A 72089-nucleotide genomic window follows, 5' to 3' on the forward strand; every position below is an offset into this window, starting at 1 on the left:
TTGGCTGACAGCAGTGGCAAAATCAAAAATAAGTCGATTCTCAATTATTCTGTTCTACTTTATGATGAATGGACCTCTGCCGTCATATAGGTTACTGCTATTTTTAATAAACCATTTCCAATTGGATAAAATAAAAGTCAATTTGATTTTAGAATGGCCAATTGTATTTAAGAAAGTCAATTGGATTATAGCAATGGCTAATTGGATTTACGGTGGTCACCGTAGCCGAATGGATTGGTGCGTGACTATCATTTGGAATTGCGCAGGTTCGAATCTCCGTGCATGAAACCCCAAATGATAGATATTTTTTTTTTAAGTGGTCGACCCTCGGTTGGTTGGTTGGTTGGTTAGAGTGGTGATTCAGCCAGAATCCAACTAGCGCTTCCGCACCATTTTGTTGCCACATCCTCGTTACCAAATTGTTTAACAGTTATTTGCAGCAGGACTATATCCAGTCTGTGCGGTTTAGGAACCTTATTAGGTTGTTGCCGTCTAAGCCAGACAGTTGCTCGAGACTCTCGAACAGCGGTTTGCCCAGGGTTAACATTCTGTCCCTCCATAGGGCAGGGCATTCACAGAGGAAATGGAAGATTGTTTCTTTTTTCTCCGGTTGTTTACAACTGTGACAGTATGTGTTGTGAGGGATGCCCATTTTGGCGGCTTGTTCTCCGATAGACCAGAAGCCAGTTATGACTGCCGTAAGTCTACAGGTGTCCCGTCGTTTCATGTTTATTAATGTCGACGATTGCTTGAGGTTGTAGGTTGGCCATAACGTTCTGCTGATTTTGCATTTCGTCTGGTCTCTCCATCTACAATCTGCAATTCGAAGGTATTTTAGGGAAATTGCGTTCTTGACCGCACCTAGTGGAGTGAATACTGGTACTGCAAGAGCGCTATTCATGGCAGATCCCCCTCTTGCCAGTTCATCAGCTTTTTCGTTGCCTTCTATGTTCCGGTGTCCCGGCACCCAAATTAAGGTTACTCTATGGTTTTCACTCAAGTTGGTGAGGCTATTCCTACTTTGCTCCACCACTTTAGAGGTTGTTATAGTCGCGTCCAGCGCCTGGATTGCGGCTTGGCTATCCGAAAGAATAGCGATATTGCCCTTAAAAGAGAAATCTGCGATTAGTAACCTACAGGCTTCCCCAATTGCTAGTACTTCCGCTTGGAAGACGCTGCTGGTATTAGGGAGACGCACAGATTTTTCAATTCCAAGTCTATGAGAATATATACCAGCTCCAACACCACAATCCATTTTACTGCCATCTGTATAGACTGTGGTATCGAAGTTGTTTAGAGAGAATCCCTTATTCCATTCTTTTTTAGTTGGAAAGAGTGTGGCAAAATTCCTATTGAACGTTACCATCGGGACGATGTAGTCAGTCCTCACCGAGGTTAACTGAGTTTGTCGCGATAATAGACTAGCGTGACCATAAGTTTTTCCTTTCCAGCGACCCGCCTCATTTAACCTAAATGCACTCATGGTTGCCGTCTTCTTTATATGTAGGTCTATTGGAATAACGTGTGTCAGTGCATTGAGAGCCTCTCTAGGACATGATCTGATTGCACCGACCGTTATTGCACAGGCTGATCTTTGTATTCTGCCGAGTAGTTTGGTATTGTACTCTCTCCCTAGAGCTTTCCACCAAATTACCGAACCATACGATAAAATGGGTCGTATAACCGCCTTATACAGCCATAATGTATGCTTAGGTTGAAGACCCCATCTTCTTCCAAGCATACGCTTACAGGCATATAAAGCAATTTCTGCTTTCCTTACCCGTTCTTCGACGTTTAACTTCCAGCTAAGTTTGGAGTCCAAAATTACCCCTAAGTACTTTGCGCTGGTTGATAAAGACAGAGTTTGTCCGTTGATATTTGGTAGGGTAAAAGTTGGTACCTTATATCTGGTGGTAAAAAGCATAAGTTCTGTTTTACGCGGGTTTAAACTTAGCCCACATCCTGTGGCCCAAGAGTTAAGCTCGCCTAACGCCCTTTGGATGATCCCACTGATCGTATTTGGACACAGTCCTGACACCATTAACACCACATCATCAGCGTACGCCACCACTTTTACCCCACCTCCGTCAAGTTTTATTAAGATTTTGCTAATCACACATAGCCAAAGAAGTGGAGATAATACTCCCCCTTGTGGAGTGCCTCCGTGGACCTTCTTGGTTATGTTGATATTACCCATATTAGCTTTGATGATCCTGGTTTCTAGCATGGAGATGATCCAGTTACTGATGCAACTGTCCACTTCCAGGTCTATCAACGCCCGTTGGATGGCATCTGTGCTAACATTGTTAAAGGCGCCTTCGATATCCAAGAACGCCGCCATGGTATAATGTTTGCTCTCTAGAGAGCCCTCTATTGTTCCGATTACCTCGTGAAGCGCTGTCTCCGTAGATTTGCCTTTAAGGTATGCGTGTTGTGCAGTTGATAAACCCGAGCTCTCCAAAGAGCTTCTGAGGTGCGTATCCAAAAGTCTTTCAAAAGTTTTTAACAGGAAAGACGAAAGACTGATTGGCCTGAAGTCCTTCGCTGATTCATGTCCTCTTCTACCTACTTTTGGTATGAAGACGACCTTGACTAGTTTCCAGCTATCTGGAATATGGCCTAAGTTTAAACACGCTTTAAAAATTTCCTCTAGCCATGGTAGGATACAGTCCAAGGTTTCCTGTAACATCTTTGGAATGATCCCATCTGGCCCCGGAGATTTAAAGGGTGAGAAAGATTTGATTGCCCATGCAACTTTTTCTTTGGTAATAATTTCATTTGCAAGATGCTGTGGATTATATTGGCTCCGCCTAATATTTCCCCTCTCACTTTCGTAAGCGCTGCATCCCGGAAAATGCGTATTTAGCAGAAGCTCTAGCGATTCTTCTGCTGTAGCAGTCCAAGTTCCATCGGGTTTCTTGACCCAAGAAGCCATTGAGTGGTCTTTGGAAAGAACACGGCTGAGCCTAGCAGAATCCCTGGTGGATTCGATTGACGAACAAAATTCCCTCCAGCTCTCTTTTTTGGCGGCCCTGATTGCCTTCTTGTACTGTCTCCGACTTTCTCTGTACAATTCCCAATTTCCCGTCGAGTAGCTGAGGTTAAACGTTGATCTGGATTTTTCCCTTAGTTTTAAGAGCTCACTGCTCCACCAAGGAGGGTGAGTTTTTTTGCTAAATTTTATGGGGCAGGACGTTTTGTAGGCCCTACTAAATGCCTTTTCCAGTGTTATGACCCTGCTCTCAAGGTTTTCCGTGAGAGTGATTTGAGGGATAGGAGTCTCTCCTATCCTCTTGTTTACTATATTTTTGAACCTCTTCCAGTTGGTTCTTAAAGGATTTCGATACGGTAGGGGTGGATCTACCTTAAGATCCAAATCGTATAGAATCCAACTATGATCAGAAAAGGACCTTTTATTGGATACCCTCCAATTATCTACCCTTACTGAGCTATTTTCAGACAGTAGAGTAACATCAATCACTTCCTCCCATCCTCTGAAGTACTCCGTACTAGGAAAGGTGAAAGTGGGAGTGTTACCCCTGTTACATACCGATAAGTTAGTATTAATAATAAAATTATATAAAGACTCACCTCGGTCGTTTGTCTCGGAGCTTCCCCACAACGCATGCCTTGCGTTGGCATCGCATCCGAGCAGCAGGTTCTTGTTTCTGGCTTCGTGCACAAGCCCACGAGCCTCCTCGGGTGGTGCTGGCCGATCATGTGCCATGTAGATGGAAGCCAATATGATGCCGACACCGTCAGCGGCTTCTACCTCCACAGCCGTCACATCCTGTGAACAATATGATGGGATTAAAAATATATTCAAATGTTTCTTAGCTACAATACAAGATCTGGGGTTACCTTCGGTCCGTTTGTAGAAAAGGTTGTGGTTGTTCCCGGTAAACCCCTTCACCTCGGTGCTCCGCACCCAGGGTTCCTGGATTAAAGCGATGTCGACGTCCTCCTCCGCCAGGAGAACGGTTAGGTTGTCCATTGCAGTCCGCGAGTGCTGCAAGTTTATTTGGACAACCTTGAGACCCATGCTGCTGGTCGCTTTACAATTTGACGGCGTCGTCAAGCTGCACTTCCGGGTGCTGCTCATTAGCGCCATCGTTTTTGGTGGATGCGGCGTCGTCAAGTTGCATGCATGTGAGCAACTCGTTGGCGCCGTCAACCTCGTCCTGTTCATCCTCCGGATTTGCAGATCGGAATATCTTCAGTTGCGTTTTCCTGACGCCGAACCGAAGTTTATTGTCCACTTTCCCCAGTGGCTCGATGCTCTCCTCCAATATTTGGAGAAGGAAGGACACACTGTTCTTTTGCGGAGCCTCCGCTTTGATGATACTCCAATCATCCATCGGAACAGTGCGGTTGTGTGTCTGCAGGTATGGAATAAGCTGTTTAGCTTCAAATTCCATGTTTGGAATCCAGATGCGGGCCCTCGGCCGTCGAGGGATTTCGCTGGCCGGGATTAGTTTGAGCCTCAAACCTTCCCAGTCGCTCTGGATTTTGCCCACAACTGTTTGCAGGAAGTTAAGGGAGAGTTGATCGTCGCACTTGATCACCCTGTATCCGCGGACCACCTCCATTGAATCAAATCCTGGCACATGACCCTCCGGGTTTGCCATGACGTGATCGACGACAATGCGGGACAGCCGTGCCTCGATTTCGGACCACTTATCCGATGCAGGTTTACCGCGGTTAGTTAATTCGTCAACCAACGCTATTTGCAGGTGATCCCGTGCCACCTCATTAAATGAGCGTTTGGTTGGTTTTGGTATTGAAGCTGTGTGAACCGACACTTTTGGCTTCTTCGTTGGTTTGTCGCTTTCGTCCTGCGAACGATTGCGTTTCACGGCTTCTGCCTTCTGGGTGGCCTGGAACGCCAGGTACTCATCGACCACCTTTTGGCACCTTGCCTTATCGACCGCGTCCTTTGGATGAGCTTTCCCTTCAGCCTCATTTTTTCTTATTCTTCCGAGAATAGTCAGAGACCTCTGGTAGAGCTTGTACCTGGACGGGCCTTTTTTAGCGTTTTGGCGCTTTTGCCCCTTGGCATCAGCGGATGTGGATGGTTGATTAGTGGTTGATGGCGTGCTGTGGCCCACAGCTTTGCCATCAACCGTCTCTTGGCTGGAGGCCAAGAGTTCGTCCTCTGAGGAAGTTCCCAACTTCCTCAGTTCGTTGGTGTCGGTCCGAGTTGTCCATTTGTCCAACTGTTGTGTCAATGGGTGCGTCCGTTTAACCGTTCCTTTTAGGTCTGTGTCCGTCCGTTTGTCCGTCTTCTTTGTAATCTTATCCGAATTTTTTGGTTTATTTTGTTTGTTCATTCTGTTTCGTACGGTCACCTGCCCTTCCAGAAGGCTGCACATGTCGCCATGTGCGGTGACCAATGAGGATTTAGGGGAAATAAACAGTCCGCCATGGCAGCGCCCCATACCATGGTAAGGCCACCGTTACAACCTGAGGCGGCCTGGTGTCAGGAGGGCTCCGTTAAAAGACAGCCTAATTTTATCCCCCGGCTGCCAAACCCACCCAATAGGCACGGGTCGCGTTACACCTTGGGTTGAGGGAGTTTTTTTAACGAAGTTTACGTCTTCGGTAGTCAATAGTAAACCTCTGAGTGTGAGCCATGCAATTTTATTAATCTTGCCTTCCAATACCTCAATAGAAGCTGGTTTAACCGCAAAGCATTTAGACTTTACATACCCCCACAAATAAAAGTTCAAAGGTGTGATATTACACGATCTTGGTGGCCACTGTACTAAATTGCTCAACGAAACTACGATGCAGTAAATCCATGGTTTCACGGAGTGTGTGGCAAGTAGCGTCGTTTTGTTGAGATCAAATTTTATGGAGATCATGGACTTCAATTTCCGGTATCAAAAAGTCTTTTATCATGGTGCAATAGCTGATAATTCCTCCAGCCTATGGTCACCCCAAACGGGGTCAATTGCTTATTGACGTAGACATTAAGCCAAAAATGGGCCTCACCGTTGAACGGTTATGTACACCGTAAGTTGGCCTGAGCACAACATGAAGACTTTTCATAGAGCGTCGATTTTCGTAATACAATTGTACGATTTGTAAACGTTGTTGAGACATAAACCTTTCCATGATGAAATTTCAATGAATACTGAAAAAATTATGTATTTACAGTTTGTGTCAGAAAAAAGGAACCGCGATTATTAATGAAGTGTAAAAGATATATATTTAATTTTTTTTTTACATGAAAGTGATTGCAAAACTGGGAGTCGCAATTACTCAATATATCGTCTAATCTTCGTCGCCTTCTGGCAAGATACGTTTTCATAGTTCCTAGTCCAATACTGTGAAGCCATTTTCTTATTTTCTTGTTTCTCAATATGTTTTTCTGAGAACAGTGGTTTTGGTGATGTGGGAGGTAGGATATGTTCGCCTCCTTCAGCCATATCTATTCCCTTTCTATCAAGAACTGATCGTGCTTGACGTAATTAAAAAGTTGGACGATCATCACCTTATCTTGCTTTTTTGTCGTCACCTACTTCAAGACGCGCTCCAAAAAGTTATCAACATTTTTTCACACCTTATTCCGCTGATTTCAAATCCCAACAAACTTTATTTGATTTTTGACTTTTGCAGCCGCGGCGTAAGATAATTTCGGCCCTTTCGAATGCGTCCATAAAAATATCGCCTCAAAACGCTTCGCGAACTTCTCACTCATTTTTGTTTAGTTGCGTTTACGCGAAAGTTTCGAACAACATTTACCTGAGTTAGCACTGGGACTATTGTTCAGGAAAAAGCAGAACGAAATATGTTCCGGTTCCGGTTCTTTTCTTCTGACACAGACTGTAGTTTGATAGTAGTCAGGCGTGATCTGTCTTATTGGAGTCACCCTTTATATATATATATATATATATATAATTGGCGCGTACACCCTTTTTGGGTGTTTGGTCGAGCTCCTCCTCCTATTTGTGGTGTGGTACAGTTTCAAGGCGACTCCGAACGGCAGATATTTTTATGAGGAGCTTTTTCATGGAGGAAATACACTCGGAGGTTTGCCATTGTCTGCCGAGGGGCGACCGCTATTAGAAAAATGTTTTTCTTAAATTTGGTGTTTCACCGAGATTCGAACCTACGTTCTCTCTGTGAATTCCGAATGGTAATCACGCACCAACCCATTCGGCTACGGCGGCCGTATATATATATAATTCGATATATATGTATGTAACTCGATTTAAGAAAACGTCAATGGGATTTTTAATGATTCATACACACATACATACATATATATTTTTAGAAATTCTTGGATTTGATTTTCTAGCCATAATTAATTAATTAGCAACTAAGCTGAATTTTGTTACTAGTCTGTAAGAAGCTTTTGTTTGTTCCTTACACTAAATAAATAAATAAATAAATGCACTGAAATGTGAATTTGTCATTTACGGTAAGCTTATAAAGCTTAGCTGCCATTAATTATAATTGCACGAGGTTACACAACTATTTCAATTGCATAATCCAACTTTCAGCAAAGTCTGAACTAAAAATGCGATGAATTCAATTAGTAGGCTCGGTGCGGCGGAACGCGACAATTGCGGCGGCTCTTCACCAAACCATTTGATGATGAAATTTATTTGGTCACTTATAAGCTGTGGTAATTTTCATCTTGTTCTACAAATTGAAATTGCGGTCGTTTGTTGTTGCCGCATGGACATAGCGAGCGCCCAAGTGCAACCGCAAGCCAGAAAAAGTAAGTACAACAAAATATGCAATAACAATTGCATAAGGTGAGCAACGCAACACTCCCAAACTGTTAGGTGTGGAGATGTGGACTTAAAAGGAACTGAGAGCAATGAGACGGGGAAATTCCCGCCATTGGAAATAACTTGGCACGCAACAAAAACAATAACAAGCGACCAAAGTGAAAAGTTTATGCATTAAAGTCGTTTTTTAAATTACAAGCAAGTATCTTTTATTGCAATTTTTTTATTTGTATCCGCAGTGGTTAGCGTTATTGTTGTTATTGTAAGCTGCGTTGTGCCGACAACATTGACGACGATCGCTTAATCGCCTCATTTAATTTACTTAAATTACTCTAATGATATAAAGTGTCGAAGAAACGAGTTGCGGCGACAGCGGACAAGCACAACAACAATGGGAACAACAACAAAACTTAACATACATACATACATATATCCATATAAATGTAAAAATGTTGCTTGGTCAAACAGCATCAATAACTTTGGAGTTGTTGCAGTGGCGCACAGTGGTCGGGCTCAGTATAAAGCATGGCAAAAAATTTAGTAGAAGGAGTTTTCCGATTAAGTTGAAATTTAATATAGGTTGCTTATGTTTTAAGATAAAGTAAGTTTAAAAAAATGGACGAGGTAAACCCACACAAAGCTAAAATCCTAAAAGCAGGTGGAAGACGTTCCAGTCTCTAGATTCGAATGAGTTTTTCGTAAGAGTTCCTTGGCAAATATTAGTGCTATACTCTGAACACGGGCGTTTTCAAGGGTTGTATACGGTTTTAGGCAAGTTATTTAATACAAGTAGAAGTAAGAAGAAGTAGCGGTCGCCGTAGCCGAATGGGGTGGTACCATTCGGAAGTGTGCAGGTTGAAAATCCGAGCACGCAACACAAATTGAAATAAAACGTTTTTTCCAAAAGCGGTCGCTCCTTGGCAGACATTGACAAACATCCAAGTGTATTTCTGCCAATAAAAAGCTCCTCTTAAGAAAAACCATCCATCATTTGGAGGTGGCGTAAAACTGAAGGTCCCTCCATTTGTGGAAAAACATCAAAACGCACACCACAAATAGAAGGAGAGCCAACACCAATTATACATTTGTATACCTCTATACATATAAGAGGAAAATTTTGTTAGTGGATGTGAGGTATTATTTGCCACTCCAACTTTTTAACACTACAGTTGAAGTTCTTGGAGGAGTTTCTATATACAGGGTGGTCCATGTATTATTTGTTTTTAGTAATATGTTAGTTTAACAGAGCCAGCTCTTTTCCGCTGGAAATCTGGACAGAAAGTCAGTACGATATCTTCGCAGAACGAAATGATTCGCTTCACGCTTGAACAACCTAAGGAAATATAGCCAATTTATTTCCAAAGCTTCTTTTCTGAAGAAGCGCATTTTCATCTTGACGGCCATATTAACAAGCAAAACTGCCGCATCTGGGGGTTAGAAATACTGCACCTGATCTTCCAAAAACCATGCCATCCTCAGAGAGTTACAGTTTGGTTCGGATTTTGGAATGGTGGCATCATTGGCCTATTTTTGTTTGAAAAATCAGCTGAAAACGCCATTTTGGTATAGGTTCTAGGTGGACACTGCCAACCGCATATTTGGCAGATGAAGCAAATTTTTTTATATATAAATATTTTATTAATTTAAGCTCGAGCTTTCCACTTAATTCTTAAATGATTTAGGGACCGAGAATTTCGAGCCCCATTTTTTTCGATACTTTAACTAATATACCAGTAAATAGAATGTAACAAATTTCTAATCGGAGGCAAACGTAGCTCTTAATTGAAGGTTCTTAAGCGAATTTTCTTAAAAGTGGAAAAAAGTGTTACGTTAAAAATTCAAATGTCGGTTTTCATGAAAAAGATATATTCTCAAAATAGAATACACTTAAACTTCAATTCTTACCATCTGTAGAAATCACAACTAAAATTTGACAGAAAGCTTCCTGCTGTAAAAGATTTAATATTGGTCTCATTTTTTGAACAATGTTTTATTGTTAGAAATTTGGAAAAGTATGAAGGTGACCATACCGACAATACTTTTTGATCCTATAAATCTAGACATTTTACTGAAGATTGCGTTTAAAAAAAGTTAAAAATTCGAACATTCGAAAAACTATTTTTTGTCACCGTACGCCCACTGTGTGGCGTAGCAGAGCAAAAGTAATCGATTTAAAGCAGCTAAGGAACAAATAACAAAAACAACACGAAATAAAAGTTTCCAGTGAGTGGAGTGACCGTTTGTGTTTTCCTATTTAGTATTAACTTTTCAGATTTTATAGTAATTGGAGGGTTTACTTCACATTTTACCGAAATAAGTATGATTATGCATGAATCTGCAAGAAATGGAGTTTTGATTACTAATATTTATTTTAAATTAGGTGGTCCCGCAGAAAGCCCAAAATCTTTTTTTAATTTTTGGAAATTGTGAATTTCAAGAATATACTGCCTAATAATGATAGGCCGCAAGTCAATTCTCTTCATTCAAAAATAATGAATATATCACTTGAGAGCCAGTGCGAACTTAAAATGGAAATATTTCGAGAAAGAAAATTAGCTGATCCGCAAAAAGGCAACATAGGTTTATAATCTACAACCGATAAATGAGTTTCCGTATTTCGGCATTTTTTTGCGATGGTTTATTACGATTTTCGAAATGAATTAACGGGACAGGAGTGGATTGATTAACATATTTCAACTTTGCCGTTGAAGCACTACGCATTAGACACCGTGCAACTCTGGCACAACGAGTTCCAATGTGGCCGCTACAAACATCCGCTTGATCCACAGCAATTGATAACGCAAGATCCAAGCGTCATGTGGCATATGGTGATATAGAAGCGTCCTTTGATATTAGTGGGATCAGCAAGAAGATTTATTCTCGTTGGTGATCGCATATTTTGACAAAGATCAAATTAGTTTTTTTCAACTCCAGAGGAAGTTGTTGAAGTTTTTAAGCAGCTCTTTTTGCAGGCATCAACTTCTGAGTGGCAAGAATGCTTTGAAAATTATTTTACAGTAATTTTATTATTAAGCGCAAAATATAAAAGGCAATAGAGTGATTCCATGTCAAGTGATCCAAGTATTTCGGTTATGTTTTTAACTTTTCTCAACATTTATGTATTTGTAGGCCTGAGTATATTAAGAAGTCAACTGGAAAAGTTAGAAAACAAATGTAATAATTTTTAGATTTATTCAAAGTTGAACATTTCTTTATGGAGTTATTTAACCTTCTTTGCTTTTGCTATGATTTTTTCTAACAAATCATCGTTGCTCTTGATCTCCCAAAAAGCTTTGGGCTCGAAACGATTCCAGTATCGTAGCTCTTCTGTCCTGCTCTGGATTCACCGTTGCATTAGATGCACTACCATATTCTATAGTAGATCAGAGTAGGTCAGGAAAAATATGTCCCTTTATCACCACTGTTTTCAGGCTTGTCTAAATGTTTTACGGATTTATTTCGACGACTTTGTATAGTTTACAAAGGATCCCTTCGTTTTAAAACAAAATTTTTGCACTGTTCTTTTTGCACTTCAGTTAAGTTATATTCATTATGAATCTAATCCAACTCTAGTGAAGTTTAAGGTTTGAATATAGGTACATAAAACTGAGAAATACGAGTCCGTTGCTTATAAGCATCCTTTGTCGAGAGTGCCCTCTGAGAGCAGAAGCTTTGACACCATTCAGGTTGCGGTTGCATTTTTGCGACGTTGAGATTTACTTATGCTGTTCCTCGACCGCTTTTTTGCTGTGCAGTGGCGTGTGAAGATGTTGACTGCAAACATTTTTTCACCCGGAAAGAACCTTCCGCTTATCGAAGCACTGATTTTGATCGAGCTTTTGCTTAATGGATCTTCTTATTCTGAAGCCTAGTACTAAAATGTTACCATGATACTCTCTCAGACGCAGTATATTAAGGACAATTTCGGCGTGGAGACGGAAGTTTCCGACAGTGGGACGAAGGGCCCGTTTATTGTCCTCTTTGGCGTTAAAGACGCTTTAATCACACAACAACGGCTTTTGGTTGTGCTGTACTGCTCTTGCATAGGGTCTGGAAGAAAATGAGTGAGATGTTGAAGAATCTTGCTTTGATATGGATTGTGGTGAGACTCTCGTCCACCGGACTAAATGAAAGTACTTAGCGGCGGTAAAATAGAATGCCTTAAAGTGATTGCAGTAGGCGAAAACCTACATTAAGAAAATAGATGATTTTTGAAATAATCTGCTATTTCTGGATAAGAGTTTGAGTATATACAATGTTTTTGGCTTGCATGAATTTCATTGTGATTTATATGGGAAAAAACACGCACTCCTAAGGTGGTGTACGGTGGGGATAATCAAATGATCTGAAGTACAAAGGTAGTTAATGGAGTGGAAAATCTTGTAATATTTATCTATATTCGATTTTGGCTCTGACTCTAATCGTGATTCTCTGAAGTACGGTTTCGGTTACTTCAACGCATGTACAATGAAGCAGCATGGATTTTCGCGAAATGGATTTCCTATTTTTCCTTGCTTAATAAGGAGCTTTTTAGCGATAGTTCAATGACTAATGTCCAGATTGGGATAAATATTTTTTTTACATTTACTAATAGTGAGCCAATTAGCTCGTTGCGTGCGTGGTTACCATTCGGAATTCACAGAGAGGTCGTTGGTTCGAATCTCGGTGAAAGCAAAATTAATAAAAACATTTTCCTAATAGCGGTCGCCCCTCGGCAGACAATGGCAAACCTCCGAGTGTATTTCTGCCATGAAAAAGCTCCTCATAAAAATATCAGCCGTTCGGAGTCGGTTTGAAACTGTAGGTCCCTCCATTTGTGGAACAACATCAAGACGCACACCACAAATAAGAGGAGGAGCTCGGCCAAACACCTAACAGAAGTGTACGCGCCAATTATTTATTTATTTTATTTTTTATTATATTGTATTTTAAGAACTACTCTTCTATTCAGCGAACTTAGGAGTTTACTATCCACACGAATATTTTTAAGCAAAAAAATTATGCTCAAATAGTAAGCAATATTCTTAAGTAAAAATAAAAATCATTTTCATTATATTTCTTAGAAATGGGTAGATTTTCTTACCTTACTCCATCTATTGTATCTTTAAGTAGTGGTGCTGTCGGCTCTCTTAGGGGATCTTAGGTATATGTCAACCAGCCAGGTAGAAGCAGCTTCCCTATGAAAATACCGAGAACACGCTCACACACATTGAAGTATTTAAAATATTTGTCGTGGTCAATATAACAAAGGAGATTCGCAAGGTTTTGGTTGTTGTTCAATGGAAGTAGTTTTTTCCAGACTGAAGTCGGGAGTTGAAGCTCACGAGCATGCAAAAGAATCTTTTCTGGCCGCTCCCAGGTGAATGGCAAAAAATTATTTTGTTTTTCGAGCTTACAGACTGATTTTACATGCGAATTAGAATGGTCTGGTTCTTGGGTTCATTTGGCAGCAAACTATTGAGATTGGAACTTTATAAGACAGAAAACTGGCCTTCTGCTTGACAAAACTTTGCTCTCCAAAATTGAAATCGAAAAAACTTTCTTTAGAGGATTTTTTTTCCAACTGAAACGCAGCCTCGGACCGATAGCGTCTTCTGGTCAGCAATATATGTATGCAGGTATGTACTCTTATAGGTATGCATGTATGTACGTGCGTGCATGTATGAGTGTAGCTTAAGCAGCTAGGTTTTGTGAATTTGCATTTCAAATGCGTTTAGGCTTGCGCAATGCTGTTGTTAACTAGGTAAAAAGTATTGTTGTTGCTTTTGATGCTGTTTTTCTTACTTTTGCTGCAACGAATTACGACTTGACATTTAGATGAAGTGCCTGTGACGGCGTTTGCGCCTTTGCGCCGCAACTGTTTAAATGGCAATAACAAGAAAAGACGCCTCATTGAATGGCAGCGTTACTTTGCTGTTGTTATTGTTGCCTTTACACTGTCATCAAGTGCCGCACTAACAACTTTTTGTTTAATTCCATTCATAAACAAAACTTTAATTTCGCATAAAGAAAGCGGCTCGCTACTACAATATATTGTTGCCATCGCTGCTATTGGCGTTGTTGTTGTTGCTGTGACTGCTGCAACTAACTAAATTGTGTACTATGCATTTAGCTAGACGTTGTTATTGTTATTAGTTTTATCTCGCTGTCCACTCAGTTTACTAGTAAGCTTTGCTTGCTGTTCACATCCGCGTTCTATGTTGTCGGTCCCAGTCGGTTGTCAGCATCCCGCTTCGGCTCGACCGGCGTGTCTTGGAGCCCAACTATTGGCATTGCTGCGCCTTTTATGCTTAAGCGGCACAATTTGTTGACTATTTAACCGCCTTTGCATTGTCGCGCTTGCGCTGTTGTTATTACTGTTGCTCAGCGAGTTGGGCAGCGCGGCGCCCCAAATGGCTCAATTAGTTCTCACGCTGTTCGCTCAGTGCTCGCTTTGCTATTGTTTTTGTATCGGTTTTTTGTACCCGTACATATTGGCGCTTTGGCGCTGGCCAGCAATTTGGTTTGGTAATTTGCAAAAATCACAGCGGCTAACAAAAGTTTAATTGAAAAGAAAATAGCGAGAAATTAAAATTGATGTGCGATTCTGTGGTGTTTCTTGTTAAATGGGCGAACTGAGCGAAAGTTTGTGGCTTAAGTCGAGTTCGAGTGTGCTGCTGAAATGCTTAGTATGGGAAAGTTGTAGCCCATTCGGAGTAGGACAAGCAATGAAATTGGTTCAGCAGGTAATAGGGCGATCGAGTGTTTTCTCATATATTATTTACAATGGGTGGGTTTTTGGATGTGCAGAATTTTTTATATATCATAGATATCTGTCAAATCAGCTTTTCATGAGATTTCTGTTCTCTGTACTCTAGCATATCATTTGTAATGCAAATTTTTGCTAAAAATCTGTAAGCCTGGTATCTGTGTAAGGGATTTCACCATAAAAGAAAGTAATTGGTTCTAACTACGAGGCACGCCCAAAAAGTAAGTGCATCGGAGATCCCACAGTCGCTGGGAGTATTTTTTCCATCTGTTTGTAACACTAATGCTTCAAAACGACATATATTCGAAGTTAGTGCGATGAAAACTCTTCACCTTCCATCCAATGAAAGGAAAAACTCCAGTTAAAGTTTTTATTGAGGTTAGAATTTTTTATGGTGTTAGAGTTATGAAACGCACAACTGTTTCCCGGTTCGTTGTGATCACAGACTGACGATGGATCAAACTTTTGCTATGCTTCGCAAAACCCCTGCGTTAGAGGGACTTCTACTTAAAATCCTTTTCCCAAATGGCGATTTTGTTCATCATATAATTTGCCGAGTAGATCACTGCATCTCTCGAAGTACTTATGAAATGGTAAATTGGACAATGATTTTATATTGTGTAATCATACAAGTTTGACTACAAAAGCCCCCCGAAATACATTCCTCGGATATTAGAAACTGTCTGCAAGATGGGTGCCAAAACAGCTGGTAGTGGGGAATGACACAAGTTGAATTGAGCGCAGGCCTTCAGAAAATTTTTGGAGCGCTAAAACTAGAAGGTGTTTAGGAGATCACAGCCCTTGTTTCTGGAGAAGAAACTTGCGCTGTCCACTACACGTCTGGAATCAAAAGCGAATCTCAATAGTGGCATCAAACCTTTTCTTCCTCTGTTCAAAAAATTCAAAGCCAAATTCAATAAAATTATGGCATCCGTGTTTTAGAACCATAAAGGCATAATTTTAAATGTATGCATATCTGACACAGGGGGAAATCATTAATGTCGTAAGATACTGTGAAACTCTAAACAAAATTTAAAAAGGAAATTTAAAATAAATGGAGGGACATCCTAACAATGAGAGCCTGCTTGCTGCAAGAAAAGGACATACCTTACACGACAAACGCCACGAGGTAACTCCTGGACACGTTTGCATGGGTCGTTTTGAACCAATCCTCACATTTACTTGACCTGCTTACTTTCCTGAAGGTGCTGAAGGTGAAAAAGGGTTTTAAGGGACGAGACGTGAATGAAGAAGCTGGTGGGAGACTTTTTTAAAGATTATACCACTTACTTTCGGGACGTGCCTCGAAAACTATTTTGCATTGGTTACAATCGTTAGAGGAATCTAGCAGCTTTTTGAGTTTGAGTTCTACATATCTTGACCTTCTTTATGAATATAGAAATTTATTAGGTTATCTAGTCGACGAGTTAAAATTAAAATGGAGAAACATTAAGCAAGGACCGATTTATTGGAAACATTGAGGGACTTCGCTCCTCCATATTCCACAGTTGCAAGGAATTTAAGCTGAGCAGAACATCGATTGACGGGGGATAGCACTTCGGGCGCCCATCCACTCCTACACCGAGGTAATAGTAAAAAAAGTTGAAGAAATTGTGCTTGTCTACCGACGAGACAATCAAAAATTTGGTTGAGATCACAGGTATTTCACTTGGTAGCATGTAAAGTATCAGCATCAAAAAATTGAGCATAAAGAAGACTTTCGGTTGATGGGTTACCGAGAATGTTAATCGAATATTACAAGGACATGCGAAATCGCATTTCATTCACGAGCTTTGCAAAACTTCGAGCTAATCTTGGATGCAATTTTGGTGTAACACTCCGGTATTGAGACTAAACTACAGTTCATGATCTGGCAGGAACCGCCATCACCTACCTTAAAGAAGTTTAAGGTTTTCAAGCGAAGGCTTGTTGGGATATCGAAATAATTATTATGATTGCATATTTGTAAAGGGGAATTTCAATTAAAGGCTTTAAATAAAGGTATTGTGGGAAAATATTAAGAAAAAGAGTTCGGACAAGCTGCGATTAAAAGTCTTGTTACATCAAAGCAGCGCACTGAAACTGAAATATGGAAAAGGCGAGCCAAGCCAATATATATATAATTGGCGCGTACACCCTTTTGGTGTTTGGCCGAGCTCCTCCTCCTATTTGTGGTGTGCGTCTTGATGTTGTTCCACAAATGGAGGGACCTACAGTTTCAAGCCGACTCCGAACGGCAGATATTTTTATGAGGAGTTTTTGCATAGCAGAAATGGCAGAAATACACTCGGAGGTTTGCCATTGCCTGTCGAGGGGCGACTGCTATTAGAAAAATGTTTTCATTAATATTGATGTTTCTCCGAGATTCGAATCTGCGTTCTCTCTGTGAATTTCGAATAGTAGTCACGCACCAACCCACTCGGCTACGGCTGCCGCCCGAGAGGTTGGTGACTACTAAAATGCTCAGGCTAAAAAGCGCATTATATTCAAAACACTGGAAAGTAGTACATAGTCAAGGAGGAAAGGTTAGAAGTAACAGAAAGAAAGAGATAGCATAGAATAGAGGCAGGGGCAGAGAAAGCTAGTCTTTTGACAATTTTCCAGATTCTTTGAAAATATCGTCCAGCTTGAGAGAAAGAATAATACACATTCTCATACCATCGGAACTCAAAGATCATAGTCTTACTTCATCAAAGACAGGACACTCACAGAGAAAACGCTCAGTGCTATCCAACTCCGCTAAGCAAGACAGTCAAATCGTATCCTCAATGATACCCATGATGGTCATATGCTGACTCCATGGGTTGTGTCCAGTAATAATACCAACCATCAACCAAACGCCTTTTCTTCCAAGTTTGAGAAGAAAGTTCGACAGTTTTCTGTTCGGGCTTTCCACAAAATACTTTGGAGTTCTGCAGCGTTCTAGACCGGATCAACGCTCTTTATGTAGATGGCATAAATAATCGCTGATCCCATTTATGATTCATGTAGAACTGATTCCGATTACTGGCTCTGGTCCTTGTGGGGGAACCGCTGATACCCAGTTGCCCAATCCGTGGGAAATTCCTTGAATACCGCGGTGTCCTTGTTCTCGTATAAGCGCAAGCTTCTTCTGTCTTGCAATAGAATTAAGCTTCTTCTTACGTTCTTGTACAATTTTTGAGGTTTGTTTCGCGTTCTCCAGAGCCTTCAGTGCAACGTCACTGTCACTAAAGACTTCCCGCTCCATCTCCTCACAATTATCCATCCGGTTATTTTCAGAATGGTAAAAATTTCCGTTATTATATATATTATTACTTTTTGATTACACTTCGTATGCCACCTTTTCTCTAAAAATCATGTTTTTTTTATTCTCCAAGAAGTGATTGGACTACTAATTTTTTAAGTACTACAGACGCATGCCTCAAATAGCAGCAATAAAGTAAATGTTTGCAAACCAGAGTAGCTGAGCCGCATTGGTTGAACTCGAAGCAGAGAGTTTTAATCAAAAACATAGAGTCTAATGCTTGAAATGATTACCCTTGTTAGTACGAATATTTCCGTGATCATTACAAACAAATCGATTTTCGCACGCAATACATGTTTGTAAGTACAAATGGCTGGAGATAAAATAATATCGAGGCTGGTAAAACAATGCAATGCAATGTTATATATGTAATTATGTTTGCATATATATAAAATATATAATATTTTTAATACTAAAGTTATATTAGTATATACCCTGCCATATACCAACTAATAATCAGCTTTTTATTTTAGATTGCCCCACGTATGTACTTATATGTGTGTGTAAGTATGTGCCTTCAGTTGAATATAAAGACATACATACAGCTACATTTATAGCTATGTCTTAGCAGCCTGGATATGCCTGCACCGCAAATTCTTTCTCTCCTGCACTGTTGTTACACATACCTACTCAATTTCAGCTCGTTAAATAATTACTTAAGTTGTGAACATTAAGTTTTAGTGCCATAAAAATGAGTTTCGTATTCGCCAACGAAATGAATAATTCCGAGCAATTATGCATCTGCTTGTGTTCTAACCAAGTCAGCAATGAATAATGCCTTGCATGAGGAGTTGTGGTTTGAACGAAAAGACCACACACACACACACACTCATACGCATGTTCATTTAGAAGTTAGCGTATAATAGAAATTCTCTTCTAGGCGAAATAAGTATCCTCTTTAACTTGGCAAAGAAGGCGAGCAAACAAACTGGCTGACAGGTTAGTGCGATCAACAGCAGATACATTAGTTATCTAGTTTGCTTTAAAGTTTATATAGGTAAGTAGTTATGTATGCAGTGGTGGACTCACAAAATTGCTAAAGGGTAGAGGGGGTTTTTGCTGAGCTTTTAATATGACAATTTAACTTAGGCGTTAGGTGTAACGCTGTTTTGTCGTTACGAAATCTCACCAACATCTTACGACATACTTGCTTTCAGGCTCAGCAAACGGTGTGGTTGATTTGGACCGAGTCCAAAATACTTCGAAATTTATAACTCCGCTTTGCGAAGCTACGCCAATTACATTGCTCAACATTAAAAAACAACAACACCCATATTGTTGATTAATAATAAATAACTGTAAATATTTATTAAATATTGGTGTGTGACTGCCATTCGAAAGTGCCCAGTTTCGAGTCTCCGGGCAGGCAACACCAAATGATAGAACAAGGTTTTTCTAATAGCAGTCGCCCTCGGCAGGCATTGGTAAACTTCCGAGCGCATTTCTGCCATGAAAAAGTTTCTCATAAAAACCATTTAAAGGCGGCTTGCTAAGGCAGGCACCTGCTTGCTTAGGATGAGTACGTCGAACCTACTCGTATACGAGTATCCCCCACTCTCAGTTTTGAAGACCGAACTAGACGACGAACTAACTTTGGCAGTATAGTATATGTAGGAAGCCTCCTCTCCATAGGATTGCCAAAATAATGCTACGAACTTCTCTTCTTCTTCTTAACGAACTTGCGACACGAAAAAAATCAACTTGATTTTATCAATCCCAAGGAAGGAATGTAAAATATTGGTTGGAGTACTGACGGAACATTGTCTCACTCCATTCCACACAGCTTAAATGGGATCGTCCCAGAAGGACCAGTGCAACTTATGCGATGAAAAAAGAGGTTCGTTAAATTACTTCCTTTGCCACTGTCCTGCTCTAAGCAGAGGCCGTCGGATCTGTATGATTTTCATCTCTGAAAGATATTGCTGACAACTTTATCTTATACTGTTTATTAAAAATCGTCAAGACAAGTATCCCGAACAATGTTTAATGCGACTCCAACAACACTAGTAAACTACGACCTAATTTTGGAGTCGGCTTAAAAAATATCAAGACGCACACCACATATTTTATTTTGATATCATACCTGAAAGCGGAGATATATGACTTTTTTGTTATTTTACGTACGTTAGGATTAAATATGTCAGGTGCCTCGAAAATATGTTTGTACATGTACCGCAAACAAAAGTTAATATAATATTAGGGAACCGGAAAAAAATGTCGCGTTTTACAATAAATTCGAATAAGCAAATTACTTTTAAGTTTTTTTAGTCAATGATGTAATCAACCTCGATGGTAATAACCCCTTGTCATCTAGTGGGCAAATTTTCAATGCAGCATCAAATATCTAGAGATGGCATTTTTTATATGAACTAAATTTTGAAATTGTTTGTTTGTTAAGAAGTGTTGCAGTGAATGGAATAAGTGGAAATCCGATGGCGCAATGTCGTGCGATTACGGTGGGTGAGACAGTACCTTCCACCTTAATCCATTAATTTTTTCCAGCGTTTTTCTTGCGCAGTATGGTAATGTCTTTTCTATTACTAATCGCTGGATGTATTTCAATTAATAATTGATTTACTCGATTTAATTGTTCACTGTAAGGATCTGCATTAACAGTTTCTCCATGTTTAAGCACTTTGAAATGAACGATTCCACGAATACCCCAACCCAACCACACAAAAGCGCCTTTTTCGGATGTAAACCTGGCTTATCAGTCCTCCGTGGCGGAGAGAGCCACTGCCTTTGCGTTTTGGATTGTCATACACGAGCCATTTTTTATCTGCAGTTATAAAGCAAGTTTTCTTCAGACAGGTTATGCGGAACCCAAACACCTGCTCTGTTTGTTTTACCAATTTGTTGCAAATGTTCTTGGATTGCCGACTAAGATTGGTAAGAGTATTTGTAATATATATTTCCTAATGGTTACACGAGTGAGCAAAGGATCACAACAATCTTCCTCCATTCGACTCTATCCGAAGCAATCTTCTTTTGCTCGTTCCAGCTTTTCTTAGTTTTCTTCCACTTCCGTCCTTAATACGTCGTGAGTCGAAAAGGTCGAAATTACCGGATCTGAACTAACAAAACTACCATCTAATCTAAACATCGCAAATGTTTTTGGTAGAAAGTTTTGCATTACTTCTTTTTCTTCTTAATTGGCGCTATAACCGCTTACGCGATTTTGGCCGAGTTTAACAAAGCGCACCGGTCGTTTCTTTCTCGTGCTAACCGGCGCTAGTTGGATACACCAAGTGAAGCCAAGTCCTTCTCCACCTGATCTTTCCAACGCAGAGGAGGCCTTCCTCTTCCTCTGCTACCACCGACTGGTACCGCGTTGAATACTTTCAAAGCCGGAGCGTTTGTATCCATTCGTACAACATAACCTAGCCAGCGTAGCTGCTGGATCTTTATTCGCTGCGCTATGTCTATGTAGTCGCAAAGCTCATACAGTTCATCGTTCCATCGCCTGCTATATTCGCCGCTGCCATCGTGCAAAGGTCCAAAAATCGTACGCAGAATCTTTCTCTCAAACACTCCAAGCGTCGCTTCATCGGATGTTGTCATCGTCCAAGCTTCTGTGCCATACGTTAGGACGGGCATGATGAGAGCCTTGTAGAGTGTTAGTTTTGTTCATCAAGAGAGGACTTTACTGCTCAGTTGCCTAACTAGTCCAAAGTAGCACTTGTTGGCAAGAGAGATTCTACGTTGGATTTCCACTTTTGCATTACTACCCCTGGAAAACTCCAAAAGCATGCAATGGCGGATACGAATATCTTCTGGTATTTCACTTGAAATTGCGGCACACCTTTTAGCTGCGTAATGAACTCATAAGCGGTAATGAAGCATTGACATATGCAGAAGCGAAAGGGAGATGCGCCCTAATTGATTTTGTTATATAAATTTGTGGCGAGTTTACGCCAAAAGCAAAGGAACAGTTACTTTCGGACTTGATCAAACAGTGTTGCTAGATCATTTATTGATATATTTTATGACCGTGATATAAGAAATCAAGATAAGTCATGAGTGCCAAAGCGTGCTTTAAGGGAAAAATTAAAAAAAAAACGTCGTCTGTCATGCCAATGGCATAAACTAAGCCAACAAATCATGTCGTCGATTGTTATTTTTGTGTAATTGTGTGCATTTAAAATATGTTTTCTTATATTCAGAAAGCTAATTGAAGATAAACAGGTTAGGTTAGTCAGACACTCCCTGGCCTTAAGGCCCATTGTGATACCTGCATTTGTTGCTTAAGCCACATAGATCTTTTTAAGAAGGTGACTATTCCCTCCAGTTAGATATATATACATAATTGGCGCGTACACCCTTTTTGGGTGTTTGGCCGAGCTCCTCCTCCTATTTGTGGTGTGCGTCTTGACGTTGTTCCACAAATGGAGGGACCTACAGTTTCAAGCCGACTCCGAACGGCAGATATTTTTATGAGGAGCCTTTGCATAGCAGAAATGGCAGAAATACACTCGGAGGTTTGCCATTGCCTGCCGAGGGGCGACCGCTAATAGAAAAATGTTTTTCTTAATTTTGGTGTTTCACCGAGATTCGAACCAACGTTCTCTTTGTGAATTCCGAATGGTAGTCACGCAGCAACCCATTCGGCTACGGCGGCCGCCCTCCAGTTAGAGATTTTGCAAATAATCGCCAAGAGCATGTGTTGTACCGACTCAATTTTTTCTTCATCTCAACAGCTCCTGCAAAAACCATTCTGAGGTACACCCATTCTACTGGAGAGGGTGCCAGTAGTGCAGTGACCCGTTTCAACACATGTGACGACGCTGGTAGTTGATCTGTTAATCCAAGCGAACATTTGGTCTTTTAAAGATTCAGTTTTGACAAACAGGATTAATACTAAGTGTAGCAACAAGTAATAGAGTAGAATGTCCCAAACAGTGTTAGAGTGTAGGAACAGCATTTAGTCTGGTAAAACCCGAGTCATTCCGAAAATGACATGTGCATAATGACCTTCTGGATATTGTAGCAGGTTTTACTTCTACTTTTACGTGCTTAAGGTATGTCCTATATGTGAAGAACCCCCCGCACGATACTAATCACCCCTACATTTGCTCACTCAAATCAACTGATCTAATACTGCTCTCCCTAGGCGATAGTTAATGGAAGGACGTTTAGTATGTAACTTACCTAGGTAAGATTTAGTAAGGCTGCTACACCAACAACAATCAAGTGCAGACAGAGCTTTCTGAATTAGGCTTTCTAATGAATTCGGGGAAAAGGCTTGATATCGTCGCCGGGCTACGAAATGAGTCGAAGGATATTTGCAACATTATCATACATACGGACAATTACGAATACCAACAGAAATGCGAATACTAACAGGAATACGAATTAGGATTGGTAGAAGTTGTAGCTCTGAGGAAAAATGTCTACCCATTACCGGAATTCTAAGTGAAATAAATCGGAAGTCACGCCTATCTGCAAAATTTATATCAAGACCGAATATTCATGGTTGCGAGCCTAGCTGAGCAGCATTTCAACACTTCTACGAACAAGCCCAAAATTGTTCCATAAACTACCTCAAGAGCAGATTTTTTGTTTTGAATTGATGTAATATCCCAAAGGCTTTCACCTGCCATCCTCATTGATTAAAATGCTGCTGGCTTTATGGTTTGGTAATACTTTTTTTTTACTTCTAAATATTTCTTTCCTTTGTGTAAAGGAACATAGTTTCGATGTCCTAGAAAACATTCTGCCATTTCGCGATTTCGTCTATCCTTGTTGTTTGTGTTGTTGTAGCAGTAATTCCCTATACGGGAAATTCCATGTAGGAGAAATGGTTCTGGAATGACAGTCCTTGGCCGGATACAAATTCGGGATGTTCCGGTTACGTAGAACCGACTGTCGTGGGAACGATTTCGTTTATCCTCATTCAGGTTGGTTGTAAAAAGCGATCACTAGGCGGCCACAAAGGCTAAAGGGTAGAAGAGGAAAAGTTTATAAAACCTTTTGGACTGCATTTTATGTCTATCTTTGAAGTATACTCTCTAATCTTCTCTAAGTAAGCAAACTAGTGATCCAGAAATTTTGCGGGAAGCTCGCGTACACACCCAATGTTCTTTTTTACTTTGCTCCTCATTTGAAGCAATTTGGTTTGGATTTTCCTCCATTTTTGATGGGCCAACTGTCAGCTGGGTTTCAATTCCACATTCGAGACGTCGAAACCACTATCACTAAGTAGTATTGGATAGGGCATGATTCTGGTAAACTTCCACAATACGAGTAAAGTAAAAGGTGCTATTTTTGACAGCACGCGATAAACGAAGAACTCGAAGCTTACTTAAAGTTTCAGAAACTAATAGACTACAAGTGCGAATGTCACGTTTTTCAGAGAACGCGCTCCAGATTTGGGTAAGGCCACTTTTTAAATTTAAACAGTATATCCACGATTTCGATAGAAGAACTGGTTGGATTTGCCAAAATTTTCAGATGGTTTAAGGACGTGTACACATTGGACTGGCGTAACCTATTTTGAACATAAAAATGGGTCTCTCTGGGCCCTTCACCAAGTGAACTCTTTCTTAGAGCAGTCTGTCTTACCTGAGCTCTTTAATAGAAAAAGTATATTAATAAAATAAATAAATTATTAAAAAGTAATAGCAAACACTGACATGCGCTGCTCTGCCGCTAAGTGTACACGAAAGAGTAGTAGACCATACGATAACAAATTAACAGATATGAGTGGGAATATGAGCGCATACATTTTTTATCGGTGCTTTGCCTGCTTATTTCCGCTTAGTGGAATTCGGTACACTGCGATCGTAGTTCGTAGTTATCCATAAACACCTACTGTTCCACATCACCAGAACGACCCGGATTTATATCCGGCCAAGAACTGTAACTCTACGCTCCCACGACCGTCACTCTAGTAGCATTTCCTGTACATAGGTATGTGGGTAATGTTTATACTTCTACAACAACAATAACAAAAACGACGCACAAATATCTATTTTTTTAATACATTTTTTTCGTTTACAAATTCTAATAATAAAAGAAAATAATTGGTAAATTCGATTAATGCAGTGCGATGGCTAATACTTCAAAGTTTTTTAGCAAAAAACAGTACTCCAATCGGTTGCGTAATTTTTAATTTTTGCAGTTTGAAAATTAATTTTATGAGGTTTTAGCGCAGCCGTTTTGTAGGCTTATAAAATTTATGTCGAAAAGTAAGTAGTTAGTTAGTTAGGTAGAAACTTGCTTCCAAATAAAAGAAAACCTGCTCAATTCGGAGCATTCTGTGCATATTTACTAGCGCATGTACAGGTCAATTATATGAGGCTTTATTTTAGATGAGATATTGGTGAATTAATGTCAGCCCTGGAATTCAACGGAGAATCTCGCGTACCAACAAGTGCTACTCCGGACTAAGTAGACAATCGAGTACTAAAGTCCTCTCTCGACGAACAAAATGAATACTTGAGAGGCTTGGACGTTGATAATATCCAATTAGGGGTCCCTTGGAGTGTTTGAGAATTCTGCGAAAGGTTTTTGAACTTTTGAACGTTGGTGATGGCGAGTTTCGTAGGCGATGGAACAATAAGCAGTATGAGTTTTACTGGTGCTGATGGTGGCCTTCCTCTTCCGCTGCGTTGGAAAGATCAGGTGAGGAAAGACTTGGCTTCACTTGGTGTGTCCAACTGGTGCCGGTTACCACGGTAAAAGAAACGACTGGCGCGCTTTGTTAAACTCGCGTAAGCGGTAATCGCGCCAATCAAGAAGAAGGAAAGGAAATTAGCAATAAAATTAATACTCGATATGCCAATATGTTCTCAAATTCATTTTACCTCAATCTCTCGTTCACAAAAAATATTTTAAATAACAAACTTAAGCTTTTCTTATTAAATGCCTTCCTAGTGTAGTACGAATTTATTCTACACATAAATATTTTTTTCCATTAAGCACTGGTCTGTATTTGCATTTGACTAAAATGATAAATAAAATAAATAAATAAATTTTAGTTTTATTTACCATTGGCAAACTTTAATAATTTTTGACATTAGTTTTTAATGGTTATAACTGTATTCAGGACCAACAATCACCATCCTTGTGTTCCATAAATTGTAAAAGATAAATTTTAGCATTGCAAAAAAAGTATCCATTCGTTGTTTAACAAATTTTACAATTTAGCACTCAAGATATTTTACTGCCACGGATCCGCCTTTGTATGCCCTATATATGTAGTTAAGTACGTATGAAGCAACGCACCCTAGTCTGGTTCACATTGCTTAGCTTGTGGCAAGCACAGCCAATCTAGTCTAGTATTTGGTTGTATGCATGCGTGTGTGTGTATTTATGCGGCAGCTTCATAACGCCGGGATCACCCACCTTGTTTGTGAAGCTCATTTTACGCCGCTAATGACGCTTCACATAAGAACATTCATGAGCGTATGTGTGTGTATATGTATGACTGCTGCAAATGCCTAATGATAATGCGTTTTTTGCACTTTGCCCGCCATTTCAACATGGGAAGCAGAGCTTCGCTCATTTTTATTGCCAACTATTTGCAAGTAATTTAAATGAAATCAAGGTTGTGTGTGCGTTTGTGCAGGTGCAGGCGTTTCTCCTTGGGAAACGATATGCGCTTGAATGCACATATATTTGTGTGAAGTTGCACTACATATGTATGTATTTACATAGATTCAATGGCATCTTGTTGCTGCCTGCTCAGCGTGATTTGTGGCAAACAAAGTTATGTCTTGCTATCTGGCTTAGCTATTCGTTGGTTGGGTGTGAACGTGTCGATTGCGAATATAATGAATGAATAGAGTGTAGGGAGTATTTTTCATTTTGCTGGAAAATTAATTTCTTAAATATGTATGTATGTAATATATGTGATGCTTGTTTTTTAAATTTTTTTTTGGCACAGAAATTTGAGCTCGGTGAGTTAGAAATAAAGTGTGGCATTTTTATTAAAAAGCAAAAGGACGACCGAAAATTAAAGTTCTATCGCGTTTTCTTTCAAATATGAGCAAATGAATTGGGTGACAGAGTCAAATTTATCTTCAAACTTAGCTTATGCAGACGGTTTCCAATATAAAATACATATAACTTTTTGGTGAGTTATTTTTTTAGCACCAACTTTTTCTCATCGCCAAATTCACATAATGGGAATTTTAGCTATTTATGCATTTAGTTCATCGCTAAAATTCATCTGCTAAAAAAATGAACCGAGTATTAAGACTTTTAGAGGGTTTTTTGAGCTTACATCGAAAATATAGCTAAAGTTCATTTAGAAGTTTTTGTCGTTAGAGTTTCAGCAATAGCGATTGCTGTAATCTGGTTGTTGATAATCAGTAATTATTGCAATGCCATTCAAAGCGATTTGACAGATTAGAGCTGTCTCAAATGATAATAAAATAAGAACAGTCCAGATTGAATGGTGATTCATAATGGCTGACTCAATGATGATGGGATGAGCATACATTCAATAATAGATGAACATTTGGTCATAAAGTCGATAATTTGCCAATTGCCCAAAAAAGGACTCGTGTCGATTGGTGTAAAGAAATTCAATCCACGTGTATGACATCGTAACAGGTAACGAATTTCTGATCTATGTATATGAGCTGGAAACAAAACAGCAGCCGAGAGTATGGGTGTTCCAAGACGAGTTTAATCCAACAATGACCTACGTGGGAAGTCTCGACCTCCCAAAGGATTGCCAAAATATTGCTGCGAACTTTCGACACGAAAAAAACCAACTTGATTCACTTCCAAGGAAAGAATGCCAAATATTGGTTGGAGTACTGACGGGACGTTGCCTTACTCTATTTCACCCAGCTGAAATGGGATCGACCCAGAACGATGCGTCCAAAAAGGAGGTTCGTTGGAAAACTTACTTTGCCACTGGCCTGCTCTAAGCAGAACTCATCACAACTGCCACGGATTGGAATACTTTTCGCCTCTGAAGCACATTGCTGACAAACGCTTAAACTTTTTATTGCAATTCACCAAGATAAATATCGCGAACTATGTTTAACACGACTCCAATAACACTCGTAAACTACGGAGCCTTGCGCTCTATGTAAGATCTGTTCATATCAGCCAAATATACCTAAGTAAGGAAATAATATAACACTGTGCGACAGTGATTTTATACTTTTATGGAGACCTAGTACAACTTGTAGGTATAGTAAAACTAAGAAAAATGGTATAGGAGAAATTTCCAATACACCCCCAAAATCTTATTTTATGGCCATAAAACCGTTTTTCAGTAGGTTGATGTGAAGAATCATTCCTAACTTCGCCAATTTCCATCCGATTTCGAATTTGTTTTTTTGGTTCGAAAGAACAAAAACAAGCCTTTTTGACGGTGTGTTGACAATTTTTCTGAGATGACAACTGACGAGACTGTAGGCGGAAGTATTTGGAATTTTTTTATTTTTTCTCTATTTTTTCAACTTTGACATAATTTTTACGATATTATCCGATATTGAGGATTTTTTTTAGTACCCTACTGTTATAGTAAATTTAATTTTGAGTCGAATGAGCTATATTTGACTGTAATTGAATTAAAATTAATAGAGTTGTGTGAGTTTTAAGATTTTATTTTTTTTTTTTACTAATTTGGTATGTAGGCATCGAAGCATGAAAATGATAACAAGTGTCATTATAAACACATAATATATAGTATTGTGCAGTGCAGCACTGTACGGTATGGTACGGTGCAGTACACGACGGAACTGGTTCCAAACTTAAAAATGCATTGGAAACGGCCCTTTCGAGTTTAGTATGGTACGGTACATTTGTCATTATCTTCATCAGTTTTGAATACTTCTCTGTAAGAAATTTGATCATCATCATTCATCTGAAGTCGTCGTCAACTAAATTCCTTTGTTTAAATCGAGAAGCGAGCGTTTCAGATTGTCTTCCCGATAGAAGTAAATCACGAGAAAGATCCTGAAAATCTGAATTTGATACAATGTGTCGTTCTGAAGACTTAGAACCAGACGGAAAGTACTCTTCATCATCAGGTTTATTGTTATCAGTTTGGTCATCATGAGCAATGAGTTGAACTTCCTTCAGTTCCTGCAGTTGAGTCAATCATATCGTCCAAGACTACGGGGTTCTTAACAGTTGCAACTTCAGCATACTTTATGTGCTTTCGAGCTTTATAATGATGACCGTTTACGTCCGTTTTATAAAAATAACAATCATCTGGTTTATGATAAGGCTGATGATGCCACATCATCGGAGAGTATTGAGAAATTCGACTTTTCTGGCAACGTTTTGATTTATATCTCTTGAATTTCAATGAAACAAACAATAAAACTTTGACGTTTTAATAAGGGTAAATTATAATAACAAACTTCTTTTGTTAATCAATGTACAGTGTGAACTTTGGGAGCTTTTTCATATTTCCATTGAAAAAAACATGTGCTATAATATGTCAGATATTTTCGTAAGTTCTAACCAGTTCTTTTGTATGCAGTACAGTGTACTCTTATGTATACATATATACTCCAATAAATATTACGTATCTATAATAACGCATCAAAACACGTCCTTATTCCCATTTAGCGTAAAGTTATACCTACATACCAAATTAGTAAAAAAAAAATAAAATCTTAAAACTCACACAACTCTATTAATTTTAATTCAATTACAGTCAATATAGCTCATTCGACTCAAAATTAAATTTACTATAACAGTAGTGTACTAAAAAAATCCTCAATAACGGGTTATATCGTAAAAATTATGTCAAAGTTGAAAAAATAGAAAAAAATAAAAAAAATTCCAAATACTTCCGCCTACAGTCTCGTCAGTTGTCATTTCAGAAAAATTATCAACACACTGTCAAAAAGGCTTGTTTTTGTTCTTTCGAACTAAAAAAACAAATTCGAAATCGGATGGAAATTGGCGAAGTTAGGAATGATTCTTCACATCAACCTACTGAAAAACGGTTTTATGGCCATAAAATGAGATTTTGGGGGTATATTGGAAATTTCTCCTATACCATTTTGTTTAGTTTTTCTATAGCCACAAGTTGTGCTAGGTCTCCATAAAAGTATATTTAATTTTTTTTGTCACACAGTGTAATTTTACTTTATTGCATCTGTGGGTTTACAGTAGGGTTTCTCATTTCCCGTCACATAATGATGCCCGGGAAACGAGAATATTTCGAAAATATTCCCGGGATTCCCGGGAAAATCGAGTTTTTATATTTACTAATTAAAATAAATTTATTAATTTAAAAACAATTAAAAAATTCATTTTCACATATTTTATTCATATTCACAAAACAAAAAAATTCATATTTATTCAAATTCATAAAACAAAAAAAAAAGTTATTTATTAGAAGAGTTTTTAAAATGAGTTTTGAGACAAACTAGCGCATTAACTGAATTGTCGTTGAGTCTTGTCCTAATTTTGGTGACAAAAAGGCCAGCAGTCGAAAATACTCTTTCACTTTCCACTGAAGTTGGTTTAATGCAAAGAAGAGCATCTAAGAGCATTTTAAAATTTTTTGTTAACTTTCCACTAGCTTCAAATAAATTAAATTCTTTTAATATAGTCTTATATTCTGTATCTCCAGTACTTTGTTTTTTTGGCGCTCATACTATTTATAGCACTTTCAAGCTTTCGTTTCAAAACATTCGCGGGCATTTCTGCTTCTATATTGTTTTCCGTTTCGGAAATCAATATGCTTTCTTCATTTTCAAGTACAGTGGTGTCTTCAAGGATATTAACTGGAAATAGGCGGTGTAACAATTCTTTAGATAATTTAACCATTTCAGACTTCGACGACATTTCAAAAAACATATCATCTTGATTGGAGTACAATAAACTTGAATTATTTAGGTACTTTACCAATGAAATTAAAATTTTGGATCTTCGAGTTGTCATACGGAATTTAAAATTTTGTAATAATTTTCGAGATATTGAATTATCTAACGCATTTAACGTTTCTATTAGGAACGATAGTATTCCCTCACTTTTTATTAAATCCATATCACGTCGACATAATGCATCGGACGCTAATTTTACTGGACGTAAACAAGTAATTAATGTGCTTACAATTTGGAACAGCTGATCTTCCTTTTCAAGTAGATGTGTAGCATTAACTTCGCATAGACTTTTTTTAATCGGAATTCTTATTTGCTCAAATCTTTCCAACATATCTAATAAGCTATTCCACCTTGTCGTACAGTCTAATGATAGGTTTAATTCTTTACCATATTCTAATTTGACATTTTGCTGAAGAATTGTGTTACATACTGGCGATTTTCTGAAAAATGATGCTATCTTGCGGATTTGTTTTATTGCATCCTGGATATGAGGTTTTAGATCTTTGAATTTAAGGTCACTTATATTTGTATCATGTTCATATGACATCCCTTCAAATGTTGTATTTTCGTCTTTGTCAAGACAATCATAATTATCAATGTCGCTATCATCATCTGAATCTAATAATTGGTCTACTTGGTGCTGCTGATTTTTTTGCAATAATAATTCTGTCTTAGTAGAACCAAAAAGGGTATCCAGAACAGCCAAATGAATCCCATGTGTGTAGCATTGTAAAAAACTTTCCAAATTTCACCATAACGGCTGCTCCATCAGTTATGATTGCAATAATATCTGTAGATAAATTCAAGTTAAATTCCTTTAACCACTCATTAACTAAATCTAATGTTTTTTCAGCTCCACAACTTCCTTCAATTCTTATTAATCCCAAATTTTCAAATATCCCACCATTGGACATAACATTGATATTCATGTATCTACGATTACGGCTGCTTGTCCACTCATCTACAGTTAAGCAAAATTTTTGATTTGCATTTAGAATAGTTGAAAATCTATATTTAAGTTTTGATTTAACTTCGGCATAATAGTTGAATATAAGATTCATTATGTGTGAAGGATTTTTAGGAAGAAAATATCCTTTCGCACAAATAGATTCACGAATGAACGTACTTTTCGAAATAACATTGATGGAAATTCCATCTACAGCTGCTAGTTTTGCAAGAATTTCTTCCAATGATTGTTTCTTTACATATTTTAAAATGGAATTTTGATTTCCTGAAATTGATTTATCAGATTTGTCCGGCGATGAAGTACTTGGAGCGTCGAATTTATTGTTCTTGGTAACCAAATCTATTCCATGTTGGATTTGCATATGACGATTTATTCCACTTGTGAAACCTCCCTTTCTCATAATCACTTGATTACATTTATTGCATTTTGCTTTGTCCTTATTAGTAGAATCAATGGTAAAATAAAATCTCCAATTTCTTTCTGACGACATTCGTATTTTTTAATAACCCTTTAATTTTAATATTTAAAATATCAGTGGAATAATAACTAATTGTTATTAAAATTCAATTAAACTTATATTACTTTAATTCACAAAGAAATCTTTTAACCACTTTTAATATATAACTTTTTAAAATATAAAAAGTAAAGACACCCAAACGCTATGACTTTTCAAATATTTGTGTTGCACAGCTGTATAATCACGAAAACAAGAAAGTCAATGCTTGCTTAGCTTACTTTGTTTTTGAATATTTTTAAATAAAAAAAGTAAAGACACCCAAACGCTATGACTTTTCAAATATTTGTGTTGCACAGCTGTATAATCACGAAAACAAGAAAGTCAATGCTTGCTTAGCTTACTTTGTTTTTGAATATTTTTAAATAAAAAAAGTAATTTGAATTTTTCATTTTAAATGATAATAAATGTTAAATAATCCCGGGAATTTACGTTTTTTTTCGGGAAATCGGGAATAGATATTTTTGCGGATTACCCGGGATATCGGGAACGGGAAATCCCGGGAGAGAAACCCTAGTTTACAGCAATGGCAGATCCATGAAACAGCCACATACTTTTTTTTTTCGTCTTAATAATTGAGAGATAACTAGAAATAAAGAAATATACAAGTGCATTAGTGAATTACTGACCTACAGATAGAGTTAAAAAGTTCGTGGATGAAAAGGAAAGGGTGAAAAAGTAAATGCGAACAAATATTTTCTTTCAGATAAAGTTTCCTTTACAGGTGAGGTAGGTGAGGTTAAACCCGCTGGTATTAAGCCACGCATACTCTTTTTTCCCTAGCGATACGAGATGGAGACTGACCTTTATTAATAAGATTTAAAGTAGATATCACGTAGGCTCTCAACGCTTTTAGCAAACCTTAGCAGTGTCGGAGGACCTATTTTGAGATATCCCTCAGACCCTCAAACTATGGGGCCGCAGGTATTTCAAACGCGTTTTTGATAGTGCCGGAAAAAAACACAGAAGATGCTCTAAAGTTTCCTCTATATCCTCTCTGCACTTCTGCATTTATTGTTGCTAGCAATCCCTATCTTGTATGGATGTACAGCCAATAGATTTTGACCTGTTAGCATACCTATGATAGTTCTGCAGCCTTTTGGCGATTGCGTAAGTGCGAAGTGAGTCAGTTTTTTGTCGTTAGTTCTACACATTACTTTTGCAGTTTTGTATGTGGTCAGATTAGTCCACCTAGCACCCGCTTGCTTTTTCATGCAGTCGTCAATTTCTTTGTAAATTATATTGCTTTTGTATGTCGTTCTCTTGTTCGAAAGGTAGGTTGACAGCACTTTTAGTTGCACTTGTTCTTGTTCGAAAGGTGGGTTGACAACACTTTGGAAATTTCTGGACTTAATGCAAGACGAGGTTATTGCTTTTATTGCTGCTTGACTTTTCAAGGGGGAGTACTATCGCCGCTTTTGTGGCGGAGTACCTCTGCAAGAATTTTTGGTAACACTTGTATCATTCCATTCCGCTCTTATTTTCCTGCAAGCTAGTAGCTGCTTTAACCATTGACAAACAGCGGGTAGAACATTAAGTGACCTTTAAAGGGTAAGTCACATTGAATATTTCAAAATATACTTTCTTACTTTTTTTTGCCTAATTTTAATGTAGGCTTTTAGAAATATCTTAAGCGGTCAAAATATCTAATATAAGTAATTAAAAAATTTAGAATTGTATAAAGTCTGCGCTGTAGAAGGATGCAGGGCCCTTTTTCAGTTTTTAAGTTTTTCTCGAAACCACATTTTTCAAACCTTTTTTAACCGATCAACCCCAAATCTATTACGAAGGTGGTTCAATAAGTACCCGTGTTTAATGAAAGAGGGCGTTCCTCAGGAAAGTTGGTATTAGCATCGTGTGATGCCATCTATCAATCGACGGCAAAACAAATTTCAGACTGATTGATAGGTTAGTTTGGATGTGGCAGCTATTCGAGTATGACGTGTTTCGTGATTTTTGCTTAGATGGAAAAAGAGCAGAACCGTTCGGTAATTCGCATTTTGTTTTTGGATGGGGAAAAAATGCGAGGAGATAAAAACGAAGTTGGATGCTAACTATGGAGACGCTTCGACATCTATGACCACAGTTCAACGAATTTGAACGTGGGCGAATATCCATTTTTGATGATTAGCAACCAGGACTCCTGGAAGTCGTGGTTAGCGAGGAAATCATTCAAAAAGTCCACGACATGATCCTCGCTGATCGACGATCGGAAGTGTGCGAAGTAACAGAGACCATAGATGTGTCAACCGGAACAGCAATTAAGTTGGCGAAGAAAAAATTGTCGGCCCGATGCGTGCCGGGATTGCTCACAAGCAACAATTTAAATTTAATATATTTTATAATTTTTCTCAAAACTTTTTCAAACTTAAACATTTTTTTATGAAGTGGCACAATTAATCATCCTCTCAGAAAATGTATAATATTTATATATATTAATATATTTGACACTTAACAAGTAGACAGTATACAAATACTCGAAGATAAGCAACGGATTGCGTAAAGGTCAAAATGAAGATTCGCATCACTTAAAATCATTTTTTATTTAGTCAAAGAAGTATTCCAAAAACAAAATTGGATGATTAATTTTGCGCAATCAATAGACTTAAGTAAATATAAACAAAGTGCTACGTCTAAATACATGTAAACTTGTTTTTGTACTACACCTGGGACATATAAACGAACAACTCAGGGTTGCATTTAGAGTAAGAACAATTATTATTATTATTTTGACTGGATTTAGCACTGCGAACTTATCGGGCATTGACCGTTAGGTGTTCGTGCGTTGAGATTTGGGATTGCCTCAAGTCCTTTCTGCAGAAGCTGTTTGGAGGACGAGGTGGAATCATCTCAGCACCTTCTCCTCAGCTGTCCTGCTCTCGTCCGGCTAAGATTCGGATATCTGTGGTCTCAGTTTTTTGCGACACCTGCGGATATAGGATGTTTACACATTACGGACCTTGTGAATTTCATCAACAGCTTGAAGTGATTAACGCAATGAAAAAAGTCATCGTTTGGTCATCATCTTCGTTTTTCGCTCCTTTTCGGTTTTTCTTCTTGCTTTCCCCTGTTCCTCTGTTTTTCTTCTGTATAGCATCACAATGAATGATTGTTTGTTGAAGCGGGGCCCCGTTTGAGCAGCTATTTATCCTAACCTAACCTAAGCGGCCGCCGTAGCCGAATGGGTTGGTACGTGACTACCATTCGGAACTCACAGAGAGAACGTAAGCTCGAATCTCGGTGAAACACCAAAATTAAGAAAGCTTTTTCGCCGGTCGCCCCTCAGCAGACAATGGCAAGCCTCCGAGTGTATTTTTGCCATGAAAAAGCTCCTCATAAAACAAATATCTGCCGTTCGGAGTCGGCTTGAAACTGTAGGTCCCTCCATTTGTGGAACAACATCAAGACGCATACAACGAAATAGGTGGGGGAGCTCTGCCAAACACCCAAAACAGGGTGTACGCGCCAATTATATATATATACAGGGCCCGCCATCTATCGTTACGGATGTGAACTAGGTATTATTTGAAGAATGGTAACACTTAGTTGTCATCTGATTTGACAGAAAATTAGTTTTATTCTTCCGCTGAACCAAAATGGTTGTGTATACTCTCAAAGAATGCTGGGAAATATTGCGACATTACTTTGAAAATCATGGTAATGTTGCAGAATGTGTACGAAAATTACGTACGGCAATGGGAAGAAGAAAAGCACCGAATGAAGCGTATGTGCTGATATCGTTTGGCCGCTTCGGAGCTGCGATTTGACGCCGTTGGATTATTATCTTTCAGGTGCCGTCAAAGACCAGTGTTATGCCAACAAACCAGCAACAATTGATGCACTGAAGACCAACATACGCGATGTCATAGCTGAAATACAGCCGCATACAATCGAAAATGTGTTGAAAAATTGGACCGATCGTATGGGATGGTGCATGGCTAGCCGAGGTAGCCATATGTATGAAGTTGTGTTCCATCATTAACCGGAAGGATTGTACTTCAAAATAAAAAAAACAGTTTGGAAAAATATTGAGTAGTTTCTTTTTTATAGCATTTTTAATTCCGTAAAATTGTATGGTGGACCCTATATATATATATATATAACCTAAGCATTGCAACCGGAAAAAATTTTAGTATTTGTCCTATTTTATGGAGTTTTGAGAAAAATCATGCCGCGTACTATGTAACTATTTTTGGGTGTAGGAGAGAGCCACTTTCCCTAACCATTTTTCAACCTAACCTGAATATTTATAAAATAAAAATTAGAGCCAAAAAGGTCTTGTGGGTATTAGCCGTCAGTTTTAGCAGTGTGTCGTCAATGTAAAAACAAAAAATTAAAAAAAAAAATTAAATTAGTTCCAAGTTTAAAATACATACCTTCCTTTTATAACAGATTATCAACAAATTAAAATTCCTACATTTTTTCACTCCCTCGAGCGGCAACTTGTCATTGAAATCCCACGCACAGGTTGGGCAAGTTGTCAATCCACAAACTATGAGTCGCACACTCAACAAAGCAATAATACAACAAAAATACAACAAAAATACCTGGCATGCTGTAACAGCTTCATTGGTGGCGTTGTGGCAAAAGTTGTTTGCGATTCCAGTGATAATCTAATTGCAGCAATTGTATTGTAGGCTTGAAGGAAATAATTGAAAAAAGTTAAATAAGAGTGAAAGAAATATAAAAATGAGGAATAAAAATAAATTGGAGATGAAAACAATAAAAGAACTGAATTCGAAGTTTGCTTACGGCCGCAAGTGCAAGTGGGTGAACCGAGCGTAAAAAAGTTCCCTAAAAAACAAAACGAAACGAAATAAACATTACCGAAATGACAGCAATAAAGATACCAAACAAAGGCTTGAAAATAAAATCGAAATTGACAAGTAAAATCTCAAATCTTCGCAGAAAATCTATGAAACAAGCAAGAAACACCCGCGCACTTTAACAACAACAAAAGAGGACTGCAAAAAACGTAAAGCCACCAGACAGATGTTTATAAATACGTACACCGATATACAGGCGCTTAGAGCCTTGGTGGTCCGATGCGACAACGCTGATGAAGAAACAGGCAGTTGAGAATTTGAAAAATCAAAAATTGGAGCAATTAACATTGAAACTGTGGCAGCGAGTGCTGTTTGGCGACTGGCTTGTTGACTTGTAGTGAGAACAAATACACACCAACACACACACACATACACACATATAGTATGGCTTTACAACAGGCAGTCAGTATGCGCTGTTGAGTTTCCACCACTCCACCATTCATTTCAATCAGATATGAAAAGCGCGTTCCTCTTGTCATCAACAAAATATCGCAACGACAAAATTCAGCCAAAAACAACAAAAGCAAAAAAAAGAAACCGACAATAATGTGACAAACAAGGCGGCCAGCTATGCATGTAAGCCAGCAATACGCCACAAACCCAGTTACTCGTAATCCTGAAAACTCAGAAAAATAGGGAAAAAGAAAAGAAAATCATTACCTACCGACTCAGTGCGAAAGCGAAATTCGAGTACGGCAAGTTACAGCTTTGCTGCTTAATAGCCGCACTATGTATGTATGTATGCAGGAGCTTCAACTTTATCTCAGCGTTCACCACGCAAACACACTCACTCACACACATACCGCCCGCCGCCTTAGCTCATGATCCAAAATGTTGTTCTTAATTAAATTTTGCGTTACGTTGTTGATTCAGAGTGTTGATGCGACCGTACTGATACGCCGCCAAGTCTGCGGTGGCTGCTGCTGTTGATGACTAGAGTCACACACACACATACACACAAACATGGTAAGAAGCGCTACTGCTGCATGGCCAAAGCCGAAAATGGTTAACTAAGCAGCACTCGCGCTAAATAAGCTGAAAAACTGGAGCAAAGCCGTCAGTCGGTCGGGAGTCGCCTCGACGCCTGATGCCTGACGCCGAACGCCGAACACCGTTCACCATCGTGTGGAGCTGTAGGCGAATTTCCCATAGAGTCTCACAGCGTGTGTGCGACGGTGGCAGGCGATAATAAGACGAGCAGCAGAAGAGTTACAATAACAATAATAACAACAACAACTAATAAAAAGTACACTACAAAAATAAAAAAGTTATACTAAAACGTTGACAGCAACATTGTTAAGCAACTAAGAAGAATCTGTTCGCTGTTATCGTTAGTTATTTCTCTCTTGCTGTTGTTGTTGTTGTTTTTAGTGTTGCTATGCTCCTTTTTGTTGTTGTGGTCTTTGCTGTTGTTGCGAACTTGTCGTCGATGTGTTGATTAAAATCGCGTTGCTTGCTGCTGTGTCTTAGCGACAGGCCACTGCGTTGGTAGCCACTGCGTTGGTGGTGGTGGGTGTTCGCAGCAAACCTCTTTGTGAAATGAAATTTTCTAAAGCAACAATTTTAAGACAAAAAGTGGTTATATACCTCTATTATAGCATTTTAGCAAGATTATGAAACTTTACTAATTTTGTGAATTTTGATTTACGAAGCTTACTTTGAATGGAGGGTGTTGATGGGGTTTTATCCCCTAAGCAATGGACCCTCATGTTGGACTTCTAGTTTGCACCACTTTAAAAAGCATAAAAGTTATTGCATACACAGACAATCTAGTTACCCTGTTCATAGAAAGATTCATCTCGATTGTGAGTGAGGTACAGCAATTTTATAAGTTCAGCAAGGAACGACTTCGAAAAAGCGTTTGACACTATTAACCACGAAGCTATCTGGATAGTTCTTGTTTGCAAAGCTGTAGCTGATAAAATCATCAATCTGTTAAAATAACAGTACACAAGCGCCAGCTGTCTAGTAAGACATGAAAACCTCCTGAGCAGTGGTATCCAGGTTCACACAGGAGTAGGACAAAAAGTATACTCCTGCTATTCCTGGACTTAATAATGCGACAGGCTTCCGCTGATGAGAGATGCATTTCCTAGAGCCTTGGTGCTAGAGTTGAAGACCTTGAATATGTGGGTGATATTTGTCTGTTCTCGCGGAAACACTCACATATACAGCCCAAATTGGAGGCGGTAAGCGTATTCGCAGCCCAGGCAGATCTAAAAATTAGCATCGCCGAAAGAAAGATATCTTCAAACAATGCCTCAGGAGCCTCCGCCTTTGCAAATATGTGGTATTAACATCGAAGGAGTAGAATAACTTTTTTATCCCGGGAGAGCCATCAATAAGGCCGTGCAGTGTTTGGTTTGTCAGACAAGGTGGGGAGGTCATCACCTATATCTTGGCGCACGAAATTAAGAGTAGTCAGAAGAAGTCCAATGCGCAGTCAGATGTCTGATACGGATGCAAGACTTGGAACAAGCAGCTCTAGACTGGGACGTAAAAGGAAGTCGCAGATGCGGTAGACCATCAAACGCGTGGAAGCGACTAGTCGAAGCAGAAGCAGACCGTTCGGTCACTCTTGGCGGCAAGTGAAGTTCCTTATTTCCCATGGACCATCATCGTTTGGTGAGTCTACCGCACTTGGTAAGGCTTGGAATGCAAGACGACTTGAACCCATGTTGTCTGTCTCTTATTCTCTTCTCCCTGCTGCTAGTCCCCATTTTTGATAGGTCCTCTACTGTTTCGTTTTCCACCTCGGTACGAGGATCGTTCTCGTACTCGTATTGGCTTTGCTTCATCCAATCTTTTCTGTACTCACACCTCCCTCATACGTGTGTGGTGTCCTGTACATCTAATTCTCTGCGACTCAATAGACTCTTACTTATCCAGAATAGACCCCGACAGACTAATACAAGTATATTTCCGGCATGTGAAGATATACCGCATGATACTAACCACCTATTCACATACCCTTATATAATAACTCTGCATGCCCAGGGTTTGTTGTTTACACATACCATCAAAGCTTTTTTAACATCTACAAGAAGTGTGTACAGGTGCTATTGCATTCGTAATACTTTTCCATTGATTGCCTGAGGGCGAAAATTTAGTCTATGGTTAATCAACCTGGTCAAAATTCACACAGGTACTAGGGTAAAACTCATTCACTATATTGCATAAATTGGCTGCTTAATGTTGATTGATAAATTTTTTATACGTCACGTTGTTTAGAGCGCCATCTGTGTCTCACATTTTTCTGGCAGGAGGATCGCAAAGATGGTTGAGGACTTCACTAAATTTCGTGTGTCTGCGGTATTACCGCGGTCGCCCGCTTCCTCTTGCTGATGCAGTGTGTAACTGTGTGTTTTCTTTGTTTTTTTTTTGCTTGTTTTAGCAGCCGCAATGCAAATAATGCGCAGACTATTTTGCGGGAGTAAGGATGGAAAAGATAAATTTTTAGGGTTGAGGAATGGAATTGGAGGATTTTTTTTGTTTAGAAATAGGGAAAGTAGGTAAATTTGGAAAAGTGCGAGGACCGTGCTTTACATGAGATTCGAACCTCTGGGATGGCAGGCTAGTGGACTTACGCTAGACTACCGAGGCCGCTATCTGTAATTGGTACAATTGAATAATCACGATCATATTTTTCTAACCCTAAAATACAATTCTGTAGTTTCTTGCTACCTTTTTTTAACACTCTCTAAATTCGTAGCCTTTTATTGCCCTTCATTTTACATCATCTCCGTTCTTGCTTATTATATTTTTATAACCTGAATTTTATGCTCCAAGCGATTTTCTCCAAATTTCAATAATTCGTTCTATCACGAAAATAGTAAATTTTCAAACGGTCCAAATAAAATTCAATTTTTCTGTATGATACTATAACTAAAGATAAGGAAACAAGAAGCACGTGGGAGCTCAGCTCTTAACTTTGGAACCTTTTGGGTGTTAATCTTTCCAAACGAACTGGCCCTGCCTACGGACGTCATAAGATAGACATATCTGCAAATCTGCAAATCCATGCATTTTAAAAGAGGAGGAATTTCTGGTAACTATTTTTTGCTCTAAACTTTCGTACAAAAAAAAATATGTTGAAAAGCGGTGTACGCTGGTTATTGTCTGCGTAAAAAGCTACCATATTTTCAGTGATTTAAAAGCCGCTTTGCTAAACTAAATGATGCCATATCTTACTTTAGCTTCTCTAAAAAGCTCATATGGGTTTGAAGAATGACGTTCTGTGGAAATTGAAAGGACTTGTCCGAGCCATGCGAAACCCAACGAGATTTTTTATAAGGATTTTTTCCGATGGATTATCGGTCCTTTCAGGGGTAAATGGAGAAACATGGAATTGGTAAGACTTCCAACACATTTCACTAATTTTTTTTCAAAAACCGATTTATGTTGTTTTCCATTTTTTTTTAAAGCTTAATGCTTTTTTAATTTTGTGTACCAAATTTAAGCAAATCGAAGGAAAACCTACGGATATATAGATAATTATCTGAAAGAATTTAGTGTAAATGAATAAAAAACAGTATCGGTTTATTTGCTGAACACTTGACATGTGATTGCTATGGAGCCATTGAGACTGCAACGGCCGACAATGGCGGCGACGACAACATTGTGACATTGACCCGGTGACATTGATTCCAAATGGAAACTGGCAAAAGTGACAGGCGGTTATGTACGCTACGCTATGTTGACACAAGCATCGATGGGTAAAGAAATGAAAAAAACAAAAAAAATATTAATAAAAGTAAAATTAAAATAAAGTCAAACAACAGCAACAACCGACACGGAGTAAGCGACGATTTCAATAAATAATTCAAATGCACCGTAAATTATATTTATGCATGCAACAATTGCTTTGCGAATACAGTGAAGAACTCAAGTCTACATACAATTAAAAAATTTTCCATTTCGCAAGAGCTTAACATCTAACGGAAATGTATGTAGTTAATGGTATTTATTATAAATTTTATCTCCTTAAATTTTTGTATTTATATTTCGAGTTATTGAGATTGGAGCTGCAAAAATTTAAAATACGGTACTTTGAACACATTGAAAACTAGCGCTGAAGCGACGTTATTTATATTTCGTACCAAATGTGAGGCTCCTACTACTGAGTTCTACTGATTGTTGTTATTCCGCTATGCTGGTCCTTTGAGTTAAAAGACGCTAGATGAAAGAACATTTCGGTTGATATGAAAGCCTTTATTTTTTTTTTGAGGTTTGCAATCCTAATTGTTTTTGGTGCTGGCACACCTTTCCATTTGAAATATTTTTGCTATAACCTTTTTCAGAACATTTAGAGCAATCCCGTGTCAAGTGATCCAAATATTATATTTTGATCATTGACTTCCATTCTTCTAAAAATTAGTTTAGATGTAGTCTTCACTAGAATAAGAAGTAAACTGAACAATTTTAAAATTATTTCATAATTTGGACATTTATTCAAGGTTGAAAATTGTGGTATAGAGTTTTTTAACATTTTTTTGAAACTGGTCTTTTTGAACTTGTATGATCAGCTATACTTTTTTTTCGTCATTTCTGAAAAACACCCCATGAAAGTTGTGAATACTTGCTGCATCTCGACCTACGAAGCATTTGAAAAACCCTTTTTGGAAGCAAGGTTGCCATACTCTGGCCAGAGCTGAACAACAATATTATCCGGCTTCTTCTTGTCTCTATAGCTGCGAACTTTGGACGGAAAGACAATCATCTTTTGTGTATATCTATCAGGCTATTAGGCAGTGCCTCTTATTATGTGAACTGCAAAGCTGATGGAAGTTCGATGTAGTTCTATTAGCAAAGAGGCAGACTTGCATTGCTATCTGACGGGTAGATTCGACGAAAATCGAGCTAGGCTAGCACTAGCGCTAAGCGAATGTCCATTGAGGAAAATATTATTTGAGAATATGCTTGTGAGAAGAGACGCAGATGTCTCAATACAATTTTTTCCAAGAATTAGTATATGAATTTGGTAGTCAAACTTCAAAAGTAGTATGCTCCTCTTTACCACCATTGTTTTGTTACAGTGTCTCATTCACTTCGTTTCACCCACCAAATTTAAATTTTTTGAGCGAAACGCAATGAATTTACTTGAAATCTTATATCTAAATTAGAAAGTTTATTTTGGTTGCTTGTTTGTAATTTACAGACTCCTAAACTAGACATTTCATTGCAAAAATTTTGTGAGTTGGTTTGAGTACGTCTGGGAAGGTGTGTGAGTTTTTGTGTATTTAATCTGAAAGGGGACATTCCAGTCGAGATATTTCGAAAATGTTTATTTATGACCCGTTTTGTTTTACATTTAGAATATTTGTTATATTCTCGAAGATAAATATTTTTCTTGTGTTTTATCGCATAATCGATAGCTGTTTGGATAGAAAATGCTTTGCGTGTTAATAGTGGGATTCCACCTGGAAGTCAATCACCTGATGTGAATAACTCAAATGAAATATTTCAAATTTCTAAATTCGGTTCTCTCTCACGGAATCAATCGATCGTAATGCTATTTATGCAAGATATATATTTTATTTATGCAGAATGAGGTCATTTGTGTACAAAAAAGAAAATAATTAAATCATTATTCAATTTTATTCATCTCTTCAGATGAGTGTTGCCACCTGATTGCTTGAAAAAAGGCATTTATTTAAAAATATACATAAGACTTACAGCATAGGATACAAGTAAAATATTTGCAAGGAAAATCCTATCTTCCAATGACAATTTATTTGATAAGGTTGCTATCTGACTTTTATTGCAAAGTATTAAAAAAATTATTTAATAAAAAAATTGAATTAGTTTTAAAGGTTTTTTTCGAAGATTTGGGGCTTTATTGTGAAAAAACGGTACAAAATATTTTATTCGAAGTATTGGCCATCGCTAGCTACAACTTTCGCCCATCTTTCGGGCAATTTCCGGATGCCGTTTCTCCAAAATTCTGGCCGCTGCTTGGCTATCCATGACTCAACCCATATTTTGGTAGCCTCGTACGAGGAGAACCGCTGGTCCGCCAAATCGAGACTCATATGCCGGAACAAATGATAATCGGAGGGAGCTATGTCTGGACTATACGGCGGGTGGGGTAACACTTCCCAGCCAAGCGTTCCAAGATATTTTTTGACAGGTTGAGCAACATGCGGCCGAGAGTTGTCATGTTGCAAAATAACCTTATCGTGCCTTTTTACCGTTTCCGGCCGTTTTTCTTTCAATGCCCGGCTTAAACGCATCAATTGCAGTCGGTAACGATCCCCCGTGATTGTTTCGCCCGGTTGGAGCAGCTCAAAATATACGACGCCGACCTGATGCCACCAAATGCAGAGCATGATTTTCTTGCCGTGAATATTCTGCTTGGCCGTCGACGTTGATGCGTGGCCGGGCAAACCCCATGATTTTTTGCGTTTTGGGTTATCGTAGTGGATCCATTTTTCGTCGCCAGTCACCACCCGATGCAAAAAACCCTTCCGATTTTGTCGCTCGATCAGCAATTCGCACGTAAAAAATCGCCGTTCGACGTCGCGCAGCTTCAACTCGTACGGGACCCAATGTCCTTGCTTTTGGATCATTCCCATCGCTTTTAGACGCTTGCAAACGGTTGATTTATCAACGCCCAATGATTCAGCAAGCTCTTCTTGGGTTTGGCACGAGTCCTCGTTTACCAATTCCCCAAATTCCGCGTCCTTGAACTTTTTGGGCTGGCCAAGACGCTCCTTGTCTTCGGTGTGAAAATCACCACTTTTGAATCGTCGAAACCAGTACTCACATGTTGAAATCGACGGAGTATGGTCTGGGTAGGCCTCCTGCAACAATTCACGGGCTTGGGCTGTATTTTTTTTTCAAATTGAAGCAGAAAAGCAAAGCTTCCCGCAAATTGCGTTTCGACGGCACGAAAGTTGACATACTCGGAGCACGAAAACACTGCGTTGTTTATACTTCAGCGAAATGACAGATAATGATAAACAAAGCCTAGGGATGAGGCTTTGTCATGAATATATATTCAGTACTGCCAACGCGATAAAGTGATAAATAGCGCCATCTGTGTGTCACCTTTAAAACTAATTCAACCTCCCTACCATAAGTAGTAAAGGAAAAGTAATAAGAAAAATATTTATTTGTAAGAAAAATCTGTTTCAATAACTAATTGTTTGATAACGTTGCCATCTGAATTTTATTGCAAAGTATTAAAAAAAGTAATTCATCAAAAAATAGTCATAAGTAGTACAGCATAAATAAAAAGAAAAATATTTATTTGTAGAAAAAATCATTTTCAAAATTTTTTGGTTTGATAACGTTGCCACCTGATTTTTATTATAAATTAGCATTTTATTACAAGTCTCAGCTGAATATTAAAATAAAGATTCAAATGATAGGGATTTAAACAATGCTTATTAAAAAAAATATTTTAACTGGTGTTGCCACCTAAGTTTTTTAGAAATGAAGAAATTGATTACAAAAAAATATTGCCAAAAAATGTTTGCACATAAATAAGTGCAAAAGTAAAGATAGATTTAGTCAAATAATAATTCTAAATAGTGTTGCCATCTAATTTTAAAGAAAAATGTTAACTATCAACAAAAATTTAATTAGATGTTAGGATATGGGCATTTCAAAAGAACGGAGAAAGCTTTAGCTAAAATGATTTGTTGTGGGCGTTGCTACCTACATCTTAAAGCGCAAATGGTAAATGGCATTTCAGTTGAATTAAGTATTGGGATTGAGAACATTTAATTAAAAAGTATATTTTGAATAGTGTTGCCATTTATTATGTAATTGAAAAATTATTAGAATGTAAAAAAGAATAGTAATAAAAAGTATGTACATTAGAATGAGAAAAGTGCCAACTAAAAATAGAAATTGTTTGCCTTCCCCCTTTAAAATTTTAATATTGTTAGAGTTTTATAAATGTTGAATGCATCAAATATTTCATTTCATATGGAAACGAAGCCGCGGGAACCAGCTCGTTTGGTTACGATTAATTTTGAAGAGCTTTATGCGACATCTTTTGTATTTAATCTTTTTGATATACATAAAATTAAGTTTTAAAAACAGTTTTTCCGAAAAATCACGGAAGAGTTTAAGCCAAAAAGGTTTTCATGAGAATGTGTAAAGATTTTTTGAGTGAAATCAAGTTAATGCGACTTTTGGAAGTACTATCAAATCGGTTCATCTCAAGTGAAACTGAAGTCTTAAAATGTAATAAATTTGTTCTTCGTATGGGGAGTCATACCTCCCAATTAATATATGTATTTTCTTTTGTATGCAGACTTGTATACTCTACTGTATGTTTGCATGCAAGTCTTGCCACCGCTAACATAACATATCAGCTAACAGATTTTATTTATTTATTTGTTTACTCAATTTCACATTTAATTGTTTATCTAACATTTTTTGCTGGTATTTATTATTGTTGTTGTTATTACAATATTATGCGCTGGTTCGTAGCTTGATAAAGCTGCATAAGTACCTGGCGCATTGAGAATTTTATTAATTTTTTATTTATTTTAAATTACTCAATACTTACACATGGACTGCTTAGTTGTTTTTGCTGCGGGTATCTAATTTTTTTATTGTTGTTATTGCACGCGCCTGACAATGAATTATCTGCACCAACGCCGACCAGGGTCAATGTTTCCATTGACGCAAGTTGTGGCAAGTTTTAGGTTCATGCTTAACTACATACAAACAATCAAACAAGTAAACAAACAAACAACGAATGGCGCAGCATTGGACAAACAGCTGTGCCATAGCCACTAAACTGTGGACTATAACATTTTTTGTTGTTGTTGCTTTGCAGTTTGTGTGCAACATTTTCTGGCCAATATTTGCTCCATTTAAAGTGTTTCGCTTTGCTAGCGTAATAATTCAGGTGTAGGAAATTAACGCAAGCGACCCAAAGTATGCGAGTAGTTGCTTAGATGAAATAGGTATATGCAGGTGTGTGTATGTTTGTGATGTGTGTACAGCGAAGTCCTGTTTTTTTTTTCTAATACCTTGACAGCCAGTTGGATAAGATTAGCTGACATTTTCACAAAACATCGCATGGTGGGACATAAGAATAGGCAACTAGGCAATTGGTTTGTTGGCTTCTATGGAAATGCACGATTACAAGTTCGTAGCTTAAGTCTTTGGATTTTCCCTCACTCATATTGCATTGGCTCTCAGTGCAGTGCTGAGTGAGAGTCACCGCATTTGGCGATTTACGTCAGTTTTGTTTTTTTTGTCATTAAAAAATTTTTGAACAATTTGCGAATTTGTAAATCTGCGAATGAATTTGTAATTTACTTATTTATTTGTTGAGTTTTTCTTTTCCTTTATTCTTTTGCCCACTGGCATTGGCAGTTTTTTGATTTGTTTTTTTTTTTGTCATTTTAGTTAATTTGTAATTTAGTTGGCAACGACTTTCTCACAGTTTCGCGAATTTTTATTGTTTTTTGTATTAATTTGTTTTCCTTCTTCGTTGTGTGGCTCGATGGCCAACAGTGACAGTCCCAGCTAGTTGCGATTGAGGCCTTTCACCATTATTATTGTTTCTTTTCCCGCCGAACCACCACATTTGCATATTTTTTGGGTTAATTTTTTAGTTGTGACGAGAATAATTGCAAGAAAATTTTGCTATTTCAATTTAAGAAGAAGAAGATCTGAAGAGAATGCAATGAGAGGTTAATCGTTTGAAAATAACCTAAGTACGAGAAAAGAATGCTAATTGATAGAAAGGGGGTGAATATGGTATAGTGGTGATATTGGATATAAAGTTAGAATTACGCCAGCATCGACGTGCGTGCATCCTTCATAATGTGAGCAACCAACTCGGTGAGCAACCAATGCGGTAACCAACTCTTATGGAGCGTTAGATCATGGCAGAAAGAGAGAGAGAGCTTTAGTGGGGCACTACCAAGTATGCGGTTTATGAGTGCAAGAAGCGGGCGTCTGCATTTGAGCAAGCGGCAAGCTATTATGTGTTTTTGAATTTAAAATCCATCAGGGTTGCGTTGTGTATTGCACTTGGAAACCTCCATAAAGAACAATATTTATTAGGTTGCCTTTATAAGAGCAAATATTGGCAATACGATGCACAGGGCAAGGCAAGAAGACCGTCGAACTTTTCTACGTTTACTGCAGTTGCCATATAAAGAAGACACAAATTCAGTGTCGGATTTGATGTGCAAAGAGACTTTCCCATCAAGTATATTACTTTCGTGCCCTACAAACGACCAGCAACTTACCATAACCCGCATCGAAGATTCTTTAAATTCTTCTACATCTCGCTGATTTGTGCCCATGGACCAAGAGGGAAGAAAAATAATGTGATCAAAGACCGTTTGAATGAGCTTATAAGCGCTATTCCTCTCTTGGCATAAAATTTGTGCCTGCCGACTTTAACGCTGGGTTAGTTAAGGTGGGGAGTATTGATCTGCAGTCGGAAAATTCAGCAAAAAATACATGCTCTGATCAGAGACAGATCATCTTTGCCGGGGACCGAAGCATGGTAGTTCACAGTCCATTATGTTATCATAGTTGGAAAGTACGCTAGTGCCAGTGTTTTAGATGTAAGACCGATTTAAGCATTGAACATCGTCTCGGACCATTATCTCATTGATGCCAAGATTCACACACGCCTTTATGCAGCCAAACCAAACTTATATTTCCACAGAAAGCTCGATGTGGGAAACTTTCTCAAATAATTGTAGAAAAATAATGACCGAAAGGTTCGTCCGCCGGAAAAACACAATTAAATTGACTTTGAACTTTAAATTTGTTCCAAGTAAAATGCTTGCGTAATTACATTCGTTTACAATAATTGTTTATATTTTAAAGCACTATATATCTTACTACATATATTAAACAGCAGTAGGAAGGAAAAAGATCAAGAGCCACACCAAAAATAGAAGGTGGAGCTCAGCCAAATACCGAACAATGGGTGAAGCTTAGTTTATTAGCCATGGAAAGCAGTACCCAGAGCAGAATTTTGAGGAAGTTTTCTGGCCTGTTCAAAATTTAAAAGCCTTAGCCAGAGGTAGCAAGAGCTCAGCATATCACATACAAGGGGACCCATCTATACGTGTTACTTAAAAACTATGAGAAATTTAGGGTTAGAATTTGTTCGGCTAAAATTTTATTTGTCATAATAGAATTTATTGGGTTAATGACCGAAAGCAATATCGAGAAGCTGGTTTCTAATTTCGGTGAAATATATTTGGGCTATATTTCTGCAATTTCTATAGCACTTTGTATTTTGGGGCTTAACGTCGGTTTTCTTGTGAATATTGGTCTTCGGTGAGTCGAGTGTTTGAGGGTTATTAGTGCACACCTTTCCCTTTAATTAGCTCCATAGGAGCTAGTCTGACTCTGTTAAATCGGGCGAATGAGGCAGTTAGTCAAAATTGTCGTTTTTGGAGATGAGCCGCTAAGAGAATCTTGTCTTGAGTCTATTCTGCACCATTCCGTTGGATCCTATAATATCCGAGTTGATTTTCCTGGCTGTGAAAATTCGGTGATAATCGACAGATAATGGTCACCCCTGGTAATTACGGTATGGCCTATGTAATTCTCGATCATAATCCGATATATTCGTAACGCGCATATCACACCAAACTGTGATTTTAAACATTTATTTTTTGCGAATGTGGAAGTTTAAAATGCCTAACCGCTTTCGCATCATCAAAGCTGTCGTCGCAGCAGTGGCATGTCAAGGACAAAAAAACTCCCCCTCGTTTGGTATCGTCGTCCACCCTGAAACCACTTTCGTATTACTTCAGAGTGGCATTCTATCTTCCTCATTACACGATCTATACTTGTTTGCCTGTGTTCAAATAACGCTTTTTCTTCCGTAGCATATTTTCCCCGAATCCACTGAAGAATGACTATGTTTCTTTGCTGCTTAGTATTTTGTCGATTACTTTTTCGGAGGTTATATCACCGTCTGTGTTCTCAAGCGTTCGACATTCTTGTTCCAAACGCATGCATTGGAAAAAGGTGTATGCAGCGTAACCTTCTGCTGTATCACCGTATATGCGTGTAGAGTGTTCGCTTTTCCATATTTTGAACAGGTATTTCTCAAAATATCCGTGTTGACTGACCCAAATTGACTTCACTGAAGTTCCTGCTGTACCATGTAGCGACATCTTTTATTAGCTTAGCTGTCCGTCTGCTGCGTGTTTCGTTTCTGCAGCGATCTTGCCATATCCTTAGCGTTTCGTCCTTTATTTCGCACTCTGCACGTTTGCTATTTTTTTCTTCCATCCCTCATTTTTTAATGCCCACACCTTTTTGTCTTCGGAAGCTAGTAAGTCAATTGGTATTGTGCCGAACAGCTGGTCCTGATACTGTCGGTTCCGAAATTGTTGGCCATTTCATAATAAGCATTTTTGTGTCGAATTCCAAGCGACATTTCTTATCCAGAGGCAGTAAACGTTCAACCAATTGCCCTTAATAGGTCAATAAATGCAAGTTTTTCTTCTTAATTCTCCATAAAGTGCCTTTCGGGATGTTCAATTGCGACGAACGATGGCGAAACGAGGTTCAGGGGCTCTCCCGGATATATTCACGAACAGCCGAACTGAGGTTGGTACACAGTTGAAAAATTCCCACAAGATACAAATTTGCGCACGAGACATTTTATTCACTATAGATGATGGCAGTATTTTCGCTGGTACGCACGCTGAGTTCAAATATTCAAAGAGTCTTTTCAAACTTTGCGCGTTCTGCGGTTGTATGCCATTGTACTAAAATTGTACTACATAGATGCTTCCAAAGTGCTAAAGAAGAATCAAATTGAACAATCACTGTTAAAGGTATTGAACGTTCTCATCTGTCAAGTGTAAGTGCACCACTCTGTATAACTGCGATGGCTGGTCAAGCAAGTTCTCTTTTTGGTAATTAATTAATTAAAACGTAATTTGGCTCAACTTACCTCTGGGACCTACATGAGTACAATTACCTGAATTTTCTCCTATCGCCAAGCGCTGATGTAAAGTCCCGCGGATCTCAAACCCATGACTTCGGGAAGGCATTTTACAAGTTCTATTAAGTCGATGTGGACACCTCAAAATTGTGGACACCCTCATTAGCAGAACTGTGCTCTCCTTGAGTACCGGTGGCGCTCCATTATTTGCGGAATGCGTGCCGGGGGACTGTGCATATTTTCAATAAGTGGCAAGGAGAAGAGAGTTTCGGCCATTGGATCATATTTTATGAAAAAAAAATTAAAATATAAATGCAAAATTCATAAATTCAGTTGTAAACTACAACATAATGAGCACTTTTTCACGCACACACACTCACTCGCAGCAATCAAAGAATTTGAGTATTTAAGTCAGAATGAAAAAATGGAAGTGATGAACAAAAAAGGTGGAATGTTAAATACTCATTTGAAATAAAAAATAAAAAAATGAAAAATAAAAACAAAAAATAAAAATACAAAATAAAGTAAAATAAACTCAAACATGCTGGCGAGTAGGTAAATGCAAAGCTCCATAAGCTGGAAGCGCCGTAACAGGATCTACATCCAAAACGCCTATAATGTTATAGCTGTATTTGTTGATGTTGTTATTGTTGTTCTTGGTTTTATTGTCTTCTCAGCAACTGAACGCTGGCGCATTGCTATTGAGGTTAACACCAAAAGGCCGTAATGTAATTTGTTTTCACACAACATAATCAACATGATAAGCCAAACCAAAAAGTCTTTAAATTGAGTCTAATGATGATAAACGCTTTTCGTTCGCGACTGAATGGCTATTGGAGTTGGCTTTGCAATTGGTTGGCCAGCGAGATGTTGCTGTAGTTGCTGAAGCTGGTGATGAAGGTGGCGATAGTGAAGGTGACGGTGGAGGTGCAAGTGGAGGTGGCGTTGCCAGAGGTGTTGGTTGGTGTTGCCGATGATGGTGTTGGCCCAGTGCCAAAGTGCCGATGCCCATAGTGCCGCCATAAGTGTGCGTTAAGGTGTGCAACTAGTAGTTTTGTTATTGTAATTCTTGCCATTATTGTTGCTGGTGCTTGTGGTAGGCCCGCTGGTATTCGCAACAGCAAGGTGTTCTCAAGCGCGCCGAAAACTACAATATTTTCATATTGCATATACATAATTATGTATGTGTGTGTATATGTACTTTTATATGTATAAATAAATACCTGCATATTGCTTGGCTGTGGCTGGCAGCTGCTTGCAACACCACCAACACCACTACTGCCAGCATCATAACATGGACCAGCGCGCTACAATAACAATAATCATCGATGCCAGCCGGTGCAATAAAAGCAATAACAGCAATAACAACAACAACGAAAACATCAATAACACTTTGGCATTGACTGTCGATGTCGGACAGTAAAGTTAGGGCGCGAATATCAAATAATAAGTCAACATTCCAAGGCGTGTTAAAAGATGCTTCGATTAAATGCCACAATTGTGCAGCAAGAGAACACAGCCTATGCCAGAGCACCCGCTCCCGCCCATACTACGCCGCTTCTCTTTACCAAAGCCTGCAATAGCTAGTACAAAATGCCTTGTTCTTGTTTTTGTTTTATTATTTTTTGTTTTTGCTTAGTTTTTGGTGGAGTGGAGAGAGTGCCCATATTGACGTTAGCCAACAATAACAAAAAACAAACGTTGCAACTTGTTCAGAGACGCAAAGTGGTTTAGCGCAAAATAGCTGGCCATTGGTTGATAGCGGCGTAAGAGGGTGAAGAAGGCAAATGAGGAAGGAAAGAGGCTGTGGATGGGGATGACGGAATAGCAGCTGGAAATACGAATTACAAAAAAAACTATCCGATGGATCAGTGACTTTTGTAGTTGGCGATATCCTTTTTGGAATTAAAAAAAAAAAACAAATTTTCTAAGTATTTTTACACCCAGATGAATTAAAAAAGGTTAGGCCGTGAAAACTACTATACATATATGATCAGAAAGCTTGGAACCAGCATATATAACGACCGGGCATCGAACTTTGGTCGAAAAATTGGAAACAATTTTCTTCAAAAATTCTATTATTTTTTTTTTTAATTATTACACTTTTTGAAAATTGCCACCAAATCCCTCATTTGCTTTTTTAATTGCTCCGAAATATAATCTGCCGCCCATCGAATGTGTCTGGTGAGCAATTGTTCAGTGCTGGAAGTCAGTTCTAAAGGATGGTTAAATTTCAAGGGCCGATGTTGAATATGAACCACAACTAAACGTCAACGAAACCTTTGGCCTTCTTTCTTTGGGGTTATTTGAAAGAAAAGGTGTACGTCGATAAGCAACAATTCAAGAGCTAAAGGATGAGATAATTCGGCACATTAATTATCGAAAATTTGGACCATCGGATGGAGGTGTGCCGCCGAGGCCGCGGCGGCCATTTGGCCGATATTTTGTTCCATACGTAATTGAGCCATACCAGTATTATCATAAAAGAGAGAAATGACAATAATTTCCTAAACAAATTGTATTTTATTCAAAATCAACTCCGGTCCTTAAAACTTAACCACCCTTTATATCAATAGACGGTTATAAGAAAAATAAACCAACGAGTGTGAAATCAAACTCTGAGCTCTGAGAATGTGAACGCATTACAGTTTTTAATAAACCTCGAGTTTATTGCATATTTTCGTCATAACATGACACATTTTCAGAAAGGAGTTTTTGAATTTGATCTGAGTGAAAGTGTAGTCAACAGTGACAGCCGTCTTACAAATGAAAAACATTTTATTCCAGGAAACCAGAGCCAAAACTCTGTAAAGAAAAGATAAATTATTAATTAGGTTTTCCGTTTAGATTTCAGCTGTTTTAGCTTAACAGAGCTTTCCCTTTTATTTTTTGAATTTTTTATAACTAAACTTAAGTCTAGTAGTAAGTTTTTAAATCTTGAATTTTAAATTGAATTAGACTGCTTGTTGGACCATTGGGTGTACTCTTGTTGATTTACGTATGAATCCTCATCTAGCATGAAGTGGTTTTCTTCTTCACCAACGGAAGTTTGAAGTTTTCACACCTATCCATATACTCGGATAGTTAAGCTGCATTAAAAGCACAAGCTTCAAATTATATGCAATCGAAACTAGTATACAAATACCTTAACGACCTAAACCAATTTAGTGCAACAAACAAAGTTGTACTTTGCAGGGTTCCGGGTCACTCTGGAATAAAAGGTAATGAAATTACTGATGAACTCGCTAGGGTGGGGCATCTGCAGATTTTCGCGGTTCAGAACCATATTATGGTATCAGCTGAGCAAAAGCTAAATGCAGGGTAAATAGTTGGGGAAAATACTAAAATAATTACCCATTCGGAAGTCACACAAGAACTTCGTCAAGCAAAAAGCTTATGAGACCTTTTACCTACTATAGGAAATTGCACAACATGGGTAAAATGAACATCAGGCAAAAAGTAGCTCCTGTAACAGGTCTCTATTTCTGAAATCACCATCTCTCGAAAATTCTCATTGGGAATGAGACAGAGTGGAGGATGATGAAACAACAGGGCATATCTTGTGCAACTGCATTGCTTTGGGAAAAAGAAGACTTCACATATTTACTCGAGACTAAATGGTTCCCAATGAAATCAAGAATGCTCGTGTTGCTGATATTTTGAAAGTCGCTCGCAAGGCGGAAAATTTACCCAATAAAATTCCAAACTTAAGGCAGAGAAATAGAACCTGATGTAAAATATTTAAGGTAGCAATGCCAGTCAAAGTATTTATTAACTACTTCTAAAAAACATAGTAGGACACAAAAGATATTTTAGGTCGTGGTGTCAGCCATTGGGCACACTAAAGATACAACATTATTATTATTATTAAGTTATTTTACTAAAAGCACACAGAAATATATGTAGTTTGCGCCTTGTTAGGTTCTTGGTCGAGCTTCTTCTCCCACTCTGTACTATTTCATCTTTTGAGCAAGTTTTGCAACATGAACTTTTTTCTGAAAATTAAATCCAGTCACTTCCAATTTTACCTGCGTTGTATTGTTTTAGTATCGACAACTGTTCTCCCTATGAAACACTTCTATGACAGCTTTGAAAATGCTCACTTCTTAGCTGAAAGCCGCTTCGTGGTCGCACGAATATTACAGTGAACGTCACATGACAGCATTGACTTTTTTGTTTCGGTATTTCAGTAGATACTGTGTTCAATGCCCATTGCGGTTGCAATTCGGCTTGGGTTGTAGGAACGAAAAGTTAATTTTTTATGGCATAAATGCACGTATTGCTGCTCAGAGGGTCTGGTGCCAGACACATTTTTTGATGTTTAATTTCCTCCGTGACCATCGAACCTTCGCTAGAACATGGGCGAATGCGTTCCCACTACAGAACTTTCCGGAATGGTTTGGGATTTTATCCGACCAAGGACAGTCACTCCATTTGTCCTACGCTAGGGCACGGGCAAAAGCATTCCCACGTTAATTCCCACTACAGAAGTTACCGGAATAAATAAATAATTGGCGCGTAAACTTCTGTTAGGTGTTTGGCCGAGCTCCTCCTCCTATTTATGGTGTGCGTCTTGTTGTTGTTCCACAAATGGGGACCTACAGTTTTAAGCCGACTCTGGACGGTAGATGGTTTTGGATGAATGAAGAACTTTTTCAGGGCAAAAATATACTCAGAGGTTTGCCATTACCTGCCGAGCAGCGACCGCTATTATAAAAAGTACTCTTTCTATTATTTGATGTTTATGCACGGAGATTAAAACCTACGCAAACCCAAATGGTAGTCACGCACCAATCCATTCTGCTACGGCGGAAGAGTTGGTGCCAGACACATTTCCGATGTTTAGTTTCCTCAGCGAACATCGAACCTTCGTTAGGATACGAGCCAATGTATTCTTACGACAGAAGTTACCAGAATGGCTTGGGATTTTATCCGACTAAGGACTACCTAAAAAATTTTGAGAAGTATTACCACTTGTTATAATATTGACAACCAAATCTAAGTGCTGGGTATAATATGATCAAATCTAGTACAAAGGGCTTCACATTTTTTTGGAAATTTTTTCGTTTTTCTTTTGTCTCTTTGAAATCTCGGTTTGCTGTTTATTTTTAAGTTGCGGCACACGCTCACGCCCCCACCAAGTAACAGACGAAGAGTAACAATAACAATACACAACAAAACTCAAAAGAGCATCATCGAATGACCCCTTTGCCGCGTGCTCTCCTTCGCCACCATTGTTGGCTTTGGCTGTGGCCTCATCAACAGTTGAACGCCTGCTTCCAGACGCCTGGGTTGGTTGCAATGCGCAACGTTTAGTGTCGAAGTTAAGTACGAAAACGTATTTTCAATATCGAAATTATTATTATTAGCTGCAATCGATGCAATGAACGTTGCGGTGGACGCTTGGCTGCAGCTCATCCAATAGCTGAGTGAATGAACAGAACAGATGTAATGGCAATGAATCAGCCAACGCTGGCCAACATGCCAAATATAGGTACGAGTAGCTACATACATATATAAATACATATGTAAGTATGTGTGTATGTATGTATGCATTTATGTGCAAATGCAAGTATGCATGTAAGTTTGCGCAATAAGTATGTGTGCCTTACAAGTGTGTATCGACAGTTAGTGCCTCTGGTACCGCAACCAAGTATTCATTGTACTTGTTGTTATTGTAGCTGTTACTGAGGCTGCACTTGCACTGGGCACAAGTGTTTAGCTGGCTGGCATGTTGGCTGCCTGCCTTAGAGTCGCCTGCTAGGGAGTCAAGCAGTTCCCGTCATCATCATCGCCTCGCTGTCATACAATTTCCAAGAGCTCAGGTGGTTCAGCTGGTGGCAATAACTGCTATTGTATGAGCTGCTTGTTGGTGTTGTTGTTAATCGTTTGAGTTAAATGTTGGTCGCTTGCTGTTGGCCGTTTTACCTTTTACGAATAACTGCGTCGGCGGTGGCTGGGGTGGCGGCATCGCTTTAAAAATGAATAAGTGCTCGCGTAATACTTCTACTTTTATTGGAATGCGGCACGTATCTATATCGTTGTTGTTGCTGTTGTTCTGGGGTTTTTTCTCGTACTTTGCCATCCGACATAAATATCTGTTTTTAGGCGGATTTAATGTGTGGTAAATACTTGAAGCTGAACAGTGTGTCTGGAAAGATTATAGCCCCGCAGAATTGATGAGGAAATTTTTCTAGAAGGATTTTACAAATATTAAGTAACCTTGAGAATAGTTTAATATCGAATAAGTATAGTATTACATAGAAATGTGCTAAATATTTATTGGGGAGTTGTTGTTTCAAAAAATATTTTCGTAACGAAATGAAAACAGGAGCTTCGACCGAAGCATAGCTCAAGCAGAATTATTGCCAGTTCACTTTCTAAAAGTGGCTTACTAAGGTATAGGTATGTTCAGGATAGATACGCTTGGATAACGGTTCTGCCTAAAAACAGAGCGTACCTTAGATAAGAATATCTCTTCTTGGTATAAGAACCGTAACTCTATATCAAACTAGAAAAGGTTAGATTCGATTTAACTACATAAGATAGTCAAATCTATTAGATTGGACAAGACAAGATTAAGATGGGACAAGATAAAATATGATAAGATAAGGAAAGAGGGTATTTGATTAGATAAAATTAAGTTATATTATGAGCAGTATGAGCTTTACGACAACGTAAACATAGCGCAGCGAGTGAAAATACAACGGCTTCGTTGGTCAGGTCGTCCGAATGGATACAAATGATCCGGCTTTGAAAGTTTTCGATGCGATACCAAGCTACATATAATAGAGCTAACTGTAGGAAACTGGACTTGGTACTATGAAGGGGAAGAGCCTACTCTCAGAATGAAGAACTCTCACAACTCTTGATGGTTACAGGTTGATTCCCTCCTAACAGAAAGGCCAGATTTAGTTCATATACAAGCTTATTCCAATGAAAATCTATCAGGGAGGTTTGTGCAACAACACAGATAACCCTGAATAAAATTGATGAATTGAGCACCTTACAAGATCTTGCTATCAATCCCAGCAAGGTAACCTGAATCTTGCTCACGCGGAAAAGGAAACTGGATGGTCTCAACCTAAGTCTTTCTGTAGAAGGGAAATATTTAACGGTAACTTCAAATATGAAGCCGACATCGGAAACTCACATTGACCTAGTAAATCGAGCGCTGAAAGTTTTGGGATAGTGTCGGCGAACCTTTAGTGTGACAGGGTGTCTAAAATCGGTCTGCATACACATAGCTTTAGTCGAATAAATCCTAACTTATTCTGCTGTAATATGATGGCTTAGAAGCAAAATAAAATCCAAGGTTTTTGTCTTAAACGAGCTACAAAGGCGTGTGTGCACAGACATTACAGGCGCTATGAGTACAACATTAGACCTCAATGGTTTGTTGGATTTGCTAACTCTTGACTTAACGATCTAAAAGGAGGCTATGAAAGCGATGTGATGATTGCATTCTAATGGATTGTAGCACGAATATTAGAGGCTTGGAAATAGGGGCTTGCCAGAGCAGCTCTCACTTTCATACAAGGGAGCAATTGAGAGATCTAGATATTCTCTCGGCAAGAGCTTTATACACCGACGGCTTCAAGGTCAAAAACGGTACTGGACTCTTTCAATTGTTGGCTGGATTGGTGGCGAAATGTGTGACAACCAGGGCCTCTAGTGACAGGCAAGCTGCTCCAAAGGCCTTAGAAACCGCTGCAGCTATTTAAAATATCCTCAGAAATGTAGGTGAAGGCAAGCCGGAATGAGTGGGTGACCTGGCTACTGAATTGGCGAACTGCAGTTCCTTGGAGTATCCAATTGAACCGAAGTTAATTTTAGCGCTAGTCATAGCGTGGACAGTTGGGTACGTCAAGGATCCTATTAACAGAGCTCATGAGAACCGTTGGTGCAGTACTGACATCTGGAAAACGGTGTTTACTGAAAAGCCCTAACAGGGTAGTAGCAAACCTTCTTCTCATACAGGAGAGGATTCAGCTATGAACCCTGACAGGATAAATTACGGAGCAACATCCATGGGTACGACATATAATGTATATGAATTTGTTTGAAAGATGAGGTTAGGTTAGAGGATAGCGGCATTCTATCTGCTGCTCTCTGAAAATGGACGAGCTATAATATCTTTCCTTTCAGAAAGTGATAAGAATCATAAATAAATCTGCGAAATTTTCAAAGAATTAATGATTCCTCATACCACTTGTCCTTCCCTATCCCTTAAATCTTCTCGTGGTGTCATTCTCATTCCATTTCAGTTAATTCCAATGGATGATATTGTATTAAATCGGATTATTATTATATTATGTAAGATAAAACTACATTAGACAACATTTTAGATGAAACAATTTTTTTTAATTGGACTGGATTGGCCTCAGAGATCTCCTACCCAGACATCGGCACCCCCTCTACTGGTGTTAAGGCCAGGTTACCCTTGATTTGTGTGCTTTTTTAAATAAACTTTATTCATAGTACAAAATATATTTATTAATCAATTTTTTTACATGTGAAAAAACAAATATTAAATTGCTTAAAAAAAATTTTTTTTTTTTTTTTTTTCAAATGGTGGCTTTCAAAATGGCTGCTAAATTTTAGCTGATTCGTAGTTGGATGCCATCATATCTCGAAAACGAATTATCTGAAAGTAAAAAATCAAACGGTTTCATCTTCTGTATTGAATTGGTTATAGCCGCAAGCAGAATCACAAACATTTATTGTTATTTAAAAAAGTTATAAACAATTAAAAGTGAAAAAATAGTGGCAAAAAATTCAAAAGTCCGCCATTTTGTTTTTTTTTATTAAAAATATTTGATTCTGCTTGCGGTCATAACCAATTCAATACAGAAGATGAAACCGTTTGATTTTTTACTTTCAGATAATTCGTTTTCGAGATATGATGGCATCCAACTACGAATCAGCTAAAATTTAGCAGCCATTTTGAAAGCCACCATTTGAAAAAAAAAAAAAAAAAATTTTTTTTAAGCAATTTAATATTTTTTTTTTCACATGTAAAAAAATTGATTAATAAATATATTTTGTACTATGAATAAAGTTTATTTAAAAAAGCACACAAATCAAGGGTAACCTGGCCTTAAAGGAGAACTGCAGAACTTATTTCTCAAGAAAGTGCAGGACTAATGGAGCTCCATTTCTTCGTTTGCTATTTCGAAAATCGTTTGGCCCCAGTACAATGGACGCAAGGTGCAGAAAGTTCAGGGGATTCCTTTCCATTCAATTTCCAAACTCGTAGCTTTGTTTACCGGTCATTGAACGATCGGCACATATTTAGAAAAGCTGGGTTAACAGAGACTTCAGAGACGGATACTGTTGAGCACTTTCTCTGTAAACATCCGATTTTAGCAGGTAGACGATTAAGGTCACTGGGTGCTCCTTTTTTCGACAGCTTGGGGCAGTGTTCCAACAAATCCTATCAATCTTCTCTATTACATCAACAGCTTCTGTTGGCTGTAGATATTTGCCTTTTGGAGGTCTCAAAATGGTATCAAAACGGTGCTTTAGTACTACCCGGCTACTCCAACCATTTTACCCACCTACATTTTAGATTAGATTGGATAGACTCGGTACGATTAGTTAAAATAGTATTTGACTTGACTAGGATGAATTATTATAAAATAGCTTATATTAAATTAAATTATTATACATTAACTTAAATTTAAATAATTTGGTATTTGAAATACTCTAAAACTACAGACCCGACCCAGATTATAAACCATTCCTGGTGTGAGTTCTCTCTTTGAAACTGTTTTCTGTAGAGCTACCTCATCAAAATTTGCCATTAGTTTTCTCGGCATTTGTTTCTCCTGATTTAATAATCTCGCGTTGGTGGGTTGCAGTGGTGATTCATCCAGAATTCAACTAGCGCTTCCGCCCATTTGGTTGCCACGTCCTCGCTACCAATTGTTTAACGGTTATTTACAGCTTGACTATAACTAGTCTGTGCGGTTTAAGAACCTTATTAGGTTGTTGACGTCTAAGTCAGACAGTTGTTTGAGACTCTCGAACAGTGGTTTGCCCAGGCTTGACGTTGTCTTCTTCCATAGGGCAAGGCATTCACAGAAAAAATGGAATTTCTTTTTCTTTTTCTCTGGTTGTTTACAACCGTGACAGTGTGTGTTGTGTGGGATGCCCGTTTTGGCTGCTTGCTCCAAAGCCAGTTATGACTGCGTTTCCAATAAGCTTTACTCACTACTATTGCTTTTGCTTTAGAACTTCCTTTATTTCAAATTTGTTAACATTTGAATGCTCGATACTTCAGTTATGCATAAAATACATGCTTCCTATCAATATGTGCAGTGAAAAAGCTCACTTTAATGTTTATTGCTCTCCGTTCGCATATTCCTCAATCTACTTGTTTTCGTCTCCTAGGAATGCTTCAGCCATTATAATAGCTCAACAAAGGTTAGTCTAGCCAGATGCCAGATGACCCACTTCAGCTCTGTATTTTTTTGATACCACAGGGGTGACTTTAAAAATCTACTCCTATGAATTTCAGCAGGTTTGCGGAAAAGCCTGAAGTAATCCCATTTTTTTTAAAACTCACATATCCGATTACTCTTGTTCCATAGTGTTCAAAATAGTAGACATTTGTGTTGTTTGGTGAGCTTGTAGCAACACTTCTTTTCGGCATATCACATTTTATGTTTAATAGCCGCCAATCTACTGTGGCAGATGTGCAGCCACCGACCGTTAATTTTGCGCTGTTGCGCTTCAACGCTGACGATGCCATCCATAGTTGGGGAGGTTGGTTAATGCGCTGAAACCCAAAAAAGGAAAAAGAAAACTTTTACTTGAAAATGTGAATTATGTCATATTAATTTAATCATGTACAAAACACGTGTTTTCAGTGCATTTACAAGTACTTAGACATTTTTTTTCAAATATTTTTCTCCAAAATTGTAGTGTTGGCTTTGATGAGGTGAGATTATGGTGTCATAGATTTTTATAACTGAAAATTTGGCATTTAAATTCAAGTACAAATGTGTGTGTGCATGTTGGTATGTGCAAAATTATGATAAACAAGCGAAATTAGTCGTACCTAATATTTTTCGTAATTGTTTATCGTTACAGGAGGTCAACACCAAATATTTTTATTTTGGTTGCAAAATATTTAATTTTCTGTTAAAGTTGAGTAGGTTTTGCATAAAATTGTTGTGCATGACTGCATACTTTTTCGGGTTGTCGTGTTAATGCAGGTGTAACAGTTTGCAATAATCAAGGATATTAGTAATGCTTTACTCAAACTGAAGTCATTCTCTCGAACTGATGGACTTTCAGGGGGTTTGGTAAACAATTGTCCGGCCTTGGTCCTACCCCTCGGAAGTTATATTCAATAAATCTTTAACGACGGGAAGTTTCATCGACGTCCTTCTTTAAGAGTGACATACAATTTTTTGTGTTTTTTTTATTGAAACGTAAGATGAAGAGCTTAACATTAGCAAAGCTAACAAGTGATATTTTTCGGTATAACTAATTGACTACCTACAAACAATTAAAATTGTGGAACATAACTATGACGCGTTGGCCACTAAGTCTCGAGGCTTAGTTATTCGTAATCTCGTGTATATGTACTCGTATGGCTTCTCTAAGTGTTGAAGATTCCCTAGTTTATATGCTCTTCTGTCCTTTTTGCATGACTTGCAGCGAAGATAGGTTTAATATAGATAACCTCTTTCACTGACAGATCGTGGTGCGGATCGGTATTCCTTATATACCAAGAAGCATTGGCTATGCCTCTCAGCACCTTATTTTGTTGGCGTTGAGTGATTTTGAAGTTTAACGCTGCGGTACATCCCCACAATTGAACGCCGTATGTCCATACTGGCTTTAATAATAGGTTGTAAAGAAATAATTTGCTTTGTATTGGCAGTTTAGAGTTTCTGCCAATCAACCTTTAAGCTTTTTTGCTTTTATGTCCATTTCATTAGTTTTTATTTTGACTTGTTCCTTCCATTTTAGCCTTGTGTCCAATGTCACTCTAACGGCGGATATTTTCATCAGATCGTCTTGCTGGTAAAGTCAATGTGTACAGATTTGCTCACGTTTAGTTTATTGTTCCTGGTTTTAGCCCACATTATAAGCTCATCAACCGATGCTTGTAACTTTCTGTTTGAATCGTGCTCGTTGTCGCCAACGGCTAGTATACATGCATCATCAGCAAACGTGGCTACTCTGCTTGTAAGAGTAAGAGAGGTAAGTCTGCTGTACAGAGTATATATTATATTATATAATACTGGTGCAAGAATACTGCCTTGAGGTACACCCGCTTCTATTTTTTACTGATTGAGTAAACCAGATTTTGTTTTACTCTAAAATACTTTTCAGCAATATATGATTCGAGTAGCTCGGTGCATTGGTATGGCAGCATCGTTTTGAGTTTGCAAATCAGGCCTTCATGCCACACTTTATCGAATGCCTGAGTTACATCAAGAAAAGTAGTCGAACAAACCTGGTTGTTTTCTATAGCTTCTTTAATGGTGTATACTAAGCGACGTATTTGATCGATCGTAGAATGTTTCTCTCGAAAACCAAACTCATACCGAGTTGCTTGTATTCTATAACTTGCTTTATGCGTTTGGAAAATAATTTTCCAAATAGCTTTCCGATTACTGGAAGCAATGCAATTGGGCGGTAGGGTGTGACCTCATTGGGAGTTTTCCCGGCTTTGGAATATTTTAATTTCAGAATTTGAATTTCAAGCATGCATTCGTTATTGAAATTAGTTTTATTAATGCTTTAGGTGATACATTTTTTAGCAGACCGGCTGTGATTAAGTCATAACCTAGACTTTTCTTTAATTTTAAGTTTGAAATGTTCCTTGGCGACATCACTAATGGTAAAATTTTCTATTTCAATTTCAATTCTTACATAGTGGAAAGAGGCAAGAAACTGCTTTGCCTTTCATGTGATTCAAAGATGTTTTGAAGGTGTTGTGCGAATAACTTGGCCTTATCCAGATCGCTTTCTGCCCATGTTTGATTACCATTAAGATGTTAGATTGGGGGATTGTGCAATAGTGGTCGTGTCATAGTTTCAAGCTATAGTTTTCCCGAGTGAGTAATCCGTAGTTTTCTGCGGGGATAAGTTTCGCAGTTTTGTATTTAATGTTTTATTTTGGTGCTCTTGTATCTTGTATTTCACGACTTTGGTCAACCTGTTTAATTCAGTTTTAAAGACGGGGACCTGATTGTCTGCCATATTTTTCTAATTTTTCTTTTATTAGTTCAACTAATCTACTGGATATCTGGATTGTTAAATTTTTCGCTCAGTTAATGGAGTACTCAACCATGCAGCTCGTTGAATCTGTGTTGCCAGCTTAGCTGTTTTGTCTTCAATTTCGTCGACATTGCTGATTTTGTTCGAAGTATTTATATACAAAGATGTTCAGTTTGCTTTTAAAAAATTCCTAATCTGTGAGTTTGTTTGAGAGATATGAATTGTTTGAATTGTTTTCAGTGATTCTGGTTTCATCATCAAGTGTCATGAATATTGGCGAGTGGTCGGAGTTGAGATCTAAGCCACCTTTTAGAATTGTTGTGTTGTATGAAATTTGCTTTACTATAAAGAAGTCAATCAGATCTGGTTGCTAGGTAGGATTCTTCTTCTTAATTGGCGCGATAACTGCTTGCGCGATTTTGACCGAGCTTAACAAAGGGCACCAGTCGTTTTTTTCTCGTGCTATCCAGTGCCAATTGGATACACCAAGTGAAGCCAAGTCCTTCTCCACCTGATCTTTCCAATGCAGAGGAGGCCTTGCTCTTCCTGAACTACCACCAGCTGGTATCGCATAGAATACTTTCCGAGTCGGAGCGTTTGTATCTATTCGGACGACATGACCCAGCCAACGAAGCCGCTGGATCTTTATTCGCTACGCTATGTCTATGACGTCGTAAAGCTCATACAGCTCATCGTTCCATCGTCAGCGATATTCGCAGACAATGACGTGGGTGCCGATACGCGAGTGCGCCGACTGTTTGTTTGATGACAGGAGGTACTTCGTTTTGTCCTCGTTCACCACCTGTCCCATTTGCTTTGCCTCTTTATCCAGTTTGGAAAAGGCGGAACCAACAGCGCGGTTGTTAAGGCCGATGATGTCAATATCATAGGCATACGCTAGCAGTTGTACGCTCTTATAAAAAATTGTGCCTGAGCGATTAAGTTCTGCGGGTCGTATGATCCTCTCCAACATCAGGTTAAAGAAGTCACACGACAGCGAGTCACCTTGTCTGAAACCTCGTTTAGTATCAAACGGCTCGAAGAGGTCCTTCCCAATTCTGTCGGCGCTGCTGGTGTTGAGCAACGTCATCTTGCATAGCCGTATTAGTTTAGTGGGGATACCAAATTCAGACATCGCATCCTACAGGAAACTCCTCCTCGTTTTGTCCAATGCAGCTTTGAAGTCGACGAAAAGATTGTGTGTGTCGATTCTCCTTTCATGGGTATTTTCCAAGTTTTGGCGTATTGTGAATATTTGGCCGATGGTAGACTTTCCAGGCCTAAAGCCACACTTATAAGGTCAAATTAGTTGGTTGACAGCCTTCAGCTTCAGCCTTTCACACAATACGCTCGCTAGAACCTTATAGGCGATATTTTGAAGATTTATCCCGCGGTAATTGGCACAGATTGCAGGACCATCCTTCTTATGGATTGGGCAGAGCACACTTAAATTCCAATCGGCAGGCATGCTTCCATCCGACCATATTTTGCATAGAATCTGATGCAAGCACCTTACCAGCTCCTCGCCGCCATGTTTGAATAGCTCAGCCGGCAGTCCGTCGGCGCCCGCGGTTTTGTTGTTCTTTAGCCGCGTTATCGCTATTCTCACCTCGTCATGGTCGGGTGGCGGAACGACAATTCCGTCGTCAATGATTGGGTATCGGGATCTTCCCATTTTCTGTGATATGCGCAGCTGTCACTATTTAATAGGTTCGAGAAGTGTTCCCTCCATAATTTAAGTATGCTCTGGATGCCAGTCACTAGATCGCCGTCTTTGTTCTTACAAGAAAACGCCCCGGTCTTGAAACCTTATGCAAGCCGCCAAACTTTCTGGTAGAATATTCGGGCGTTGTCCCTATTGGTCAACATCTCAAGCTCCTCGCACTCACGTATTTCGGCCTCTCGTTTCTTCTGCCGGATGATACGTCTTCCTTCCTTTCTTAGCCCTCTGTAGCGATCCCACATGGCTCGCGTTGCGTCCGATCGCAGCGTGGCTCTATAGGCAGCATCTTTCCCTTCTGCGGCAGCAGGACATTCCTCGTCGTACCAACTGTTTTTTCAGGCTCGCCGGAATCCGATTTCTTCTTCGGCGGCGATACGTAGAGAACGAGAAATGTTGCTCCATAGCTCGTGCATGCCGGTAGGTAGGTTTGCCTATTGAAAATACTTCGCTTCTGCATTGTTGTGTTGCTTTCCATAATTCCCATAGTTGTTGTTAACCGTGATCCCCAGTTCTCATGTTTCGCGTTGAAATGGCTACCAAAATGAATATTTCTTTATATTTGTTGAATAGCTGAGAGTAGTCTGTGTACCTTATGTTGTGTCTTGATGAACTATATAGAGCAGTAGCTGTCAGATCATAACTACTAAATTTAATTCCAACAGATGTGGCATGAAACTCTGGTGTGGTAACACTTTTCTTTTTCATGTTGTTCAATTGTTTTTATGATAATGTCACTACCGCCCCTTGCATTGTTAAAGGGATGTTTTAAGCAATACACATTAAACCCTTTGAAATCAATTTTCGAAAGCTTTCGACAAAGTTTCTGATAGAATCTTAATAAAAAATTTAGCTCGGTTTGGCTTTCATTCTGGATTTTTGCTGTTCTTATTGGTGGTATTTATGAGCTATATCAAAAGATGTTTCTCATTTGTCACACTTTTGCTTTATACTGATGGCTTTAATATCTTTTTATCCAATAGGGGAATTTTGACAGATCACGCGTGACTACTGAGAAGACATAACATTTTTCAGTATACAATAATTTTTCATCATGGAAAGACTTACGTCTCAATAACGTTTACAAATCGTACCATTGTATTACGAAAATCTACGCTCTGTGAAAAGTGTTCATTGCACGCTCAGGCGATGGTGCTTACAGATGAGGCCCATTTTTGGTTTAACGGCTACGTCAATAAGCAAAATTGCCATATTTGGGCTGAACATCCATTGAAAACCACCGCTTGGTGCGGCCTATGGGCTGGAGAAATAATCGGGCCATATGTCTTCAAAGATGAGGCTTCAAAGACGCCAACGTAACAGTGAATGGAGCAGACGCCATGATAAACGACTTTTTGATACCAGAAATTGAAGCCAATGATCTCCACAGCATTTGGTTCCAACAATATGGCGCTATTTGCCATACAACCTGTGAAACAATGGATTTACTGCGTTGCCGTTTCGGTGAGCAATTGATCTCTCGTTTCAGGTCACCAAGATCGTCGCACTTTTATTTGCAGGGACGTATGTAAAGTTAAAATGCTTTGTGCATAAACCAGCTTCGGTTAAGGCACTGAAAGGCAAAATTGGTGTTTACGGGTGGCCGAATTACGGCGCAGTTGCGGTCAACATTTGCATGGGACTATCTTTAGAAAACAAATGTCAGGAATTCTTTAAACAAAATTAATAAAGATTGCCTATCAATTTGAATTTTCGTTGATTTGTTTAAATTTAAAATCCGATAGCTCAGAATTGATCACCCTTTAGATAGGTTTTTCTTTTAGTGCCAGAACTCAAACCTTTTTCTGAACGTGTTCAAGTGCTTTCGAATGTCTTACTCGAAAGCATCTAACATTGCGTGTCCTTGTGTCCTTCAGTGGTTAGTGAGTTCAAGGACTTTGGCGTTGTCTTCGATAAGCATTATTTTTAATAACCACATAAATTTTATTATTGCACTTCAAAATCTTTCTTGATGTTGTGCTTCATCAGATGGAATGCCACAAAGTTCTCTGACCACTATATTATCAAATTACTCTCTACCTCATTTGTTAGGTCTCATTTAGAGACACTCACGCTCAATCGAGCGAGCATAAAATACTTCTCAAATATGCCCTTCGGTCTCTGAACTTTATTGATTTCCTTCCCATCATATTTTGCTCGTCTCATGCACGCCGGACATTTGCCGGATATAATATTCAAAAAATAAGTGCGATGAAATTACCTACCAGATTATAATAAAAAAATGCATTCTAGCAATACGAGGGCGGTTCAATAAGTACTAATGTTTTACTACACAGGGCGTTCCTAAGGGAAGTTGCTGTTAGCATCATGTGCTGGCATCTATTAAGGGTGGTCTAGAAATTTCAAAAAATCGATGTTTTGTTTTTTCGATATTTCGAAATGTGAAAACTGTGAAATTTTCACGCGGAAATTCCCAATATTATAGCTTCTACAGCCCATTAACTAAGTAGAAAGCGGTCCGCGCTCTCTCGTACCTCAAAACTTAAAACTCATTTATCTCGAACCGATTTTTTTCGGTTTGGTGTTGTCAAAAAACAAAAACAAAAACTATCCAACCGAATCGTCTGAAATTTTAATATGTTGTTCACAACATCAATGGATATCGCCCGTACTGGAATCATATATTATTATTATTTCGATTATTTCGTACTTTTTTTTGATTAAAAACCGCGCCATTTTGTAAATTTGTTTTTTTTTGTTTTATTATAGTAGTGGGATATAGCTGCAATTATACTGATTAATATTTTGTATAGTTTTTGTGTTTCAGATAAATAGAAGAGCCTAAATAGACAACACCGTCCAGGTCAAATTTTTCTGGAGAGTCAACTCCAGCGCCATTCTTAAAATTATTAAAATTACAAACATTTTTTTTTAAATTTTGTATGTAAAAGAAGTTAAATATAAGGCCTAAACAATTTAAATATCGTTTTTCATTTTTCTAGACCACCGGGACCACTTAAACGACGACAAAACAAATTTCAAACTGATTGATAGGTTAGTTTCTATTTGGCAGCTATTCGAGTATGACGTGTTTCGTGATTTTCGCTAAGATGGAAAAGAGCAGTTCGTTCATTTCGCATTTAATTTTTGGATGAGGAATAAATGCAAGGAGATGCAAACGAAGTTGGATGCTGTCTATGGAGACGCTTCGCCAGTTCTGACCACAGTTCATACGTTTTTGATGAGGAGCGACCAGGACGCCCGGTAGACGTGGTTACCTAGGAAATCATTCACAAAATCCACCACATGATTCTCGCTGATCGATGAACGCAAGCGCGCGAAGTAACAGAGTCCATAAATGTGTCAACCAGATTGGCAAGTAATATTTTACATGATAAGTTGGCGATGAAAAAATTGTCGGCCCGATGGGTGCCGCGATAGCTCATAAGCAACAACAAGCGGACGTTGCTGTTAACTTCAAAGCTGTGTTTGAAGCAATTTAACCGAGATCTGAAGGAATTTTTGCGTCGAGTTGTCACCGTCGATAAAACCTGGATTTATCATTACGCCACAGAAACAAAGCAACTATCAAAACAATGGATTTTTCCCGGTGAATCTGCTGCAAAGAAGGCGAAGACAGTCCCATCGGTCGAAAAGGTAATGGCAACGTGTTTTTGCGAACAGCGTCATACTCATAGATTTTTTAGAAAAAGGAAGAACGATGACTGGACAGTACTACAGTGTGTCATAAAAAATTGAAGGAGACATGTCCGCTTTTGACGAAAAAGAAGGTGCTGCTTCACCACGATAATGCACCGGCACTTTGATCCGGAGTTGTCGCCACCAAAATGCATGAATTATGTTATATGCTGCCGTATCCCCGTATTCACACGATCTGTCTCGCTGCGATTTTTTCTTGTTCCCTTAAAATGAAGAAATGGCTCGCGGGAAAAAAATTTAGTTCAAACGAGAAAGTCTTCGCCGATACAGAGGCGAATTTTGGAGAGTTCGACAAATCCTATTTTTGGAGAAGTAAAAAAATGCCCGGAGCGTTGGCAGAAGTGTATCTTTCCAAAGGGGACTATGTTCAAAAAAAACTGTTGAAAAAATGGTGCCTTCATTTTTAATACGGGTACTTATAGAACCCATCTCGTATTTCTGTTTTGTTCTATCATTTAAAGTTCTCAAGATCTTAATAAAACTCCTGATACTACGTAGCGCAAAATTAATAAATTTTGTTTTTGAGTTACTTTTTTAAATAATAATAGGGTCTAAGTGTGCCGCTACGACAACCACCCATCCTACCTACCTACCTACCTATTTTTTTTACTAAAGAAACAAAAAAAAATGATTTCGCATACTGCAGCTGTTAAGTTGACAAGAGCTGAATAGGATTGACGTATGGTGGCATTGGGAAAAATTATAAATTACCCGATTTAATTAAATAAATCTTCCGTGATTAATTTTGCGCCATCTTGTAGTTAGCATGCATTTATTCTATGGAAGAACTCCTGTAACCTTGGCCTCAAATGCATAAAAAATCGAATGCATCTTATTCCGCATTCAACAAGTTATTTCTTCAGTAAAAGTTCCCTTCGAAGTTTCCACATTTGTTGATCGAAATTCCTGCATTACTGTTGATTTGTAATAAAAATCCGCTTCGCTTAGTTCCACATGCAAATGTTTGATTTATGGCAAAGCAAAGGCAACAATGCGATAAAATATGTATTACAAGTTAATATAAATTGTACTTTTGCTTGTTAAATGGTTAGCAAATACATACATATACTCGTAAATATATATATACATCCAATAATATGTGCAGACGTATTGAAATGAAGACTAATGCGGATATTAATATTAATATAATTGAACTTAGTGCAACACTGTTGAGTGATTAAAAGAAATACGTCTATCAGGCTGTCTGTTGGATTGTATGTCTATAGGTTTATCCGTAAAAGCTGTCACTTGTTCTAATTTACTTTACATGCCATACGTCAAATAGTGAGAAAGGAAAAGTCCGTTTATTTTTTAAACAAAATAGTTAGTGCTCAATATCTGTTGGCCCATTAATACCTAAGAACTTATTAACTTTCAGTTTAATTGAGAACTTTGACATGGAAAATGCCATGCTGCAGTTTAATGATTTGGAAGCGGATTGCGTGCTTGATGAGAAATTCTTCGTTTCTCACACTTTGCTTTGTTCCAAAAAAAAATCACATTCTGTGGAAAACGCACAACGGCAGCAGACCTTATAGAGAGCGTATATATACTTGATGCAATTCTACAAGGCCACTACAAAATGAATGAAAATCGAAATGAAATGAAACAAGCACAAAAAAAAAAAACAACAACATTCTGTGAAAAATGGTAAGGCATAATATGCGAACCAGTAGTACGATTCACTAATTTTTAGCGATTCGACACTTGTTATTTTTGTCTACAGTATTTGCTGCTTGCACCAAAGATTTTGATATTCACAAATTTATGCTAACTAACACTAAACATCTGCATTTTTCTATTTATTCAAAGTGATAGATAGTGGCATCATTGTCAAATTAAAAATCAAAGTGAGCGAATTGGTGCGTGTTTGGGTGTTTCTTCAATTATATTTCCACATTATATTATAAGTAAAATAAAATGATTCTTTACTTGAAAAATATTTACTTAAGACTTTTTGTACATACATAGATTGCTTTAGGATATCAAAGAAGCCATACCCCAGCCGAGCAACTCAATCAAAGATTTCTTTTGAGCTTGCCGCTCCACTTGGGTCATAGGAAACATCACCCTTGTATGCTTCAGCAGACGGACGACTGGCTCATGGATATTCTTCATTACACACCTACGGGTCGTTGATAACATCAAGTTGCAAAAAATCCCAGTGCAGCTAGAGCTTTATAATATATAGGCAGTATTTAGATTTCAATTAGTTTGAAGATGGCAATATTTACCTATTTTTCAGTCGAAATCGGTGTTATTCTGGATCCTCTAAGATGACTGTCAACCTCATAAATTAGGTCTTCAGTCAAGTTTTTAGTTAATCGGAATAGTTATTGGAAAGGATTGTCCACATTCCTGAACAAACATCGATCTACTGTTTGAGGGTTCACTACCTCCTCTCCATGCGATAAGTCATAGGCCAAATACTAGAAATACATATTCGCGTTGTTTTAATAACACAGGCCTGCGAAATTTAACTTTTTTCAGTTTCTAGAATGGCTGTACTTGTTTCTTGTAGTTTTTTATGCGCTGAAAACGAATCTGACCTTCAAAATGCTCCATCACGTCAGGATTTTTGGTAAATGAAGCCTAAAAGGTCAAAAAATGGCCATTTTAGCCATTTTTGATAATTTTTTTTATACGTTATA

The 72089-nt window shown here is 38.4% G+C and overlaps 1 protein-coding gene across 1 annotated transcript; it reads right to left on the reverse strand.

Annotated features, from left to right (window-relative positions):
- Nucleotides 1–4055: 4055 nt before the first annotated feature.
- LOC129248889 (uncharacterized) lies at nucleotides 4056–48174 on the reverse strand. Its single transcript, XM_054888526.1, has 2 exons — nucleotides 48118–48174; nucleotides 4056–5216 (listed from the first exon to the last, which is right to left on the reverse strand). The coding sequence occupies exons 1-2, from the start codon at nucleotides 48172–48174 to the stop codon at nucleotides 4056–4058; spliced, it is 1218 nt and encodes a 405-aa protein (XP_054744501.1).
- Between the last annotated feature and the right edge of the window lie 23915 nt (nucleotides 48175–72089).

Source organism: Anastrepha obliqua, chromosome 1, assembly GCF_027943255.1.
Source record: "Anastrepha obliqua isolate idAnaObli1 chromosome 1, idAnaObli1_1.0, whole genome shotgun sequence".
Taxonomy (NCBI): Eukaryota; Metazoa; Arthropoda; class Insecta; order Diptera; family Tephritidae; genus Anastrepha; species Anastrepha obliqua.

Excerpts from the sequence above, each read along its gene's own strand:
- LOC129248889 (XM_054888526.1), bottom strand. The coding sequence starts at position 48,174 with ATGGGCACAAATCAGCGAGATGTAGAAGAATTTAAAGAATCTTCGATG. Across the intron at positions 5,217-48,117 it reads AATCTTCGATGCGGGTTATG|TTGGACAAATGGACAACTCG; the intron begins GTAAGTTGCTGG and ends TTGACACAACAG.